Source organism: Thamnophis sirtalis, unplaced genomic scaffold (assembly GCF_051295495.1).
Source record: "Thamnophis sirtalis isolate CommonGarterSnake01/CBP01778 unplaced genomic scaffold, rThaSir2_p1.2 scaffold_2, whole genome shotgun sequence".
Taxonomy (NCBI): Eukaryota; Metazoa; Chordata; class Lepidosauria; order Squamata; family Natricidae; genus Thamnophis; species Thamnophis sirtalis.
In genome coordinates this window covers 59,431,365-59,493,687 of record NW_028261382.1, presented here as the reverse complement: position 1 = coordinate 59,493,687, position 62,323 = coordinate 59,431,365, and the positions used below count along the sequence as shown (strand labels likewise).

The 62,323-nt window shown below is 38.5% G+C and overlaps 3 long non-coding RNA genes, 1 pseudogene and 1 gene segment (V, D, J or C); all 5 read right to left on the bottom strand.

Annotated features, from left to right (window-relative positions):
* Positions 1–13,509: 13,509 nt before the first annotated feature.
* Positions 13,510–17,801, bottom strand: LOC106554815 (Ig lambda chain C region-like). The segment is given in 2 exon segments: positions 13,510–14,032; positions 17,738–17,801. Coding segments are annotated over 2 exon segments (369 nt in total).
* A 3,137-nt stretch (positions 17,802–20,938) lies between these two features.
* Positions 20,939–22,433, bottom strand: LOC148048876 (Ig lambda-1 chain C region pseudogene; annotated as a pseudogene).
* An 11,513-nt stretch (positions 22,434–33,946) lies between these two features.
* LOC148048875 (uncharacterized) lies at positions 33,947–37,413 on the bottom strand. Its single transcript, XR_015695530.1, has 2 exons — positions 37,368–37,413; positions 33,947–34,496 (listed from the first exon to the last, which is right to left on the bottom strand). It is a non-coding gene; the product is annotated as an uncharacterized LOC148048875 (long non-coding RNA).
* Positions 37,414–40,033: 2,620 nt separating this feature from the next.
* Positions 40,034–44,292, bottom strand: LOC148048874 (uncharacterized). The gene is made up of 2 exons (XR_015695532.1): positions 44,249–44,292; positions 40,034–40,582 (listed from the first exon to the last, which is right to left on the bottom strand). It is a non-coding gene; the product is annotated as an uncharacterized LOC148048874 (long non-coding RNA).
* Positions 44,293–54,000: 9,708 nt separating this feature from the next.
* On the bottom strand, positions 54,001–57,457 carry LOC148048873 (uncharacterized). Its single transcript, XR_015695531.1, has 2 exons — positions 57,412–57,457; positions 54,001–54,549 (listed from the first exon to the last, which is right to left on the bottom strand). It is a non-coding gene; the product is annotated as an uncharacterized LOC148048873 (long non-coding RNA).
* Between the last annotated feature and the right edge of the window lie 4,866 nt (positions 57,458–62,323).

Genomic DNA, 62,323 nt, shown 5'->3' with positions numbered 1-62,323 from the left:
ATGACTGGTATGGTCAAGTCAATGGCCCAAAATTGAATTAAGCTGGATAGTTGAATTGGCTCAAACCAGTTTCACACAGGTGTAATATTTTTTTAAACCCGCCATCCTGGGCCCAACGTTTGGGAAGCCAGGCTCTGCCTGTCACAAGCCAGGACAAAGGGTGAGTGATGGAGGAGGAACACCTCCTTAAAAAAACCTTGATCCAGCTGGCCCGGCTTGGAGCACCTCGTATGGGCCCCTTTCCAGGGTTACAGGAGAAGACGGTTTTGAAGGGTTTTGAAGGTGGAAGAGGGCTCTACGCCCCAACGGCTGATCAAGCGGCAGAACCATCTTCTTGGAGAAGGGAAACTCCGATGACAAACCTCCACTGCCTTGTGGCTCCATCCACTACTGGAAAAAGCTTCAGGAGTCAACCTTGAAAATCCAGAGCCGGAGTCCCGGAAGCAGTTCGTGACTGTGTACAATCACATTCTGGTAACTTCTGCAGAACCAATCGTATTGGCTCTGCCGTTCCATTGGACTATTTCAGCGAGGTGGAGAGGGGGGATCTGCTGCTTGGGTAACAGCCTATCCTCCATATTAATCTACCCAGGCCTCGTGCTCTGGAGAGGACACTCCAGCTTTGACCTCTTCCCAGAGCACAATGCCATAGTCTTTTGAGACTGAAGGATGCCAAGGATGCCTTTGCAACTTCTAAAGACCTCTTGGGTTTCTGATCCTTCTCCTTCCTCTTCCAACTATGTCCTAAGACACAGTAGATATTGATTCCTATGGTTTTTTCCTTCAGGGATATCAGGCGAGCAGGCCGCAGCCAAGGCTAAATTGAGGAAGGACCACGTAGTGAGGTTCTGGACTTTACAACTGCTCTCTCATGATGTGCTTGGATGTGTCATTTTGGTTGAAGAATAAAGTGGGAAACACATTTTGGGGGGCACATTGAGGGCCTGAAGAACATAAATCAGGTATGTTCCTACTTTAGGGTGGCTCTCCAGTCCCAAAATGGCTGCCACAATAGATGTGGCCAGTTCAAAAGTCCCATTGACTCAAAGGAAAACTATTGAGCTGGATACATCCATCCACTAATCTAATTTTCTACAAACGGGGACAAGACCCATGTTGATTTTGGTTCAATAAAGACATCATGTGTATGCTAATGTGTTTCATTGCAGCACGTCAACTTCCCATGGAATTACCCTACACATACTTAAAATAAACTGGAAAGTCATAATATAAGAAAGAAAGACAGATATCAAAAAAACCAACACAGTTCTAGGCTGTATAAACAGAAGGATAGAATCAAGATTGCGTGAAGGGTTCATACCACTTTATAAGGCCTTGGTAAGGGCACATTGGGAATACTGCATTCAGTTTTGGTCGCCACGATGTAAAAAAAGATGTGGAGACTCTAGAAAGAGTGCAGAGAAGAGCAACAAAGATGATTAGGGGACTGGAGGCTAAAACATATGAAGAACGGTTGCAGGAACTGGGTATGTCTAGTTTAATGAAAAGAAGGACTAGGGGAGACAGGATAGCAGTCTTCCAATATCTCAGGAGCTGCCCCAAAGAAGAGGGAGTCAAACTATTCTCCAAGGCACCTGAGGGTAGAACAAGAAGCAATGGGTGGAAACTGATCAAGGAGAGAAGCAACTTAGAACTAAGGAGAAATTTCCTGAGAGTTAGAACAATTAATCAGTGGAACAACTTGCCACCAGAAGTTGTGAATGCGCCAACACTGGAAGTTTTTAAGAAGAGGTTGGATAACCTTTTGTCTAAAGCTGTGTAGGGTTTCCTGCCTGAGCAGGGGGTTGGATTAGAAGACCTCCAAGGTCCCTTCCAACTCTGTTATTCTATTCTATAAAAGTGATTTACTTTGATTCTCAAGGTAGACATGACCTCAACCTTTGTCAAGTCCCCTTTTTCCAATTTCTTGACCGCAAGGCGATGAATTCGTTTTTTGTGTGTGTGCATAGCATGGAACAAAACACCGCGGTGGGATTTTTTTTAAAAAAAAGAAATGTGTTTTTCAGTTGTGCCACGTAGCAAAGAACATGTTTGCTCCCTCTTCTTCAGCCGTCCTTCCTTTCCTGAATCAGTGGTCCTTTCACACAGTTTCACTTCCTTTTCTGGAGATGTTTGTGAGCCTCGTTCGAGTTTCTGATTTGCTCTTTGCAAGAGAAAAAGCATAATTTTAGAACTGGGAGTTTCCCCCCCTTGCCCACACAGCTGCAGAGAAAGGCAGGTGGGGTTTGAGGGTGAAGGACACGGCATCCCTTTGTAGGATTCAGCGCTGACCTTTATTCAGAAAGATTTTGCTGATTTAAAAAAAAAATGGGATTAAAAAATGAATTCCATGGAGCTACAGTGAAAGAAACACTCTAGAACTAGAACAAAGAGATTATCTTGCCCACTCCCATAATAGTTAGAAGAAAAAACAATAAACACTTCATTAGACTAAAACATACAATGAACAGTTGCAGGAACTGGGCATTTCTAGTCTAGTGAAGAGAAGGACCAGGGGAGACAGGAAAGCATCTTCCAATATTTGAGGGGCTGTCACAGAGAGGAGGGGGTCAAGCTATGTTCCAAAGCACCTGAAGGCCAGGCAAGGAATAATGGATGGAAACTGACCAAGGAGAGATTCAACCTAGAAATAAGGAGGAACTTTCTGACAGTGAGAACAATCAACCCATGGAACAGACGTTGCCTCCAGAAGTTGTGGGAGCTTCATCACTGGAAGCTTTCAAGAAGAGATTGGACTGCCATTTGTCAGAAATGGTGTAGGGTCACCTGCTTGAGCGGGGTGGTGGTGGTGGTTGGACTAGATGATCTATAAGATCCCTTCCAACTCTGTTCATCTGTTAAGACACTTTTAAACACTTTTTAAAAGTCCTCTTCCAACTCTTTGGCTATCCTGATGCAATGACTTTAATTGATGTAGTAACAAATCTAGCAGTTGCTTTCCCACAATGTATTCATCTTCCTTAGTTTTTCTGTAGTTTGATAAGTTGTAAGAATTAGGCCGTGGGCTCACTTGGTTACTCAAAGATAATATTCTATGATTGTACAGTAGGGTTGGGATTACATATGGATTCAACTCGGTGTAAGCACCATACAGTTCTTTCGAAGCTCAAGAAGACCAGCAACAACTACCCAACTCCATCTTACTCTAGTCTAGTCCAATGTTTGACAACTTGAAGACTGTGGACTTCAACTTAAAGTTCACACTTTTCCAAGCCACCAAAGTTGAAAAATACTATTAATAGATGAGAACATTTGTAACTCAGGGTTGAACTCTGGAGTTCTTGCTGCTGTCTGAACTTGGTTATTTAAGAATACTGCTATACAGGTAGTTGTCAACTTGGAACAGTTCATTTAGTCACCTTTCGAAGTTATAACATCACTGAAAATGTAACTTGTGACCATTTTTTAACACTTATGACCATTGCAGCATCCTCATGGTCATGCGATGGGGATACTTGGCAACAGACTCATTTTTATGATGGTCACAGTGTCCCGTGGTCCCCTTTTGCAACCTTCTGACAAGCAAAGTTAGTGGGAAGCCAGGTTCACTTAACGACCAGGATATTAACTTAACAATGGCAATGATTGGCTTAACCACTTCGGCAAGAAAAGTGATAAAATGGGGTAAAACTCATGTAACAAATGTCTCACTTAGCAATGTAAATTTTGAGCTTAATTATGGTCGTAAGTCAAGGACTACCTGTAGTCTAACATGTCATGTGGCCTAGGCTTATAAGATAACCAGAGTGGTCCAGTGGCGATGGTGTTGGACTACGAAGAAGATGAGTCATATATAATCTCTCTAGTCTTAGTCATGAAAGTCCCTAGGTGACTTCAGAACAGTTGAGAATGTGACTGGCCTTGAATACATATAGAATAGAATAACAGAGTCGGAAGGGATCTTGGAGGTCTTCTAGTCCAACCCCCTGCTTAGGCAAGAAACCCTACACCACATCAGACAAATGGCTATCCAACATCTTCTTAAAAACTTCCAGTGTTGGAGCATTCACAACTTCTGGAGGCAACTTCTGTTCCACTGATTAATTGTCCTAACTCTCAGGAAATTTCTCCTTAGTTCTAAGTTGCTTCTCTCCTTGATTAGTTTCCACCCATTCCTTCTTGTTCTGCCCTTGGGTGCTTTGGAGAATAGCTTGACTCCCTCTTCTTTGGGGCAACCCCTGAGATATTGGAACACTGCTATCATGTCTCCCCTAGTCCTTCTTTTCATTAAACTAGACATGCCCTGTTCCTGCAACCATTCTTCATATGTTTCAGCCTCCAGTCCCCTAATCATCTTTGTTGCTCTTCTCTGCACTCTTTCCAGAGTCTCCACATCTTTTCTACATTGTGGCAACCAAAACTGAATTCAGGATTCCAAGTGTGGCCTTACCAAGGCATTTTAAAGTGGTATTAACAGAGTTTGACCATGTCTCTATTCTAGTCTGTAGAATAGGACAGTAGTTAGTTTAATGTGCAGCTTGGATCATTTCGTTATGAACCTGTTACATTACATTTTTCAACTTCTGAAAACACCATTAATTGTGAAGGCTTGCTGGGCAAGTGGAAAATGGCCGTTTTATTTGTTTTGCGAAAGAGTCACTGCTTTATTTTTTAAGAATAATTTCTTTGATTCTTAGGAAAAAAATGCCAAATCCTATTGCTTTGATTAGTCTTCAAGTAAGTCTTTTAAGTATCTTTTGTCTCTGTTTTTTCATGGTTTCTCTGTGGGGTTTTTTAGCAGAGAAGGAAGTATAAAAATACCCACAGCATTAATTTATGCCTGCCTTCCTACCCTTCAAAATATTTCAAGTGGCAACATTTCTAAAGTCTGATGGTGCCACAATAAAAAAAACCAAATAAATAAGAAATCAAGCATGCAAACAAAATTGGTTGGCTGCGTGGATTAAAATAACAATGCGGGCAACAATGTTAGTAAAAGGAAGCAGCCTTGCAAATAATATGAGTCATGTTACAGGAGTTAAGACAGTAGAAAATAATAATAAATAAATAACAAACAAACACGCAGCAATGTTTGATGTTTTTCAAGAGTAGCAAGATACTGGGTTGTTTTGGCTAAAAATGAGAAGAAAGAGGTTTTATTTAATTACCATAAGAATTGGGCAACCAAAAACGAAGTAGCATTGCTTAGAAAACCTTATTAATGGTTATTAGTTGCAAGGTCTTCGTAAAACAGAATCACCAGAGTTGGAAGGGAACTTGGAAGTCTTCTAATCCAAGTTTTCTTCAGACAAATGGTAGTCCAATCTCTTCTAGTGTTGCAGCACCCATAACTTCTCGAGGCAAGTCTTGGATTAGAAGACTGATTAATTGTTCTGATTATCAGGAAATTCCTCCTTAGTTCTAGGTTGGTTCTTTCCTTGATTAGTTTCCAATCTATTGCTTCTAATCTTGCTTTCTGGTGCTTTGGAGAATAGTTTGACTCCATCTTCTTTGTGGCAACCTCTGAGATACTGGAAGGCTAGTATCAGGTCACCCCTAGTCCTTTTTTTCACTAGACATACCCAATTCCAGCAACCGTTCTTCATATGTTTTAGCCCCCAGTCCCCTCACCATCTTTGTTGCTTTCCCTTGCATTTCTTCTAGAGTCTCAACATCCTTTTTATATTGGGGAAACTAAACCTGGATAGCGTAGCTGATGCCTTCTGGTTGAAAAGCCTAGCTGATGTCTTCCAGATGTTTTGGATTTCAACTCTTAGTGGCAAGACTTTGTAGGAATTGAAATTTAAAACATGGGGGAGAGGGGTGAATGTTGTCTGTCTCTAAGTAGTGTCCTCAGCTGGTGGAAGTTTTGGGGAGCATGCAACCATAATGGTCTGATCATATTTAGAAGAGACATCACCCTGCCAACAAAAGTGTGTATAGTCAAGGTTTATGGTTTTCTCAGTTGCAGTGGATGACTGAGAAAGTTGGACCCTAAGGAAGGCTGAGTGCCAAAGAATGGAGGCCTTTGAACTCTGGTGCTGGAGAAGACTCCTGCAAGTCCCATGGACTGCAAGGCCATCCAACCTGTCAGTCCTAGAGGAGATCAACCCCAACTGCTCTTTAGAAGGCCAGATCCTGAAGAGGAAACTCAAGTACTTTGGCCACCTGATGAGAAGGAAGGACTCCCTGGAGAAGAACCTAATGCTGGGAATGATGGAGGGCAAAAGAAGAAGGGGATGACAGAGAATGAGGTAGCTGGATGGAGTTACCGAAGCAGTCAGCATGAGCTTAAATGGACTCCAGTGGATGGTAGAGGACAGGAAGGCTTGGAGGAACATTGTCCATGAAGTCACGATGGGCTGGACACAACTTCACAACTAACAACAACAAAACTGTGACGAGAGAAAGAAAAAGATATCAAGATTCATCATCTGTGGTCCATGGAGTAGACCAAGCTACTTTGATAACAAGATATCAAGACTCTTGATATAAGTACTCCAGAGAGTAAACCAAGCTACTTTGAAGAGTCACACACTTGTTTTGATAAGGTTTGTTGAAGTGGTTTGACTCATCAGCCAGATGTAGATGAAGTTCACCAACATCTGAGCAAAAGGCTCTTGACATATCAAGATTCTCACGTTATTCAGCTCCAACCAAGACTTTCCACCCTCTTGTGATTGTGTCACACATATATACATGAAACAGAAGTAACAGCTAAATCCCATCCCAATCCTTATGATAGGCACATCATGCATAGCCCTTAAGATCAGCAGAAAAGTTTAGGGGCTTTAGGTCAAGTGACATGATACTCTTCCCTTGGCATCTGCCTTTCTTATGGTCCAACTTTCACAGCCATCCATTGCAACTGGGAAAACCACAGCCTTGACTAGACACACTTTTGTTGGCAGGGTGATGTCTATGCGTTTTAGTCTGCTGTCTAGATTTGCCATACCTTCATAGCTTAGCATGACTTATTTCCAAACGGATTTCCTTGTTTTTTTTTCCTTTGAAAATGTTTCGCTTCTCATCCAAGAAGAATGGAAAGATTTATATATGTTCTCCATCAATCTGTTGGAACTAAAGAAGCTTCCTAGAGGAGAAGCAAAACTTTTTCAAAGAAGAGAAAAAAAACCAAGAAGGCCCATCTGCCTTTTAGAAAGACATCTTTGGAACAACCGTGATCTAGATTATTCTAGTGGAGACTCCAGAAAGAGTGCAGAGAAGAGCAACAAAGATGATTAGGGGACTGGAGGCTAAAACAGATGAGGAACGATTGCGGGAATTGGGTATATCTAGTTTAACTTTAACTTTATAACTTAATGAAAAGAAGAACCAGTGGAGACATGATAGTCTTCCAATATCTCAGGGGCTGCCCCAAAGAAGAGGGAGTCAAACTATTCTCCAAAGCACCTGAAGGTAGGACAAGAAGCAATGGGTGGAAACCAATCAAGGAGAGAAGCAACTTAGAACTAAATAGAAATTTCCTGACATTGAGAACAATTGACAGTGGAACAACTTGCCTCCAGAAGTTATGAATGCTCCAACACTGGAAGTTTTTAAGAAGATGTTGGATAACCATTTGTCTGATGTGGTATAGGGTTTCCTCCCTAGGCGAGGGGTTGGACTAGAAGACCTCCAAGGTCCCTTCCAACTCTGATATTCTACTCTATTCTATTGAAAATCTCCACAGACACGTCTTACTTCCTTGCACAGTCTCTCCTACGTTGCTTTCTACGGATTCTTCTCACATCTTGGGTGGTAATGGATGAGGCTATTTTGAGAGTGAAAATGTTGCTTCAGCTGCAAGTCCCCTTCATCCATGACTTGGTGTGCACAACTATTCATGCGGCTCACAGCTGCTCACCCCAAGCCAACGGAAATCCCCAGAAACTAACCGTCAGTAGCAATTTTCTCTCTCTCTCTCTCTCCTTAACCAACTTGAACATGATGCATCAACAACTGCCTTTGGTACCTAACTAAAGAATCGGGAACGATACTTGTCTCTAAACCGAATAAGCAACGTCAGCCAGAAGCACAGATGCTTAGATTGTTATCTTGTTATGGCTGAATGGGTCAAGAGCCGTGAAAGCCAACCTTGACTTCTGATATTGCCCATGTAGCTTGTTGAGCTATGTTTTTCAACATCTTTCACCACTGGTTTGATTATATTGAGAAGATTGGGGATTAAAATGTGATAGCTCTGGAAGTCTGCTGGAGATCAATTATGGCCCTTACTAGGGATGCAGAGGCATTTTTGTGTGGACAGCTTGAGACCTTGTCAATATAGCAAAAAAATAGTTTCCCAATGGTTTAGAACAATTAATCATTGGAACGAGTTGCCTCCAGAAGCCGTGAGTTATCCAACACTGGAAGTTTTAAAGAAGATGTTGGATAACCATTTGTCTGAAGTGGTGTAGAGTTTCCTGCTTAAGCAGGGGGTTGGCCTAGAAGACCTCCATGGCCCCTTCCAACTCTGTTATTCTATTCGAAGACTAAACTGATATGTTTCTTTCTGTGGATTTGTTCACTATTATTCATAAGCTGATAATACCCCCTTTTTCATGTCCCATCTCACCTCAAATTGTTATGTTTAATTTAGTTGTTGAAAATCTGACTTACTAAGGAAGGCATGATCCAAATTCTTCAAGAATGGGATGGCTAGCTTTAAATTCATACTGTTACTAGGTGAAGATAAATATTCAAAGGGGGCACATAGCCATGTTGTTTGAAAAGATTTATTAAAACTTGAGCAGTGAACTCTATTTTCACTGTTTACTTTGGTGAGCAGAGTGATAAACGGGAGGATATTTTAAAAAATTATGTATGTCAAGATTGACCTGGTTAACTTGAAACACTTTATGTTGGTTTTAATGTGTCTGATTGGCATATGGGCCTAAACCTCCCTATTGATATAGAATAGAATAGAATAGAATGTCCCTTTCAACAATAGAATAGAATAGAATGTCCCTTTCAACTATTCTATTCTATTCTATTCTACCCCTACCCCTACCCCTACCCCTACCCCTAGTCTAGTCTAGTCTAGTCTAGTCAAGTCAAGTCAAGTCAAAATTATGACAAAGCTATTATAAGTTGATATCTTTCAATCAAGACCAAATGCCCAGAAGGTCTTCTTAATGTCTTCCCTGTATTTTGGTTCAAGTATCCAGTCCTGATTGATCTCACTAAACCCAACCATCAGAAGCAATTTTAGCTGCTTCTAATCATCATGAGGGAGGGGGTGGCTCAGGGGCTAAGATGCTGACCTTGTCGATCAGAAAGGTCAGCAGTTCAGCGGTTCAAATCCCTAACAGAGTAAGCTCCCATTACTTGTCCCAGCTTCTGCCAACCTAGCAGTTCAAAAGCAAGTAAAAATGCAAGTAGAAAAAATAGGAACCACCTTTGGTGGGAAGGGAACAGCGTTCCGTGCGCCTTCGGCATGAAGTCATGCTGGCCACATGACCACGGAGGCGTCTTCGGACAGCACTGGCTCTTCGGCTTTGAAACGGAGATGAGCACCACCCCCTAGAGTCGGGAACGACTAGCACATATGTGCATGGGGAACTTTTACCTTTACCTAATCATCTCACCAAATTTGAATCAAAAGGGGGTTTCGTTCAATTTTTGGGGTGAGAGTTCAGGTCATCCATCATTATATCAATCTGGAGCTCTTGATGTAATAGTTCAAGAAGCAGCTACCAGAAGAAGCTACGAGAAACAGCTCATTCTAGTTCTCATCTTACGAGAAGCTAAGCTGAAACTGGGAAAGAAAGAGGATGTTTCATGATTAAAAAAAGCTTTCTCTGCTTCAGAATATCTTATACCACTAGTATCTTACGAAAGTCCTAAAATGACTAAACATAATTAAATGGAAAGAAAAATAAACTAGACATACCTACATCCCTCAGTTGCTCATATGCTTTAGTCTTCAGAACCTTTAACCTCTTTGTTGCTCTTCTCCACTCTCTTTCTAGGGATTCAACATCCTTTTTCTATCATGGTGATCAGAATTGTACACAGCACTGGCAATTAAAGAGAAAGAACCAACTGAATATTATAAAACATGGGAATTATTTTATCAATAGAGTTAGAGAATAAAAAAGGAAGTTGGAAATGAAAGAAGGAGATTAAAGAAGAGCAGAAAGGTTAAGATAGAGATACAAATAATACGATAATAGTTAGTATTATGACGATAAGGATTATTATATTTAATGTTATGAGCACATTTTTGATTAGAAGATATGTTAAGAGGGACTGTCTTGGACTTCAACAGTCTGATTTTTTTCTAATTATACTTCAAAGTTCAATGTCTTCAACAAAGAAGTGATTCTATAGAAATAAATTTTGACCAAAAGTGGAATATGACCTAGAACTTGTCAAGTTAGCGTAGAAGGGATGTCAATTGCAACCAATGGTCCTCAGTTGAAATTAGTATGTCCTATTCGGGTTATTGAATAACTATACATTTTTGAAATATGAGAATCCTAAATAAAATAAAGATGACGTTAATATCAATGTTGAAGATGGAGAAAGAAAAGAGAGCAAAGTGTTAATGAAACTAAAGGTCACTATTAATTAGTGACCTACAAACAAGTGGCAATAGATGGACAGGTTGTCCTCTGAAGACGAACCACAGTGAAACACCTTGATACAAAAACCTTTCTTGGTTTCATTGAAGATTTCAATAGTAGGTCATGGAAACCTATACTGGGTCAAGAACTCTTCGATCTTGAACTTACCTAGCATTCAAGTTGACTATGGTTGACACTCCTAAGCTTTTCTAAACAATCTATAGTTCCAAAGAGAATTAAAGAATGGGGCAAAAAAAGTGTACTTACTTCATTCATGTTGACTTGAGAGTTCACCATCAATGCACACCATGAAATACTCAACTGGATAGGGTGCCTTTATCACTGGGAGAAACACGATCTGTACATTTGATCAACGCACATGGAAGAGCCATAGAACTATACAGCCAGTCTAAGAGACGCAGAATATGTTGCTTGATTGGAGTCTTGCTCATATCTTTGTAGATAGGTTGCTTTGTCTGGTTCAGATGGTTTCTTCTAAATCGAAGCTAATGCGTGGGACCATTATTTGTGTGTGTGAAGTGTTCCAATTACCTGCTGGTTAACCCTTAGAGGGTTAATTAGTTCAATGCTAATTAATTAAGCAAGGCACTTAGTGGCAGAAGATTATAGTTAGACTTCATATGAAACAAAGGTACGTATATAAAACAACAATGTATGTGCACTGTTCCTAGAATTCATGGGAACAATTATCAATTTGCATTGTTTTTATGGAACTTTGTTCCTGTCTATGTCCATCTGGACATCTTCTGCGGTCTGTGTCACTGTCAAACAGTGATTTCCATAGCCCTCCATACAATGTAGACTTTTTATAAGTAGGCTTATTGGGAGAAGGTCATTAGGCATCAATTATAATGGATCCACTGGATTTGAATGGCCACCTGTAACAGGTCAAGTAGGTTTCCACAAACTTCATGGGATGATCTTTTATGAAAGACCTCCATGGGATTGTACTCAAAGTTAAAAAGGGAATGAAATTAATGGGATGAGAGCAATGGAGGTACAGTTCAAAATGCCCCCCAAATCATGAGATTCATTATCCATAACTTTAGCTGGAGTACGGGAGATATTTTAGCTTTTCGATCAGTATTATTCTCCAGTGATGGTGATCTTTTTTGGAAGTTATTGGTGCTGGGCTGAGGAATAATTTGATGCACCTCTTGTACATGTCCATGTGCCATGTGCTCACATGGATTATTATTGTTCTCCTTGTGTTCCCAGGAAGGATCAGCTCTGACTAAAATCCAGATTTCTATTATTACTAGTATTTGTTATTTATTATTAAATTTATTGGCTGCCCAGGTACCATCAAATTAGTACAATCCTATTAATACAATAATATACACAATAGTGAAATCTGTTTATTCATACTCTCCAGAAAGCATTCACAGATGGCTCAACCATACTTAGGTTGCAGAAAGTTTTCTAGGATAAATGTTGAATGTCAGGATTAACATTCGGTCTATATGTGGTGATATATTTAATTGTGATTTTCAATGATGCTTTTTTGAAATATTTTAAGGCCCCCAAAGTCTTTCTGGAGTTGGGTAACTTTACAAAAGGCAAAAAAAACCCCACTTCTTTACAAAACCAATAAATAAAGATCTAGAATCTATACTTTTTGCTTCTTTTGTTTTTGTAGGATTAAGATTATTATAGGTTTGGGATTATTTAATCCTAATCTATAGGATTAAGGACATAATGAGAATTCTTTGCATAAGGATTTATCTCATGTACTTAAGTCCCCGGTGACTGCTTTCCACCTTCACAGAATTAAATTTATTATAGGTTTGGGATTATTTAATCCTAATCTATAGGATTAAGGACATAATGAGAATTCTTTGCATAAGGATTTATCTCATGTACTTGAGTCCCTGGTGACTGCTTTCCACCTTCACAGAATTAAGTTTATTACAGGATTGGGATTATTTAATCCTAATCTATAGGATTAAGGATATAATGAGAATTCTTTGCATAAGGATTTATTTTATATGCTGTCCTTCCAGAAAAGTCCACCCACTTGCTGAATGTGTTTCAAAGCCCTTAATGGCCTAAATCAAAAGTTAATGGGCAACATAGAAAAGAGCTGAATCATAGAATAAAGTCTTAATTATGTGGTCAGCTAATTTCTAGGTTGCCCTTGACGGGAAGAATTAAGACAGACTTAAAAGGATGGAGAAGAGACACAATCTCAAGGTAGAAATTCAAATGAACTATGGCCTCTTGCCTGATTTCTTCTGATTTGAAAATTACCTCAGACCATTGAAGAGCCCCAGAGGTGCACATAGGTAATTCAACCACATCTTCTTCACCATTTAGGAGAAATACAATGCCTTCCATTTAGAGATGGATGAAGACTCTTTGTACGTGACTGAGATAACTTTAAGAAGCTCCCTCAACATCTTCTCCTCTCCATCTTCTGGAATATTTGGAACCAGAACTGAACTGGTTTTCGCTACTAAGGACTAGGCTAACTAAGCTTGTATCTTATGGTTCTGATGAGCCATTGAAAATGAAAGTGGTCCTTCAATTATGACCCAAACTGAGCCCAACATTTCTGCTGCTAAGGGAGTCGTTTGTTAAGTGAAGTTTGTCCCGTTCTCATGTCCTTTCTTGCCATTGTTCTTAAGGGAAGGACTGCCGTTGTTAAGCTAGTGACATTGTTGTTAAGTGAATTTTGCTTCCCTATTGACGTGGCTTGCCAGAAGGTTGGAAAAGGAGATTGCATGATTTTGGGACATTGCTACCGTCGTAAATGTGAACCAATTGCCAAGCATTTGGATCACACAGCAAGGAAGATATTGAAAATGGTCGTAAGTGTGAAAAATGGTCATAAGTCACTCCGAACGGTCACAAAATGAAGTGTTGTTAAGTCAAGGACTGCCTGTGCACTGATCTAGCAGAATCCAACGTCTATTCTAAATGCCATTTGATTAAAAAAACACAACAACAGCAAGGATGAAATATACCCATCTTTATTAAACTGCTAAAGGTTGAAACTAAGAGGGCGAAGGGAGGGGGATAGATTTCAAGGGGTTTAAGGCATGGGAGATTACAGACTGTAACTAGATGATACGGAAATAGAGGTTATTGACCAAACTAGAATTAGGAAAGGGGAAAAGAGATAATACTGGAGGAAGGTCAGAGGAATTCATGATGGAATTAACAACTCCCATTTTTTCGCACAGTCTTCTTAAAGATCTGCCCTCCATGGGTCACTTCACAGGTGTACGTGTCGTGGTTTTGATAATCAGAGGCGCTCAAGGTCAGGTAACTGCTGGCCAGGTATTTGTCACCGTGCTTGGTAGCTTTGGTGGTCTCCACGCCGGACGTGATCTCGTCATTACCATCCTTCCATTTCAGGGTGAAGGTAGGTGGGTAAAAGCCACTGAGGAGGCACACCACGGTGCCCTTATTCAGGGTTTTGATCTCTTCCTCAGGTGAAGTGTAGGCATTCACTGTAGGTGGTACGGTGGGTTGACCTGGAAGAAGGGAAAACGTTTTAAGCTTTGAGGTATAAGAGCAAAGACTGGCCAAGTTCGTAGGCTCCTTATAATCTGATCCTAAGTCCCCAAGGAAGCCAGAGGCCCATAACTTCCTTCAACCCTTGAGCTTCTGGTTTCTTTTCTCAATTACCCAAGTAATCATTATTTCTGAAGGACCATGGGACGCAACAAAGCATCTCAAAATGGACATTCGGACAGGGCTTTGATAAGGTAGATTTATTGCATAAAAACCCAACTGCTTATATAAAATCAACTAAGGCACAAACCTCTTTGAGATACAAGTGAGAACATACTTTCAGAAGGAAAAAATACTTGGAGATAACAGGTGACGATTTTGAATTATTTCTATCTGGAATATTATTCCCAGATAAACTTAGGTGACAATGAGAAAATAATAACCTGAAAAGTAACATCTGGAGCTCAACTAGTAAGGGCTTATGAGAGACCTCTATTAAGTAAGTACCACAAGTAAGTCCTTGTAGCTGAAAAAGGAAGAAAAAACTATGAACTAAGAATAATTTGGGCCAAACTAATTCATAATGATAAAAATATCTTAAGGTGATGGATTGGAGAAGGTTGATCCTTCTTAAAGAGTATTCAAAGTGCTGCTTGATGGCCAAATAGCTGTTCTTAGAAAAAGTCCATTAGTCTCTACTTTTAATTACTCTAATTTTGGTTTTAATTACTCTAGAAAAAGTGCAGAGGAAAGCAACTAGGATGACTAGGGGATTGGAACTGGGCATGGCTAGTGAAGAGAAGGAGCAGGGGAGACATGATAGCAGTCGTCCAATATTTGAGGGGCTGCCACAGAGACGAGCGGGGTTAAGCTATTTTCCAAAGCACTTGAAGTCCAGACAAGGAATAATGAATGGAAACTGACCAAAGAGAGAATTAACCTGGAAATAGGGAGGAGCTTTCTGACAATGAGAACATTCAATCAATGGAACAAAAGTTGCCTTCAGAAGTTGTAGGAGCTTCATCACTTGAGACTTTCAAAAAGAGATTGTCAGAAAGGGTGTAGGGTCTCCTGCTTGAGTGGGGGTTGGACTAGATGATCTATAAGGTCCCTTCCAACTCTGTTAATCATCTTGTAAAGTACCTTCTAGACCTGGTAATGCAACTAGGTTGACCCTGTGATTGCTCCAGACTTGTCATAACTCAGGCAACTCAACCTTTCTACAGCATTCATGAAAACACACCGCCACTTCCTGCCTAAGGACCTTCTTCTCGACATGCTGATTTTGCAGATGCAAGGATGTTCATTCTCAATGATGAACAGTTTATCTTGTTAGGTCCTACCCAGAACCGTATTAACTTTTTCCTGGGACACTTCCTACACTGCACATGAGAAGGAACAGAGTTGAGGATCGTGGAACAAAACCTTCTCTGTGACTTGAGCCCAACTTTCTAAAAGTATTGAAATGATGTCAATTTTTTTTTGAGGAAGTCAACAAAAGTTAGCAGCCTGCAGAAGTTAGATGGCTTATTGGGGCTTACACACCAATAAATTCAAGAGCCCAGATCCTTCTGCAGGTATCCATTGCATGGTTGTATAGAGCAGTGTTTCTCAACCTTGGCCACTTGAAGATGTCTGGACTTCAACTCCCAGAATTCCCCAGCCAGCGAATGCTGGCTGGGGAATTCTGGGAGTTGAAGTCCAGACATCTTCAAGTGGCCAAGGTTGAGAAACACTGGTATAGAGGACAGAGAAGAATAAATGACCATTCTGAATCCCTTCATCTACCATACCTTGCCTGAAATTTCTTCCCTCCCATAGAGTTTAAGCAATTGCATAAGTAATGCCTGCTATTCATATGTCCACTTAGGGCTGTTTGAAACTTGCAAGTAGCATATTTTATTCCCCCCTCCTCCTTTGTTTCTGGATAAAAATAACTGACAATGATTCTAAATTAACCGTAGAATCATAGATCATTGGGCTGGAAGGGACCTTTGGAGGTCTTCTAGTCCAACCCCTTGTCCGAAGCAGGAGAATGCGTACCATCCCAGACAAAACAGAATCAGCACAACCATTTCTCCCACTCACTTCCATATTCACAACTTTGTTAGCCCAATTCTTGATGGAAAAAGATTCTTGTTCTTAGATTGAAATTGAAAAGGCTATTGCTATTATTCTTCTCATCCTTCCTAGTACCTATCTCTTTCCACTCATGATTACACCCGTGTTGCTTGTATCTTTAAAATAAATATATATATATATATATATATATATATATATATATATATATATATATATATATATATATATATATATATATATATATATATATATATATATATATATATATATATATATATATATATATAGCTTTATTTGTTTCCTAGTATAATTTGATTGTTTATTAGTAACCTATGGCTATCATTAAGTGCTGCATCTTAGGATTCTTGATGAATGTATTCTATTTTATTTTTCTTGATGTACACTGAGAGCATCTGCACCAAAGACAAATTCCTTGTGTGTCCAATCAAACTTGGCCAACAAAGAATTCCATTCTATTCTATTCTTTTAAAAAAAGGTAGATGAGGAAGCTAAGGTATATAAAAAGTTTAAAACCTTCTAATACCCCCCTTTCCTTCAAAAATCAAGATTGTTGGTTAAGTATAGAACAGCTGAAGCAAAAGAATGTGGGGTGACGTCTTCTAAACTGGGTTTCTTTTGACATTACATGGAATTAATTACAGTTCTCAGATGCATATTAGATACCAACATCATGAGCCAGAAGTTTCTGAGTTGGAACCTACAGCTCAGTTTTGATGAACTGTTGTTAGAAAGCTGCCTTCAAAGTAATCTTTCTGTTTTAATCCAATAAAGGACCCCCATATCAAAACAACTTACCTTATGTGCGGCCAGAACTAGAAAATAACATTTAACACAGCACAATACTTAAGCAAAATGGTTCGGTTGAGATCTGCATATCAGATGCAGATTGGGTCTAGATTGCAGTGGTGACACCAAACTATAATTTTATCCCATTTTATCTATATCTTAAATTATTTGTGTTCTATTCCAATTTCATTTTAGACCGAATTCTATTCCAATTCCATCTTAAATCGTATTTGATTCCAATTCCATTTCAAACTGTATTTTATCAAATTTCATTTTTAAATTGCTTTTATCAAATTTTAGTACTAATTTGTTTCTGGAACTTTGCACTTCGTTAGGACCCAATAAAGACTCAATGTCAACCCAACAAAAGATGGAAAAAAATATTTTTGAGCAGATAGTGGATAAAGGTAACTGAAGGATAAATTGTAGATGGATTTAATTTTAGGATTGATTCCTAATTTTTCTCAAAGTCACATAAATCCCTTCCCTTCCCACTTGGCAAAAACATTTACAATTCCATAATTTTTGCACCGCTTGGTTACAAAGAGAGACTCGAGCTGAAATGCAATTTTTGGTTACATTATCGAGACAAATCCTTCCAGACTCTGATTTCTAAATAACGTCATGTTGGTCTAGAGTGAACAAAGAGAAATTTGATTCTGCCAACTTTCTTCCACATTTCCCAGGTTAGGATTAAACATTGTGAAGTTAATCAACAATGGTTAGGCAAGAGAAAAGGTTACGGTCGGCTAGATGAAGAAAAAGATGAAAAAGTCATGGAAAAACTGTACAAAATGCTACGCAGAGGGAAAGATGAGAAGGATAAATGGACTTACCAGTGACGGTTAACTGGGTTCCACCTCCGAAGACAAACCACAGTGACATATACCCATACAAAAACCTACCCTCATTTGACAACAATTCACTGAAGATGGCTCCCACCTTGGACAATTACTGGGTTACATAAAATGTCAGAATGGATCTGTAGCCATCGTTGTATCCTGGAAGAAGAAAAATGATGTGGTGTAAATGGTTCATGCATGGACATCCCGGGAGCCATTCACGGTCAAGGAGATCATTTAAGACAATCCAATGGATGCAGTCCACTGATAGATGAAGAAAACAGGAGATATCATCAGAACCATCTTCCCTTTTACATTGAATTATACAGAAGAGTCACAAAATAGCTTCTAGTGATGTAGCCAGTTGCAGAAGACTGAGAGATGTTTTTTGTAGGCAGATTATTGTCTAAATTGAAGGGGTTTCTTATAAATTAAACCTAAGGCATTGGATCATTCTTTGGGTGTAAGGACCTCCCTGATTACCTGTAAGGCAACTCTTCCAGAAACATGTTTTAATTAATCATATAATGAGCACGTTGGCTCTCCATGGAGGGTTACACCTGGGCTTTTGTTAACTAGAATTCAGGGGACACAATTTCCACCAAAAGGAGAATTTTCTACTTGAATTCATGGAATGGGTCAACCTTGGCATTCCTTCCCTGGGCAATTCCTTTTTGAGGTTAGTTCTACCAATGCTGAAATGTCAGTTCCAAAGTTGTCCATGGAACAAGCTCTTGGGAATAAATTTATATCTGATTAAAAGCATTTTTTTTGAAAACATGTATATATAGCCATCCATGTTGTGGCTCCCAATTGATCTATCTAGTCCACCTGAGTTCCATCTGTTTCAAGACAAACTGGTTTTGGTTATCTATTCAAAATCCAATATCCATAGATTCATGGATGGTCTTCCACAATAGAGCTTATGTGAATTGGCATGGAAAGCCGAAAGACTCATGAAATTAATGGAATTCCAAAGGTGCTGAAGAAGCTTCTTGGGTGAGAAGCGAAACGTCTTCAAAGAAAAATCAGAAAGTTCAGTTGCCTCTTGAAAAAGCACCTTTGGGGCAACCATGACCTGGATGACAGAGAATCTCCATAGACAAGTTCATGGAATGATAACAAGGGGTGTCAGAGAGTCCCTTAACAATAATTATTGACCATCATAGTGGACACAGGAAATATTGGCCACCATGTTGTTGTGATGCTAACTGGAGAAGCTGGAAATTCTCCATCAGCTTTGTCTAGTAAATCCAGTAGAATGGTTGAAATTATGGAAATTCTTTGGACAAAGCCAAAGAGAAGCTTGATGACCCTTGATACATTTCATAATTGGATTGAGGAGAGGTCATCGTATGAAATGCTGCCCTTGAGATCCTTGTGGTCTATTCTTTAGGCATAAACCAGTCCTCCTACCCACCTAGACAAAAAGTCACTTGTGAAATCTTTTCCTTAAACTTTGTTATGAAGAGAGATAGTTGTATATTGGGGAGGCTGTCTCATTGTCTTCTTGGCATTAAAAGCCAACGGTAGCCTGTTTTGGAGACACCTACAGCTTGTCTTTATAGACTTTGTAGTTCCTAGTCCTCTGAAGAAAGAATTCATATCAATGTTTTTTTGTCTTCCAAGTCCAAAATAAGACCATATTCCAGGAGGTGTATCCTGATTGTTAATTTTTTTTTCTTGCGTGAGTAGAAATGCAACTTTTGAGCCATTTGGATCTCAAGTGATTCGTAGTTCTGAACCATCCGTAGATGGTTCCTTAAAAACCATCCATGTTAATTCCATTTTTTCTCCTTTTTTATTTTGTCCTGAAGGAATAATGGGACAACTCTGAACAATGACACAAAACTGGTGAAGGGCTTAAGCAAGTTCAACCTGGCCAAAGGAATAGCAATGGTGTCCAGATAGCTTTGAATGTGCTAGAAGCCTGTGTGAATAATGAAACCGGACTTTGCGTACAGGTTTCCTAACTGGATTAGGGTTTGGTGACAGCTGGTTGATATGCCGGTCTCCCATATGATGAAGTGGCTATGTATTAGCTCAAACCTAGATGTTGAATCTGCTTCGCACAACCCTTTAAAGTGGCCTTTGTACTCATTAGTGAAATCAGAGCAAAACACATTTTTAGTGTTTCCATGAATTGTCATCTTTATAGTTTAATATGTTTGCACAGTATAAGTTTGTAATGTCACTTTTTGCATGAATTGATGGTGACCTACCCTTGAATTTGTGACCTAGCCTTGGACTGCAGATAGATAAATAAGATATATAGATAAAAGAAAGATAGAAAGAAAGATAGATAGATAGATATGATTGATAGACAGACAGACAGACAGACAGACACAGATAGATATGATATGTAGATAGGTAGGTAGGCAAGTTGGTCAGAAATAGATAGATAGAATAGGTAGGTAGGTAGGTAGGTAGGTAGGTAGGTAGAGATAGATAGATAGATAGATAGATAGATAGATAGATGGATAAAGAGAGAGAGAGAGAGAGAGAGGGCGGGAGGGAGTGAGAGAGAGAGAGAGACAGATAGATATCATAGGTAGGTAGGTTGATATGGATAGACAGAAAGACAGACAAAGATTGAACTCTCCCATTCCAACCAATCCCATATTTATATCAGCTGGAGGACTAGTTGGAGTTATTGTAAGAACAGTTTTTCTCCCATATACTCCAAAATATCCTAACATTACTACTAAAGAACAAGGCATTTTCATTTGCATCTTGAGAAGAATTCATGTGTGAATTTATTGCAACACCCATGCAGGAATCCAAAACCCAATGATGTTTCTTGAAATCCCAAAGAGAATCAGAGTAAATCCCCCCCCCATTGAATCTGGCTAACTGTGTGAAATATGCTCTCGGAAGGAGACCATTCCTCCCCCCCCCCCCAAGATAAGAAAGCTTATACAGCTCTGTATCCTTGATAAATTTGATGAAACAGTCACACAAATGAAATACATCCATCTTTATTAATGTGCTGACAGTAGAATCTAACAGATCAAAATGGGGGAGGGGGGAATCCATTGGAAGGGCAAAAGCATGGAGGGAATACAAAGGGTGTAACTACTTGGAATAGAAAGAGACATTAGTGATAAAGCTCAATTTAGGAAAGAAGTAATGAGATTCCAGGAGAAGGTACTCTTTTTCTCCCGCCTGAATGGCAGGACAGGATAAAGGTTGGAGTTAACAACTTCCAGATCCCGAAAAAGTCTTTGTAAAGGTCCTCCCATCATGTGTCACTTCACAGACGTAGGTATGATCTCCATAGTCAGAAGCACTCCTGGTCAGGTAACTGCTGGCGAGATATTTGTCGCCCTGCTTGGTGGCTTTGGTTGTCTCCACTCCAGATGTGGTCTCGGTACCATCAACCTTCCATTTTACGCTTAAAACTGGTGGGCGAAAGTCACTTATGAGACACACCACGGTGCCTTTCTTCTGGCTTTTTAGCTCTTGCTCAGAAGAACCAAAGACTTGCACCATAGGAGATGTGGACTGACCTGGAAGAGAGGAAGATCTCATGAAGTTCTACACAGCACTGTAAAAGTTCAATGCAACATTGATAGAGTAACTCAATTGATAAATGTATACATCAGCAAAATTTCTCAAGATAACACATTGGTCAGATGGCAAGAATCACAAAACCCACTTCTTAAGAGAGAGAAAAACATTATTAAAAAGCCACAGGAGATGTTTGAAGGACTTCCTTTGCATTCAGAAGTGAATCCCAACACCACAAGGGATTAGGGTTAGGGTTAGGGAAGGAGATACCGGAGGCTGACCTGGAAGAGAGGAAGATCTCATGAAGTTCTACACAGCACTTTAAAACTTCAATGCAACATTGATAAAGTAACTAGATGGATAAATATACAGATAGTTTTCCTCATCAAGACTATGGAGGAGGCAGTGGGAAAAATATCAAGACAAAAATATCGAATTTTTCCTTGTATTCTGTAAAAGACAGAGACGACTGTATCAACCAAACATCTGGACCACAGCATGCCTTAGGGAGAAGTAACTGGGTTTACTACGTCAATTATTAATTATTATTAATTCTTCTTACAAAGAGCAAAGTGCCTTTTGTTAAGACATCTGCCAAAATGTCTTTGGTTGCATTCATCTCATATGTATTTTTTCAATATGGGTGACTTCGAATAAGGAGATCAGAAGGCTTTCATCAATATTGGACTGAGAGAACCAACTCAGAACAGGTTTTCAAGTCATGTCTTATCAAGTGGGATTCTGACATAAATTGGAGACCTCTAAGATATTCTCCAATGGGACGTGGTGGCTCAGTGGCTAAGACACTGAGCTTGTCAATCAGAAAGGTTGGCAGTTTGGCGGTTCGAACCCCTAGCGCCACGTAACGGAGTGAGCTCCCATGGCTTGTCCCAACTTCTGCCAACCTAGCAGTTCGAAAGCATGTAAAAATGCAAGTAGAAAAATAGGAACCACCTTTGGTGGGAAGGGAACAGCGTTCTATGTGCCTTCTGCGTTGAGTCATGCCAGCCACATGACCACGGAGACATCTTGGGACAATGCTGGCTTTTCGGTGTTGAAATGGAGATGAGCACCACCCCCTAGAGTCAGGAGGGACTAGTACATATATGCAAGGGGAACCTTTACCGAAAATATTCTCCACAAAATGCCAGATTAAATCTGGGTTAGAAGACTTGACCATACTTTCTTTTCATTGAGCATAAAATTCTTTGGATTTAAACTCAAAGAAAGTGTAGTCCAACCTCGTAACTCAGATTCCTCTCAATATTTGGTGCAAAACATCTTAGAAGTCTCCAATTTATCTTGAGTTCCCACTTGATGAAATACCCTTCTGGTCTCCTTATTCCAAGACATCAAATTGAAAGAATACGTGTGACATGCATGCCACCAGAAATATTTCTTAGAGATGAAAGAGAGCAGAGAAGAGCAACAAAGAGGATTAGGGGACTGGAGGCCAAAACGTAGCAAGAACAGCTGCAGGAACTTGGCATGTCTAGTTTAATGAAAAGAAGGACTAGGGGAGACATAATAGCAATGTTCTGATATCTCAGGGCTTGCCACAAAGAAGAGGGAGTTAAATTATTCCCCAAAGCACCTGAAGGCAGGACAAGAAGCAATGGGTGGAAAAGAATCAAGGAGAGAAGCAACCTAGAATTAAGGAGTACATTCTAATGACAGTTAGAACAATTAATCAGTGGAGCAACTTTCCTCAAGAAGTTGTAAATGCTACAACACTGGAAGTTTTTAATGAGAGATTGGATAACTATTTGTTTGAAGAGGTGCAAGGTTTCCTGCCTAAGCTGGGGGTTGGTCTAGAAGACCTCAAAAGTCCCTTCCAGCTCTGTTATTCTGTTATTCTGCCAAGATGCCCCTCACAAATGCATCTTTCATGATAAGAGGTTAGTTATTTTCCCCACTGTCGACCAAATCTTTAAGGGCCCTTCTCAAATTACGCTTTGAAAAGACATATTTAGGATCTACATTTTCTATCAGTTGTTTAACACACAAAGGAGAAAAAGAACAGAATTCTGAACATCTGACAAAGAAATAACTACTTTTGCTTGGACTACATATTATTTATTTGAGATGAATGGTTTGAATTTAAAGGCTTATCCCAATGGCTAAATGTTTACAGGAAGAAACAAGAATTATGGTTTGATAGGAAGGTGGTTGAACTTATTAGTTTGGACAAAATTGGAAAAGACAATTTGACCAAACTCATATAGGACTCGCCCGGAATGAAAGTTGGGTAGGCAACCATTCCACCACAGGGGATCAATACCACTTCTGTTTCCTCCACAACCACACAACATTCATTAACCCCTTTTAAGGTTGTTTAGGAAAGACCCCCACTAACTGAGAAATTGATGGTTCATTCACCTATCCATTTCTGCAAACTTGAGCCAAAGAGAAGTGAATGTGTCTGGTATCTCCCTGACTCCATATGCTATTTATTTAATATCACACATCATATCTATACGACATCTCTTATGCACAGAATCTGAGAGAAGCTCACATCTTAAGGCTGAAGCATTCCTCCTAACTTTGTGGCAGAATCTGAATATTTTTCTGAAAGGCTGAGGTGCATAATTTGGAAAATCATCAACATAGCTCTGAATCTAACCAGAGATCTAATGTTAGATCCTGCTGCAGATCCCCTTTCAATCAAAGGGGCATCACTGCCCCGAGTCCATTAGAGTTGGAGTTGTAGCAAACTTGAACAAAAAAACAAGAAAACCTCAAGCTATGAAGTGAAGATTTGACTCTCTATATTGATTGATTTTGTAACCAACTGTGGACTGTTGATCAAACATTCCCACATTCCTATGCAATTTTGATGAGGTTAGATTAAAAAAATATGACCCCGATACTTTTGAAACGTTTCTGCCTTATCTCTCAAGAAGATGGGATGTTTTGATTTCAGAAACAATCAAGCAATGTATGGTATTGATAATACATCATATCATTCTTTGGCTTACTTACCGTGAAAATGTAACAACACAAAGGCAATATCAAACTTTCAATCAACTTCATTCAGTTCCATTAAAAGATTAAAATAAAAATGAATCTCTCAGTTTTTCTTTAACCCAAAGAATAGTCACTCTGGAGTGCAAAAGTAGCCCTAAGTAAGATTTCTCGAGATCTCATTGACCCTCACCATGAAAATCCAAGTTATACCTGCGAACAGCGAAGATGATTTGAATTAACTTGTCCTGACCTGGTTTCAATGTTCAGTTCTTATGGAAAAACATCAGCCTCGATCGATCAAAATCAAGCGTAATATCAAATCGCGAGGAGTCAAAGTAGGTGAAGATGGGATAAAAGATGGAAAAATGAAAATACCACGTTCAGGAAGAAAGATTAGAGATCAATTAATTGACTTACCTGTGACAGTCAGTTGGGTTCCTCCTCCGAAGACATACCACAGTGATGCATAGCTATACAAAAACCTGGTGTCATTTCATAGCAAAAAAAAAAGAGCCACAGAGATTTTATAGAGAGAAAACAGTAGACCTCTATTTCATATTAGCACAGGGCAGGAGATCCATCAACACCTGGTGTCCTTGACATGGTCATTTCAATTTTCTTCAATCCCATAGAGTGCATTTTGGAAGAGAAGGCAACATTCCATTTTTGGAGCAGTTAAAAGAAGGGCCTGCTGGTGTTTTATGAAGATCTCAGGTCTTCCAAGAAGTTCCATTCTTGAAATGATTGTTTTCTGGATACAGACAGATGGCAGATGAGAACCTTTATTTCTTCAAGATTGAGTTGCATGAAAGAAGCTCAAGTGTCTGCAGCATTTCCAGTTTAGCAAATATAAACTATGTTTAAGAAGTGGGGCAAGTTACTTTGTTAGGTACTGAAGTTTTTGTCTATGCTCCAACTGTTTTTGATGAATAGAAACCCTAGGTCTCTTGAGTAGATCTACCAAACGGTTCCACCACAAAACCGCGGTAGACTAAAGCGCGTGTGACTAAAGCGCGGTGACAAATCCGCACTGTTAAAACCACGCGACAACAACATGCCGACAACAGAGCGCTGACAGAAGCGCGCTGTAACATAACCCTAACCCTAACCCTAACCCTAACCCTAACCCTAACCCTAACCCTAACCCTAACCCTAACCCTAACCCTAACCCTAACCCTAACCCTAACCCTAACCCTAACCCTAACCCTAACCCTAACCCTAACCCTAACCCTAACCCTAACCCTAACCCTAACCCTAAACCTAACCCTAACCCTAACCCTAACCCTAACCCTAAACCTTACCTTAAGTTAAATCGCGCTTCTGTCGGCGTACTGTTGTCGGCGCGCTTTTGACATCGCGGTTTTAGCACCGCGGTGTTGTCGGCGCGCTTTTGACGTTCGCTGTTATGTCGTGCCACGCTACCAAACATGGACCTGTTTTCTGATTTTAAATGTCCTTGAGCTTGAAATTATGCAGGACAGATACCTTTCAATTCCTCAAGACATTTTATTTGGGGAATACTTCCAAGAAGGCCCTAGATCATAGGTTATGCATGCTGGTATTCAGATCTACCTGTTGAACTTTCTAATAAGGACAACTGAGATTCTTCTGGATGAGTTACAATTCTCTACCTGCTCATCTGCAAGTTACCTTAACTGTAAATAGAAGAGGTCATTCCATGATGTTATTTTTATGCCTAGTATGAAGACTTGGAATGCCCCATTGTGGCTGTGTGATGCCCTTTAGAAGGTGTCCTCTCATGAAATGTCTGGGATAGGATGTAAAATTGTTTTTGAAATATAGAGAAGTGGTAAACATCTTCCAAGATTTCAACTATGATCCAGGGATTGTTTCTTGAATGAGTGGAAAGGCAATGTTTGAACCACTGCAGTTGGACTTGAATTGATTCATAGAGGTGAACAAAATCTGGGATACCAAAGGTGGTTCCTTAAATGTTGTTTCCTTCCCCCCCTTTATATTTTGCCCTTGGAAAATGAGGAATTTACTCTTAAGATTGGTAGAAAGCATCTTGTGAAGACTTAAGGAAGTTCAACCTGGCCAATGGAACAATAATCATCTCCAAATAGCTTTGAATGTGCAACAGACCCATGGAAACCATAACTTGGTCTCTGTAGGTGGGTTTCCTAGGTAGATTCTGCCCTACTGACACCTGATTGATATTTACAACAAAATACAATAGCAGAGTTGGAAGGGACCTTGGAGGTCTTCTAGTCCAACCCCCTGCCTAGGCAGGAAACCCTATACCATTTCAGACAAATGGCTATTCAACCTCTTCTTAAAGACTTCCAGTGTTTAAAGTGGCCTTTGTACTCATTAGTGAAATCAGAGCAAAACACATTTTTAGTGTTTTCCATGAATTGTCATCTTTATAGTTTTATATGTTTGTACATTATAAGTTTGTAATGTCACTTTTAGCATGAATTGATGGTTACCTAGCTTTGAATTTGTGACCTAGCCTTGGACTGCAGATAGATAAATAAGATAAATAGATAAAAGAAAGATAAGATAGATAGAAGATAGACAGACACAGATAGATATGAAGATAGGTAGGCAGGTAGGTAGGTACAGATAGATAGATAGATAGATAGATAGATAGATAGATAGATAGATGATAGATAGATAGATAGTAGTTAGTTAGATAGATGTATAAATGAGAGAGATAGAGAGAGATAAACAGAGATATCATAGGTAGGTAGGTTGATATGGATAGACAGACAGACAGGCAAAGATTGAACTGTCTCATTCCATCCAATCCCATGTTTATATCAGCTGGAGGACTGGTTAGAGTTATTGTAAGAACAGTTTTGATCCCATATACTCCCAAATATGCTAACATTACTACTAAAGAACTAGGCATTTTCATTTCCATCTTGAGAAGAATTCATGTGTGAATTTATTGCAACGCCCATGCAGGAATCCAAAACCCAATGATGTTTCTTGAAATCCCAAAGAGAATCAGAGTAATCCCCCCCCCCATTGAATCTGGCTAACTGTGTGAAATACACTCTTGGAAGGAGACCATTCCCACCCCCCACAAGATAGGAAAGCTTATACAGCTCTGTATCCTTGATAAATTTGATGAAACAGTCACACAAATGAAATACATCCATCTTTATTAATGTGCTGACAGTAGAATCTAACAAATCAAAGTGGGGGAGGGGGGAATCCATTGGAAGGACGAAAGCATGGAGGGAATACAAAGGGTGTAACTATTTGGAATAGAAAGAGACATTAATGATAAAGCTCAATTTAGGAAAGTAGGAATGAGAAAAGGGACATTTCCTTCTTTCTGTTGTCAGGAGAAGATTCATGACAGAGTTAACAACTTCCAGATCCTGAAATAGACTTTGTAATGGTCTTTCCATTATGCGTCACTTCACAGACGTATGTATGGTCTCCATAGTCGGACTCACTCCTGGTCAGGTAACTGCTGGCGAGATATTTGTTACCTTGCTTGGTAGCCTTGGTTGTCTCCACTCCAGATGTGGTCTCGGTACCATCAACCTTCCATTTTACGCTGACAGCTGGTGGGTGAAAGTCACTTAGGAGACACACCAGAGTGGCCTTCTTCTGGCTTTTGATCTCTTGCTCGGAAGGAGCAAAGACTTGCACCGAAGGAGATGCTGGCTCCTGACCTGGAAGAGAGGAAGATCTCATGAGGTTCTACACAGCATCTTAAAACTTCAACGCAACATTGATAGAGTAACTTGATTGATAAATGTATTCATAGGCAAAGTTTCTCAAGATAACACATGGGTCAGATGGCAAGAATCACAAAACCCACTTCTTAAGAGAGAGAAAAACATTATTAAAAAGCCACAGGAGATGTTTGAAGGACTTCCTTTGCATTCAGAAGTGAATCCCAACACCACAAGAGATTAGGGTTAGGGTTAGGGAAGGAGATACCGGAGGCTGACCTGGAAGAGAGGAAGATCTCATGAAGTTCTACACAGCACTTTAAAACTTCAATGCAACATTGATAAAGTAACTAGATGGATAAATATACAGATAGTTTTCCTCATCAAGACTATGGAGGAGGGAGTGGGAAAAATATCAAGACAAAAATATCGAATTTTTCCTTGTATTTTGTAAAAGACAGAGACGACTGTATCAACCAAACATCTGGACCACAGCATGCCTTAGGGAGAAGTAATAGGGTTTACTATGCCAATTATGAATTATTATTATTATTTACTTTATTCATTAAACATGAAATTCAGTCAACTGAGCATTCAAAAATTATCATCACAAATACATTTGACTGGTGCTAATGGTTGATACAGGTCGTTGCCAGCGTCCTGCCAGCATTATTATTATTATTAGTATTAGTATTTTTATTAGACTATTTTCTTCATTTTAAATCACAAATTCAGCTTTGCAACAATAATATACTGGTTATATGCACACCTTGTTACATTATACATACTATTATGTCTCCTAGAATACAGTATTATGTTTGTAACTATGATGTCCATATTTCTAATATAAATCTCTATGTAATTATCATTTTAGATATTTCATTTTACATTTCATAACATCTTACCATAATATTATTTACAATCAATATTCTTCCGTCTCTCGTTATACTTGTACTTCTTTCTAATTTCTAATTTGTTAATCTTTCAGGGTTAATTTTCTAATCTTTGCATCTGCTATCTAACTAACTATACCATGAATCCCAAATTAAGTAGATTTTATTTCTTCTTTGCCTTTATTTTCCATTTTTGACCTATCCATCTCAACTGTCTAATATTTTCTTTATTACCTTTTCCACTGTGGGTGTATTTCCATTTTTCCAGTTTTGGGGATATACAATTCTGGCCGCAATTATTACATGTAGCATTAAGTATTGAGGTTTTTAAATTATATTAACATGCCTAATAAAAATAGCCTAATAAAAATAGAATTATTATTATTTAATTAATTTTCTCTCTCTGGAGAAAGAAGTGCCATCTGTATATTCAGATTCTCACCCCCCTGTTGGTTTATCTCCGTGCATATGTGATTTTCAGAAAGAGAGAAAGAGAAGTAAATTATTTTTAGTTCCTGAATGCAGTGATGTTCCATGATGATCCTTTCCAAAAACTATAATTTTCTCCCTGGAAAAACACATTTTTACTCTAGCTAAAGAGTAATAATAGAGTTTCATGACAAGTATACCTCTCTTGGATATCAACAGAACTTTCTAAGAGCATTTAAACTCAACGTCAAAGAAAGTGTAGTTCAATCTCCTAACTCAGGTTCCTTTCAATATTTGGTGCAAAACATCTTAGAAGTCTCCAATTTATGTTGAGTTCCCACTTGATGAAATGCTCTTCTGGTCTCCTTATTCCAAGACATCAAATTGAAAGAATACGTGTGACATGCATGTCACCAGAAATATATCTTAGAGATGAAAGAGAGCAGAGAAGAGTAACAAAGAGGATTAGGGGACTGGAGCCCAAAATATAGCAAGAACAGCTGCAGGAACTTGGCATGTCTAGTTTAAGAGAAAGAAGGACTAGGGGAGACATGATAGCAATGTTCTGATATCTCAGGGCTTGCCACAAAGAAGAGGGAGTTAAATTATTCCCCAAAGCACCTGAAGGCAGGACAAGAAGCAATGGGTGGAAAAGAATCAAGGAGAGAAGCAACCTAGAATTAAGGAGTACATTCTAATGACAGTTAGAACAATTAATCAGTGGAGCAACTTTCCTCAAGAAGTTGTAAATGCTACAACACTGGAAGTTTTTAATGAGAGATTGGATAACTATTTGTTTGAAGAGGTGCAAGGTTTCCTGCCTAAGCAGGGGGTTGGTCTAGAAGACCTCAAAAGTCCCTTCCAACTCTGTTATTCTGTTATTCTGCCAAGATGCCCCTCACAAATGCATCTTTCATGATAAGAGGTTTTTTATTTTCCCCACTGTTGACCAAATCTTTAAGGGCCCTTCTCAAATTACGCTTTGAAAAGACATATTTAGGATCTAAACTTTCTATCAGTTGTTTAACACACAAAGGAGAAAAAGAACAGAATTCTAAACATCTGACAAAGAAATAACTACTTTTGCTTGGACTACATATTATTTATTTGAGATGAATGGTTTGAATTTAAAGGCTTATCCCAATGGCTAAATGTTGAGGGGAAGGAACGAGAATTATGGTTTGAGAGGAAGGTGGTTGAACTTATTAGTTTGGACAAAATTGGAAAAGATAATTCGACCAAACTCTTGTAGGACTCTCTGGAATGAAAGTTGCGTTGGCAACCATTCCACCACAGGGGATCAATACCACTTCTGTTTCCTCCACAACCATACAACATTCGTTAACCCCTTTTAAGGTTGTTTAGGAAAGACCCCCACTAACTGAGAAATTGATGGTTCATTCACCTGTCCATTTCTGCAAACTTGAGCCAAAGACAAATGAATGTGCTTGGTATCTCCCTGAATCCATATGCTATTTATTTAATATCACACATCATATCTATATGACATCTCTTATGCACAGAATCTGAGAGATACTCATATCTTAAGGCTGAAGCATTTCTCCTAACTTTGTGGCAGAATCTGAATATTTTTCTGAAAGGCTGAGGTGCATAATTTGGATAATCATCAACATAGCTCTGAATCTAACCAGAGATCTAATGTTAGATCCTGCTTGATTTCCAAACAATCAAGCAATGTATCATATTGATAATATATCATATCATTCTTTGTCTTACTTACTGTGAAAATCTAACAACACAAAGACAATATCAAACTTTCAATCAACTTCAATCAGTTCTATTAAAAAGATTAAAATACAAATTAATCTCTCAGTTTTTCTTTAACCCAAAGAATAGTCACTCCGGAGTGCAAAAGTAGCCCTAAGTAAATTTCTCGAGATCTTATTGACCCTGACCATGAAAATCCAAGTGATACCTGTGAACAGCGAAGATGATTTGAATTAACTTGTCCTGACCTGGTTTCAATGTTCAGTTCTTTTGGAAAAACATCAGCCTCGATCGATCAAAAGCAAGCGTAATATCAAATCGCGAGGTGTCAAAGTAGGTGAAGATGGGATAAAAGATGGAAAAATGAAAATACCACGTTCAGGAAGAATTAGAGATCAATTAATTGACTTACCTGTGACAATCAGTTGGGTTCCTCCTCCGAAGATATACCACAGTGATGCATAGCTATACAAAAACCCGGTGTCATTTCATAGAAAAAAAAAAAAAAGAGTCACAGAGATTTTATAGAGAGAAAGCAGTAGACCTCTATTACATATTAGCACAGGGCATGAGATCCATCAACACCTGGTGTCCTTGACATGGTCATTTCAATTTTCTTCAATCCCATAGAGTGCATTTTGGAAGAGAAGGCAACATTCCATTTTTGGAGCAGTTAAAAGAAGGGCCTGCTGGTGTTTTCTGAAGATCTCAGGTCTTCCAAGAAGTTCCATTCTTGAAATGATTGTTTTCTGGATACAGACAGATGGTAGATGAGAACCTTTATTTCTTCAAGATTGAGTTGCATGAAAGAAGCTCAAGTGTCTGCAGCATTTCCAGTTTAGCAAATATAAACTATGTTTAAGAAGTGGGACAAGTTACTTTGTTAGGTACTGAAGTTTTTGTCTATGCTCCAACTGTTTTTGATGAATGGAAACCCTAGGTCTCTTGAGTAGATCTACCAAACGGTTCCACCACAAAACCGCGGTAGACTAAAGTGCGTGTGACGAAAGTGCGGTGACAAATCCGCACTGTCAAAACCCCGTGACAACAGCGCGCCGACAACAGAGCGCCGACAGAAGCGCGCTGTAACATAACCCTAACCCTAACCCTAACCCTAACCCTAACCCTAACCCTAACCCTAACCCTAACCCTAACCCTAACCCTAACCCTAACCCTAACCCTAACCCTAAACCTTACCTTAAGTTAAATCGCGCTTCTGTCGGCGTACTGTTGTCGGCGCGCTTTTGACATCGCGGTTTTAGCACCGCGGTGTTGTCGGCGCGCTTTTGACGTTCGCTGTTATGTAGTGCCACGCTACCAAACATGGACCTGTTTTCTGATTTTAAATGTCCTTGAGCTTGAAATTATGCAGGACAGATACCTTTCAATTACTCAAGACATTTTATTTGGGGAATACTTCCAAGAAGGCCCTAGATCATAGGTTATGCATGCTGGTAATCAGATCTACCTGTTGAACTTTCTAATAAGGACAACTGAGATTCTTCTGGATGAGTTACAATTCTCTACCTGCTCATCTGCAAGTTACCTTAACTGTAAATAGAAGAGATCATTCCATGATGTTATTTTTATGCCTAGTATGAAGACTTGGAATGCCCCATTGTGGCTGTGTGATGCCCTTTAGAATGTGTCCTCTCATGAAATTTCTGGGATAGGATGTAAAATTGTTTTTGAAATATAGAGAAGTGGTAAACATCTTCCAAGATTTCAACTATGATCCAGGGATTGTTTCTTGAATGAGTGGAAAGGCAATGTTTGAACCACTGCAGTTGGACTTGAATTGATTCATAGAGGTGAACAAAATCTGGGATACCAAAGGTGGTTCCTTAAATGTTGTTTCCTTCCCCCCCCCTTTATATTTTGCCCTTGGAAAATGAGGAATTTACTCTTAAGATTGGTAGAAAGCATCTTGTGAAGACTTAAGGAAGTTCAACCTGGCCAATGGAACAATAATCATCTCCAAATAGCTTTGAATGTGCAACAGACCCATGGAAACCATAACTTGGTCTCTGTAGGTGGGTTTCCTAGGTAGATTCTGCCCTACTGACACCTGATTGATATTTACAACAAAATACAATAGCAGAGTTGGAAGGGACCTTGGAGGTCTTCTAGTCCAACCCCCTGCCTAGGCAGGAAACCCTATACCATTTCAGAAAAATGGCTATTCAACCTCTTCTTAAAAACTTCCAGTGTTTAAAGTGGCCTTTGTACTCATTAGTGAAATCAGAGCAAAACACATTTTTAGTGTTTTCCATGAATTGTCATCTTTATAGTTTTATATGTTTGTACATTATAAGTTTGTAATGTCACTTTTAGCATGAATTGATGGTTACCTAGCTTTGAATTTGTGACCTAGCCTTGGACTGCAGATAGATAAATAAGATAAATAGATAAAGGAAAGATAAGATAGATAGAAGATAGACAGACACAGATAGATATGAAGATAGGTAGGTAGGCAGGTAGGTAGGTACAGATAGATAGATAGATAGATAGATAGATAGATAGATAGATAGATGATAGATAGATAGATAGTAGTTAGTTAGATAGATGTATAAATGAGAGAGATAGAGAGAGATAAACAGAGATATCATAGGTAGGTAGGTTGATATGGATAGACAGACAGACAGGCAAAGATTGAACTGTCTCATTCCATCCAATCCCATGTTTATATCAGCTGGAGGACTGGTTAGAGTTATTGTAAGAACAGTTTTGATCCCATATACTCCCAAATATGCTAACATTACTACTAAAGAACTAGGCATTTTCATTTCCATCTTGAGAAGAATTCATGTGTGAATTTATTGCAACGCCCATGCAGGAATCCAAAACCCAATGATGTTTCTTGAAATCCCAAAGAGAATCAGAGTAATCCCCCCCCCCCATTGAATCTGGCTAACTGTGTGAAATACACTCTTGGAAGGAGACCATTCCGCCCCACAAGATAGGAAAGCTTATACAGCTCTGTATCCTTGATAAACTTGATGAAACAGTCACACAAATGAAATACATCCATCTTTATTAATGTGCTGACAGTAGAATCTAACAGATCAAAGTGGGGGAGGGGGGAATCCATTGGAAGGACGAAAGCATGGAGGGAATACAAAGGGTGTAACTACTTGGAATAGAAAGAGACATTAGTGATAAAGCTCAATTTAGGAAAGAAGGAATGTGATTCCAGGAGAAGGTACTCTTTTTCTCCCGCCTGAATGGCAGGACAGGATAAAGGTTGGAGTTAACAACTTCCAGATCCTGAAAAAGTCTCTGTAAAGGTCTTCTTTTCATGTTCCACTTCACAGACATAAGTATGACCTCCATAGTCAGAAGCACTCCTGGTCAGGTAACTGCTGGCAAGGTATTTGTCGCCCTGCTTGGTGGCTTTGGTTGTCTCCACTCCAGATTCGGTCTCGGTACCATCAACCTTCCATTTTACGCTTAAAACTGGTGGGTGAAAGTCACTTATGAGACACACCACGGTGGCTTTGTTCTCGCCTTTGATCTCTTGCTCAGAAGAACCAAAGATCTGCACCGTAGGAGATACGGTGGGCTGACCTGGAAGAGAGGAAGATCTCATGAAGTTCGACACTGCACCTTAAAACTTCAATGCAAGAAACAACAGGCCTTCAAATTCAATTTAAACTCGAGATGTTTTTGTTAGGGATACTAGAGGAACGTTTGCAAAAGAAATCAATTATATTATAATGGTACATACACTGACAGCAGCAAGAGTAACATACACTCAAAATTGGAAATTAGACAGCATACCTTCCGAAAACATGATAATTAAAAAAGTATTGGACTGTGCGGAGATGGTCAAATTAACTTTCAAACTGCAAGATGGAGAAGATGAAGAATACCATATACAAGCGGTATTATTGGTCAGAGAACAGGAGTAACGAATGGAAGTAGAATATTTATATGTGTAACATTAGGTTGTAGGAATTATAAATGTAAAAAGGAAATAGCAACTGACATTTCCTTGGTTCATGTCCACGTTTATAGTTATACCTGTTATCTTGTACGTGTTTGACAAACTAAATAAATAAAGAAGAAGACTCTAAAAGAACATCTGGAGATCAGTATGCCTTAGGGAGAAGTACAGGTTGTAAATAGATTTACTATAACAATGATGAATTAGAATTGTTTAATTATTATTATTTTTTAATACCAGGCCAGGGAAAGATTAGAAACTGAGTGCCTTTTGTACATTCAGTTTGTTCTTTCTCCTGTGTGGTTTCTCTCCCTGCGTGTGTCAATTTCAGAGGCAGGAAGAGAAACAAAATTATTTTTACAGTACTTCCTGGATGCAGTGAGGTTTGTTCTCCACGGTACAACAAACAATTGCCTGAGCTGAAACATGAATCATTTTTCTGGGAAAAATATTTTTACTGCACAAAGGAATTAAAGAGTAGAAAGAGAGTTGAGTTTCATAGAATTATGATATATTTTATATCACCCCGAAAGGTGATTTTTCAAAAGGCAAATGGACTTTCTGGTTTTTTCGTTGAAGAGGCTTTGCTTCTCATTTGCTTCTTCAGCGTCGAAACATCTTCAAAGAAAAACCAGAAAGTCCAGTTGCCTCTTGAAAAAGCACCTTTGGACAACCATGGCTGAGAATCTCCAAACACATATCACCCTAAGTTTCCAAAGAATTTTATGCTCAATGCAAAAGAAAGTATGGTCAAGTCTTCTAACCCAGATTTAATCTGGCATTTTGTGGAGAATATCTTAGGTAAAGGTTCCCCTTGCATATATGTACTAGTCCTTCCTGACTCTAGGGGGTGGTGCTCATCTTCATTTCAACGCCAAAGAGCCAGCATTGTCCCAAGATGTCTCCGTGGTCACGTGGCTGGAATGACTCAACGCCGAAGGCGCAGGGAACGCTGCTCCCTTCCCACTAATAGGTGGTTCCTATTTTTCTACTTGCATTTTTACATGCTTTCGAACTGCTAGGTTGTCAGAAGTTGGGACAAGCCATGGGAGCTCACTCTGTTACGTGGCGCTAGGGGTTTGAACTGCCAAACTGCCAACCTTTCTGATTGACAAGCTCAGCGTCTTAGCCACTGAGCCACCGCGTCCCATTAGAGAATATCTTAGAGGTTTCCAATTTATGTCGGAATCCCACTTGATAAGACATGACTTGAAAACCTGTTCTGAGTTGGTTCCCTCAGCCCAATATTGATGAAATATTCAGAATGCCTTCTGATCTCCTTATTTGAAGTCACCCATATTGAAAAAATACATATGAGATGAATGCAACCAAAGACATTTCTTGCAGATGTCTTAACAAAAGGCACTTTGCTCTTTGTAAGAAGGCAACCAATTCCCCCCCACCCAGTTGATTAATTCTTTAAGGTATTCCAGTCAAATTGTTCTAATTTTTTAAACATTTTCTATCATTTGTTTAATTCTTGCAGGGTAAAAATAACCAAATTCTGAATATCTGAAAAACAGATAACACCAACCTTTTCTTGCATTTCTTCGTGATAAATTGTTTGAATTTAAACGCTTACCTCAATGTTTAATTATTTCACGGAGGAAAGAAGAATTATGATTTGATGCAAGCTGCTTGATATTATTATTTGAGACAAATTAGGAAAACCATTTGACCAAACTCTGTGGCAAATCTCTTTTTAAGCAAAGGGAAATCACTGTCCAGACTCCACTGGAGTTGAGTGACTATAATAAACTTGAATAAATAAATGAAACAAGGAAAAAAAACCACCAAGAAAACTTCAGAATACGAAGTGAAGATTTGTCTCTCTACAAATGAGAGATAAGACAGGGGATTTAATTTTACCTCATCAAAATTACATGTTAACGTTGGCATGTCTGATCAACTTCATGATGGTCTGTTTTGGAATGAATGATGGACTGTTGACTAGGCTAACCGACATTAATATGTAGTTTTCATGAGGTAAAATTAAATCTTTATCTCTCAGTTGCTTTAAGAAGAGTTTTTGGATTATCAAATGATCAAGCAATTGATAACACACCATAGTTTGTCTTAATTAATTCTACCTGGAAAATCTGTCATAGAGTGACAATACCAAACCTTCAGCCTATCCACTGAAGAGTACAACTTATTATACATACAAATTAATCTCTTTAATCCTGAGAATAATTACTTTTCAATTTAAAATTAGCCATCAGCGAGATTTCTCAAGATCTCATTGACCATGAAAATCAAGGCTTACCTGAGAAGAGGAAAGAGCAGGTAATATAGATTCGTACTCATCTGTCCTGACCTGCGTTAAAAGGTCACTTCTCATTGAAAAAAACAACCATAATTATTGATAAATCAAAAGCAACCTCAAATCAAATTGCACGGAGTTGAAGTAGGAAAAGAAGGCTACAAAAATGAAAAAAAATTGAAAATATCACAGGAAGATAGAAAGATTTGGGATCGATTCATTGACTTACCTGTGACGATGAGTTGCGTTCCTCCTCCGAACACCCACCACAGTGACACGAAGCTATACAAAAACCTGGCCTTACTTCATAGCAGAAAAAGTCACAGAGGTTTTAAAGAGAAAAATCATAGACCCATATTTCATATCAGAACAGGACAATACCCAGAACAGCAGCTGGTCCTTTCCACTTGCATTCCTTAAATCCCATGGGATGTACTTTGGTAGGGGGAAAACCAAGGATCCATTTCTGGAGTGGTAGGCCCAATTGGTGTTTTATAAAGATCCCGGGTCCTCCAAGAAGTTCCATTCTGGAAGCATTTCCTTTCTGGATGCAGGGAGATGGTAGATGAGAGAACCTTTATTCCTTTCTAGATTGAGTTTTGTGAAAGAATCTCAAATGTCTTCTGTGTTTTCCAATTTAGCAAATGTCGAATCTGTTTAAGAAGTGTAACAAGTTAGAATGTAGGCGCTGAAGTTTGGTTGATGCTTTAACTGTTTGTGATGAATTTAATCCAATGCACCAGATCTCTTTTCAAAGTGCATTTTTGACCACTGTATTATAATTTATGTGGTCCACCGTTAGGAGTAGTTTTAAGTAGATCCATCAGAAATGGACTCCTAGGAAGTTATTCCTTTTCGATTCTGGAACAGCTTGCCTCCAGAAGTTGTGAATGCCGCAACACTGGAAGTCTTTAAGAAGATGTTGGATAGCCATTTGTCTGAAACGGTATAGGATTTGCTGCCTAGGCAGGGGGTTGGACTAGAAGACCTCCAAGGTCTCTTCCAACTCTGCTATTGTATTATTCTGATTTATCCCATCTAAATGTCCTTGAGGTTGGAAGCTCAGTGAATCAGGATAGATAACTTTCCATTTCTCAGGACACCTTATATGAGGAACACTTCCAAGAAGGCTCTGAACCATGGGTTATGCGTGCTGGTATTCAGATCTACCTGTTGAATGTCTATGGAGACTCTCAGTCATCCAGATCATGGTTGTCCCAAAGGTGTTTTTTCTAGAGGCAACTGGACTTTCTGGATTTTCTTGGAAAGATGTTTTGCTTCAGCTGAGAGCTGAAGAAGTTTCTTGGATGAGATGTGAAATGTCTTCAAAGAAAAACCAGAAAGACCAATAGCCTCTTGAAAAAGCACCTTCGGGATCTACCTGTTGAATTTCTAATAAGGACAACCAAATTTATCTGGAAGAGTAACAATTATCTAGATGCGTAACTGAGGTTTCCTTAACTGTCAATATAAGCGATCATACCATGACGTCAATGTTGTGTTAGTATGGAGATTTGGAATGCTTCATTGTGGTTGTGCGATGTCCTTTAGAATGTGTACTCTCATGAAAATTCTGGGATAGGTTTTAAAATGAGTTTTGAAATGTCTTCAGATCCATGATTTTTTTTTCCTTGCGTGAGTAGAAATGCAACTTTTTACCCATTTGGATCTAAAGTGATTCGTAGTTCTGAAACAAATATGAGAAATTTAGATGGTTCCTTAAAAACCATCCATGTTAATTCCATTTTTTCTCCTTTTTTATTTTATCCTGAAGGAATAATGAGATAACCCTGAACAATGACACAAAACTGGCGAAGGGTTTAAGCAAGTTCAGCCTGGCCAAAGGAATAGCAATGGTGTCCAGATAGCTTTGAATGTGCCAGTAGCCTGTGTGAACAATGAAACCGGACTTTGCATACAGGTTTCCTAACTGGATTAGGGTTTGGTGACAGCTGGTTGATATGCCAGTCTCCCATATGATGAAGTGGCTATGTATTAGCTCAAACCTAGATGTTGAATCTGCTTCGCACAACCCTTTAAAGTGGCCTTTGTACTCATTAGTGAAATCAGAGCAAAACACAATTTTAGTTTTTCCATGAATTGTCATCTTTATAGTTTTATATGTTTGCACAGTATAAGTTTGTAATGTCACTTGTTGCATGAATTGATGGTGACCTAGCCTTGAATTTGTGACCTAGCCTTGGACTGCAGATAGATAAACAAGATAAATAGATAATAGATAGATAGATAGATAGATAGATAGATAGATAGATAGATAGACAGACAGACAGACAGACAGACAGACAGACAGACAGACAGACAGACAGACACAGATAGATATGATATGTAGATAGGTAGGTAGGTAGAGATAGATAGATAGATAGATAGATAGATAGATAGATAGATAGATAGATAGATAGATAGATAGATGAATATAGAGAGGGAGAGAGAGAGAGACAGAGACAGAGAGAGTGAGAGAGATAGATATCATAGGTAGGTAGGTTGATATGGATAGACAGACAGACAGACAAAGATTGAACTCTCCCATTCCATCCGATCCCATGTTTATATCAGCTGGAGGACTGGTTAGAGTTATTGTAAGAACAGTTTTGATCCCATATACTCCCAAATATGCTAACATTACTACTAAAGAACAAGGCATTTTCATTTCCATCTTGAGAAGAATTCGTGTGTAAATTTATTGCAATACCCATGCAGGAATCCAAAACCCAATGATGTTTCTTGAAATCCCAAAGAGAATCACAGTAAATTCCCCCCCCCCCATTGAAAGGAGACCATTCCCCCCTATTGGAAGGAGACCATTCCCCCCCTACAAGATAGGAAAGCTTATACAGCTCTGTATCCTTGATAAATTTGATGAAACAGTCACACAAATGAAATACATCCATCTTTATTATGTGCTGACAGTAGAATCTAACAGATCAAAGTGGGTGAGGGTGGAATCCATTGGGAGGACAAAAGCATGGAGGGAATACAAAGGGTGTAACTATTTGGAATAGATAGAGACATTAGTGATAAAGCTCAATTTAGGAAAGAAGGAATGAGATTCCAGGAGAAGGTACTCTTTTTCTCCCGCCTGAATGGCTGGACCGGATAAAGGTTGGAGTTAACAACTTCCAGATCCTGAAAAAGTCTTCGTAAAGGTCTTCCCATCATGTGCCACTTCACAGACATAAGTATGACCTCCATAGGCAGAAGCACTCCTGGTCAGGTAACTGCTGGCGAGATATTTGTCACCCTGCTTGGTGGCTTTGGTTGTCTCCACTCCAGATGTGGTCTCGGTACCATCAACCTTCCATTTTACGCTTAAAACTGGTGGGCGAAAGTCACTTATGAGACACACCACGGTACCCTTCTCCTGGCTTTTCAGTTCTTGCTCAGAAGAACCAAAGATTTGCACCGTAGGAGATACGGTGGGCTGACCTGGAAGAGAGGAAGATCTCATGAAGTTCTACACAGCACCTTAACACTTGAATGCAACATTGATAGAGTAACTAGATGGATAAAAATACAGATAGTTTTCCTCATCAAGACTATGGAGGAGGGAGTGGGAAAAATATCAAGACAAAAATATCGAATTTTTCCTTGTATTTTGTAAAAGGCAGAGAAGACTGTATCAACCAAACATTTGGACCACAGCATGCCTTAGGGAGAAGTAACTGGGTTTACTATGTCAATTAATTATTATTATTATTATTAACTTTATTCATTAAACATGAAACTCAGTCAACTGAAAATTCAAAAATGCATCACAAATACAATTGACTGGTGCTAATGGTTGATACAGGTCGTTGCCAGCATCCTGCCAGCATTATTATTATTAGTAGTATTTGTATTTTTATTAGGCAATTTTCTTCATTTTATATCACAAATTCAGCTTTGCAACAATAATATACTGGTTATATCCACAGTTTGTTACATTATACATACTATTATGTCTCCAAGTATACAGTATCATGTTTGTAACTATGATTTCCATATTTCTAACATAAATCCTATGTAATTATCATTCTACATATTTCATTTTACATTTTTATAACATCTTACCATAATATTATTTACAATCAATATTCTTCCGTCTCTCGTTGTACTTCTTTCTAATTTCTAATTTGTTAATCTTTCAGGGTTAATTTTCTAATCTTTGCATCTGCTATCTAACTAACTATACCATGAATCCCAAATTAAGTAGATTTTATTTCTTCTTTGTCTTTATTTCCCATTGTTGACCTATCCATCTCAACTGTCTAATATTTTCTTTATTACCTTTTCCACTGTGGGTATATTTCCATTTTTCCAGTTTTGGGCATATATAATTCTAGCCGCTATTATTGCATGTAACATTAAGTATTGAGGGTTGTAAATTATATTTAAAAACCTCAATACTTACCTGTTAACATGCCTAATACAAATAGCCTAATAAAAATAGAATTATTATTGTTTAATTAATTTTCTCTCTCTACCATGCCTGGAGAAAGAAGTGCCTTCTGTATATTCAGATTCTCACCCCCCTGTTGGTTTATCTCCCTGCATATGTGAGTTTCAGAAAGAGAGAAAGAGAAGTAAATTATTTTTAGTTCCTGAATGCAGTGATGTTCCTTCTACCTAGTGGAACAGTCGATCACATGATGATCCTTTCCAAAAACAATAATCTTCTCCCTGGAAAAACACATTTTTACTCTAGCTAAAGAGTAATAATAGAGTTTCATGACAAGTATACCTCTCTTGGATATCAATAGAACTTTCTAAGAGCATTTAAACTCAATGTCAAAGAAAGTGTAGTTCAATCTCCTAACTCAGATTCTTTTGAATATTAGGTGCAAAACATCTTAGAAGTCTCCAATTTATGTTGAGTTCCAACTTGATGAAATGCTCTTCTGGTCTCCTTATTCCAAGTCATCAAATTGAAAGAATACATGTGAAATGCATGCCACCAGAAATATATCTTAGTGATGAAAGAGAGCAGAGAAGAGCAACAAAGAGGATTAGGGGACTGGAGGCCAAAACATAGCAAGAACAGCTGCAGGAACTGGGCATGTCTAGTTTAATGAAAAGAAGGACTGGGGAGACATGATAGCAGTGTTCTGATATCTCAGGGCTTGCCACAAAGAAGTGGGAGTTAAATTAACTCAAAGCACCTGAAGGCAGGACAAGAAGCAATGGGTGGAAACGAATCAAGGATAGAAGCAACCTAGAACTAAGGAGTAAATTGTAATGACAGTTAGAACAATTAATCTGTGGAGCAACTTGCCTCCAGAAGTTGTAAATGCTCCAACACTGGAGGTTTTTAATGAGAGATTGCATAAGCATTTGTCTGAAGAGGTGCAGGGTTTCCAACCTAAGAAGGAGGTTGGTCTAGAAGACCTCAAAAGTCCCTTTCAGCTCTGTTATTCTGTTATTCTGCCAAGATGTCCCTCACAAATGCATCTTTCATGATAAGAGGTTACTTATTTTCCCCACTGTCGACCAAATCCTTAAGGGCCCTTCTCAAATTCCGCTTTGGAAAGACATATTTAGGATCTAAATTTTCTATCAGTTGTTTAACACACAAAGGAGACAAAGAACATAATTCTGAACATCTGGCAAAGAAATAACTACTTTTGCTTGGACTACATATTATTTATTTGAGATGAATGGTTTGATTTTAAAGGCTTAACCCAATGGCTAAATGTTGATGGAAAGAAACAAGAATTATGGTTTGTTAGGAAGGTGGTTGAACTTATTAGTTTGGACAAAATTGGAAAAATAATTTGACCAAACTCTTGATGGACTCTCTGGAATGAAAGTTGCGTTGGCAACCATTCCACCACAGGGGATCAATTCCAATTCTGTTTCCTCCACAACCACACAACATTCATTAACCCCTTTTAAGGTTGTTTTGGAAAGACCCCCACTAACTGAGAAATTGATGGTTCATTCACCTATCCATTTCTGCAAACTTGAGCCAAAGAGAAATGAATGTGTCTGGTATCTCCCTGAATCCGTATGCTATTTATTTAATATCACACATCATAGCTATACGACATCTCTTATGCACAGAATCTGAGAGACATTCACATCCTAAGGCTGAAGCATTCCTCCTAACTTTGTGGCAGAATCTGAATATTTTTCTGAAAGGCTGAGGTGCATAATTTGGATAATCATCAACATAGTTTCTGAGTTGCAACCTTCACTTCAGTTTTGATGAATTGTTGTTAGAAAGCTGCCTTCAAAGTAATCTTTCTGTTTTAATCCAATAAAGGACCCCCATATCAAAACAACTTACCTTATGTGCAGCCAGAACTGGAAAATAACATTTAACACAGCACAATACTTAAGCAAAATGGTTCGGTTGAGATCTCCATATCAGATGCAGATTGGGTCTAGATTGCAGTAGTGACACCAAACTATAATTTTTTCTATTTCATCTATATCTTAAAATTATTTGTGTTCTATTCCAATTTCATTTTAGACTGTATTCTATTCCAATTCCATCTTAAATCGTATTTTGTTCCAATTCCATTTCAAACTGTATTTTATCAAATTTCATTTTTAAATTGCTTTTATCAAATTTTAGTACTAATTTGTTTCTGGAACTTTGCACTTCAATAGGACCCAATGAAGACTCAATGTCAACCCCACAAAAGATGGAAAAAAATATTTTTGAGCAGATAGTGGATAAAGGTGACTGAAGGATAAATTGTAGATGGATTTAATTTTAGGACTGACTCCTAATTTTTCTCAAAGTCACATCAATCCCTTCCCTTCCCACTCGGCAAAAACATTTACAATTCCATAATTTTTGCACCGCTTGGTTACAAAGAGAGACTCGAGCTGAAATGCAATTTTTGGTTACATTATCGAGACAAATCCTTCCAGACTCTGATTTCTAAATAACGTCATGTTGGTCTAGAGTGAAAGAAGAGAAATTTGATTCCGCCAACTTTCTTCCACATTTCCCAGGTTAGGATTAAACATTGTGAAGTTAATCAACAATGGTTAGGCAAGAGAAAAGGTTACGGTCGGCTAGATGAAGAAAAAGATGAAAAAGTCATGGAAAAACTGTACAAAATGCTACGCAGAGGGAAAGATGAGAAGGATAAATGGACTTACCAGTGACGGTTAATTGGGTTCCACCTCCGAAGACAAACCACAGTGACATATACCCATACAAAAACCTACCCTCATTTCACATCAATTCACTGAACATGGCTCCCACCTTGGACAATTACTGGGTTACATAAAATGTCAGAATGGATCTGTAGCCATCGTTGTTTCCTGGAAGAAGAAAAATGATGTGGGGCAAATGGTTCATGCATGGACATCCCGGGAGCCATTCATGGTCAAGGAGATCATTTAAGACAATCCAATGGATGCAGTCCACTGATAGATGAAGAAAACAGGAGATATCAGAGCCATCATTCCTTTTACATTGAATTATACAGAAGAGTCACAAAATAGCTTCTAGTGATGTAGCCAGTTGCAGAAGACTGAGAGATGTTTTTTGTAGGCAGAATATTGTCTAAATTGAAGGGGTTTCTTATAAATTAAACCTAAGGCATTGGATCATTCTTTGGGTGTAAGGACCTCCCTGATTACCTGTAAGGCAACTCTTCCAGAAACATTTTAATTAATCATATAATGAGCACGTTGGCTGTCCATGGAGGGTTACACCTGGGCTTTTGTTAACTAGAATTCAGGGGACACAATTTCCACCAAAAGGAGAATTTTCTACTTGAATTCATGGAATGGGCCAACCGTTGCATTCCTTCCATGGGCAATTCCTTTTTGAGGTTAGTTCTACCAATGCTGAAATGTCAGTTCCAAAGTTGTGCATGGAACAAGCTCTTGGGAATAAATTTATATCTGATTAAAAGTAATTTTTGTTTTTGAAAACATGTATATATAGCCATCCATGTTGTGGTTCCCAATTGATGTATCTAGTCCACCTGAGTTCCATCAGTTTCAAGACAAACTGGTTTTGGTTATCCATCCAAAATCCAACATCCATAGATTCATGGATGGCCTTCCACAATAGAGCTTATGTGAATTGGCACGGAAACCGCAAAGAGTCATGGAATTCACGGAGTTCCAAAGGTGCTTTTTCAAGAGGCAACTGGACTTTCTGGTTTTTCTCTGAAGACGTTTCTCTTAGAGCTGAAGAAGCTTCTTGGATGAGAAGCAAAACGTCTTCAAAGAAAAATCAGAAAGCTCAGTTGCCTCTTGGAAAAGCACCTTTGGGGCAACCATGACCTGGATGACAGAGAATCTCCATAGTTCATGGAATGCTCACAAGGGGTGTCAGAGAGTCCCTCAACAATAATTATTGACCAGCGTAGTGGACAAAGGTAGTATTGGCCACCATATTGTTGTGATGCTAACTGGAGAAGCTGGAAATTCTCCATCAGCTTTGTCTAGTAAATCCAGTAGAATGGATGAAATCCTGGAAATTCTTTGGACAAAGGCAAAGAAAAGCTTGATGACCCTTGATACATTTCATAATTGGACTGAGGAGAGGTCATCGTATGAAATGCTGCCCTTGAGATCCTTGTGGTCTATTCCTTAGGCATAAACCAGTCCTCCTACCCACCTAGACAAAAAGTCACTTGTGAAATCTTTTCCTTAAACTTTGTTATGAAGAGAGATAGTTGTATATTGGGGAGGCTGCCTCATTGTCTTCTTGGCATTAAAAGCCAACGGTAGCCTGTTCTGGAGACACCTACAGCTTGTCTTTATAGACTTTGTAGTTCCTAGTCCTCTGAAGAAAGAATTCATATCAATGTTTTTTTGTCTTCCAAGTCCAAAATAAGACCATATTCCAGGAGGTGTATGCTGATTGTTAATTTTTTTTTTCTTCCGTGAGTAGAAATGCAACTTTTGAGCCATTTGGATCTAAAGTGATTCGTAGTTCTGAAACAAATATGAGATATTTAGATGGTTCCTTAAAAACCATCCATGTTAATTCCATTTTTTCTCCTTTTCTATTTTGTCCTGAAGGAATAATGAGATAACCCTGAACAATGACACAAAACTGGTGAAGGGCTTAAGCAAATTCAGCCTGGCCAAAGGAATAGCAATGGTGTTCAGATAGCTTTGAATGTGCCAGTAGCCTGTGTGAACAAGGAAACCGGACTTTGCATATAGGTTTCCCAACTGGATTCTGGTTTGGTGACAGCTGGTTGATATGTCAGTCTCCCATATGATGAAGTGGCTATGTATTCGCTCAAACCTAGATGTTGAATCTGCTTCACACAACCTTTTAAAGTGGCCTTTGTACTCATTAGTGAAATCAGAGCAAAACACATTTTTAGTGTTTTCCATGAATTGTCATCTTTACAGTTTTATATGTTTGCACATTATAAGTTTGTAATGTCACTTTTTGCATGAATTGATGGTGACCTAGCCTTGAATTTGTGACCTAGCCTTGGACTGCAGATAGGTAAATAAAATAAATAAGATAAATAAGATAAATAGATATAAGATAGATAGATAGATAGATAGATAGATAGATAGATAGACAGACAGACACAGATAGATATGATATGTAGATAGGTAGGTAGGTAAGTAGGTCAGAAATAGATAGATAGAATAGGTAGGTAGGTAGGTAGAGATAGATAGATAGATGGATAAAGAGAGAGGGGCAGGGAGGGAGGGAGGGAGGGAGAGAGAGAGAGACAGAGAGAGAGAGAGAGAGAGAGAGAGAGAGAGAGAGACAGAGAGACAGAGAGACAGAGAGACAGAGATATCATAGGTAGGTAGGTTGATATGGATAGACAGACAGCAGAGAAAGATTGAACTCTCCCATTCCAACCAATCCCATGTTTTTATCAGCTGGAGGACTGGTTAGAGTTATTGTAAGAAAAGTTTTGCTCCCATATACTCCCAAATATGTTAACATTACTACTAAAGAACAAGGCATTTTCATTTCCATCTTGAGAAGAATTCATGTGTAAATTTATTGCAATACCCATGCAGGAATCCAAAACCCAATGATGTTTCTTGAAATCCCAAAGAGAATCACAGTAAATCCCCCCCCCCCCATTGAAAGGAGACCATTCCCCCCCATTGGAAGGAGACCATTCCCCCCCCCACAAGATAGGAAAGCTTATACAGCTCTGTATCCTTGATAAATTTGATGAAACAGTCACACAAATGAAATACATCCATCTTTATTATGTGCTGACAGTAGAATCTAACAGATCAAAGTGGGGGAGGGTGGAATCCATTGGAAGGACGAAAGCATGGAGGGAATACAAAGGGTGTAACTATTTGGAATAGAAAGAGACATTAGTGATAAAGCTCAATTTAGGAAAGAAGGAATGAGATTCCAGGAGAAGGTACTCTTTTTCTCCCGCCTGAATGGCAGGACAGGATAAAGGTTGGAGTTAACAACTTCCAGATCCCGAAAAAGTCTTCGTAAAGGTCTTCCCATCATGTGCCACTTCACAGACATAAGTATGACCTCCATAGGCAGAAGCACTCCTGGTCAGGTAACTGCTGGCGAGATATTTGTCACCCTGCTTGGTGGCTTTGGTTGTCTCCACTCCAGATGTGGTCTCGGTACCATCAACCTTCCATTTTACGCTTAAAACTGGTGGGCGAAAGTCACTTATGAGACACACCACGGTACCCTTCTCCTGGCTTTTCAGTTCTTGCTCAGAAGAACCAAAGATTTGCACCGTAGGAGATACGGTGGGCTGACCTGGAAGAGAGGAAGATCTCATGAAGTTCTACACAGCACCTTAACACTTGAATGCAACATTGATAGAGTAACTAGATGGATAAAAATACAGATAGTTTTCCTCATCAAGACTATGGAGGAGGGAGTGGGAAAAATATCAAGACAAAAATATAGAATTTTTCCTTGTATTTTGTAAAAGGCAGAGAAGACTGTATCAACCAAACATTTGGACCGCAGCATGCCTTAGGGAGAAGTAACTGGGTTTACTATGTCAATTATGAATTATTATTATTATTTACTTTTTTCATTAAACATAAAACTCAGTCAACTGAACATTCAAAAATGCATCACAAATACAATTGACTGGTGCTAATGGTTGATACAGGTCGTTGCCAGCATCCTGCCAGCATTATTATTATTAGTAGTATTAGTATTTTTATTAGGCAATTTTCTTCATTTTATATCACAAATTCAGCTTTGCAACAATAATATATTGGTTATATCTACAGTTTGTTACATTATACATACTATTATGTCTCCTAGTATACAGTATCATGTTTGTAACTATGATTTCCATATTTCTAACATAAATCTCTATGTAATTATCATTCTAGATATTTCATTTTACATTTTCATAACATCTTTCCATTATATTATTTACAATCAATATTCTTCCGTCTCTCGTTATACTTGTACTTCTTTCTAATTTCTAATTTGTTAATCTTTCAGGGTTAATTTTCTAATCTTTGCATCTGCTATCTAACCAACTGCACCATGCATCCCAAATTAAGTAGATTTTGTTTCTTCTTTGTCTTTAATTTCCATTGTTGACCTATCCATCTCAACTGTCTAATATTTTCTTTATTACCTTTTCCACTGTGGGTATATTTCCATTTTTCCAGTTTTGGGCATATACAATTCTAGCCGCTATTATTACATGTAACATTAAGTATTGAGGTTTTTAAATTATATTTTAAAACCTCAATACTTACCTGTTAACATGCCTAATAAAAACAGCCTAATAAAAATAGAATTATTATTGTTTAATTAATTTTCTCTCTCTACCATGCCTGGAGAAAGAAGTGTCTTCTGTATATTCAGATTCTCACCCCCCTGTTGGTTTATCTCCCTGCATATGTGAGTTTCAGAAAGAGAGAAAGAGAAGTAAATTATTTTTAGTTCCTGAATGCAGTGATGTTCCTTCTACCTAGTGGAACAGTCGATCACAAGATGATCCTTTCCAAAAACAATAATCTTCTCCCTGGAAAAACACATTTTTACTCCATGAGAGCTAAAGAGTAATAATAGAGTTTCATGACAAGTATACCTCTCTTGGATATCAACAGAACTTTCTAAGAGCATTTTAACTCAATGTCAAAGAAAGTGTAGTCCAATCTCCTAACTCAGATTCCTTTCAATATTTGCAAAACATCTTAGAAGTCTCCAATTTATGTTGAGTTTGAACTTGATGAAATGCTCTTCTGGTCTCCTTATTCCAAGACATCAAATTGAAAGAATACGTGTGACATGCATGCCACCAGAAATATTTCTTAGAGATGAAAGAGAGCAGAGAAGAGCAACAAAGAGGATTAGGGGACTGGAGGCCAAAACGTAGCAAGAACAGCTGCAGGAACTTGGCATGTCTAGTTTAATGAAAAGAAGGACTAGGGGAGACATAATAGCAATGTTCTGATATCTCAGGGCTTGCCACAAAGAAGAGGGAGTTAAATTATTCCCCAAAGCGCCTGAAGGCAGGACAAGAAGAAATGGGTGGAAAAGAATCAAGGAGAGAAGCAACCTAGAATTAAGGAGTACATTCTAATGACAGTTAGAACAATTAATCAGTGGAGCAACTTTCCTCAAGAAGTTGTAAATGCTACAACACTGGAAGTTTTTAATGAGAGATTGGATAACTATTTGTTTGAAGAGGTGCAAGGTTTCCTGCCTAAGCTGGGGGTTGGTCTAGAAGACCTGAAAAGTCCCTTCCAGCTCTGTTATTCTGTTATTGTGCCAAGATGCCCCTCACAAATGCATCTTTCATGATAAGAGGTTACTTATTTTCCCCACTGTCGACCAAATCTTTAAGGGCCCTTCTCAAATTACGCTTTGAAAAGACATATTTAGGATCTACATTTTCTATCAGTTGTTTAACACACAAAGGGAGAAAAAGAACAGAATTCTGAACATCTGACAAAGAAATAACTACTTTTGCTTGGACTACATATTATTTATTTGAGATGAATGGTTTGAATTTAAAGGCTTATCCCAATGGCTAAATGTTTAGAGGAAGAAACAAGAATTATGGTTTGATAGGAAGGTGGTTGAACTTATTAGTTTGGACAAAATTGGAAAAGACAATTTGACCAAACTCTTGTAGGGCTCGCTAGAATGAAAGTTGGGTAGGCAACCATTCCACCACAGGGGATCAATTCCACTTCTGTTTCCTCCACAACCACACAACATTCATTAACCCCTTTTAAGGTTGTTTAGGAAAGACCCCCACTAACTGAGAAATTGATGGTTCATTCACCTATCCATTTCTGCAAACTTGAGCCAAAGAGAAATGAATGTGTCTGGTATCTCCCTGTATCCATATGCTATTTATTTAATATCACACGTCGTATCTATACGACATCTCTTATGCACAGAATCTGAGAGACATTCACATCCTAAGGCTGAAGCATTCCTTCTAAGTTTGTGGTAGAATCTGAATATTTTTCTGAAAGGCTGAGATGCATAATTTGGAAAATCATCAACATAGCTCTGAATCTAACCAGAGATCTAATGTTAGATCCTGCTGCAGATCCCCTTTCAATCAAAGGGGGATCACTGCCCCGAGTCCATTAGAGCTGGAGCTGTAGCAAACTTGAACAAATAAAACAAGAAAACCTCAAGCTATGAAGTGAAGATTTGACTCTCTACATTGATTGATTTTGTAACCAACTGTGGACTGTTGATCAAACATTCCCACATTCCTATGCAATTTTGATGAGGTTAGATTAAAAAAATATGACCCCGATACTTTTGAATCATTTCTGCCTTATCTCTCAAGAAGATGGGATGTTTTGATTTCCAAACAATCAAGCAATGTATGGTATTGATAATATATCATATCATTCTTTGGCTTACTTACCGTGAAAATCTAACAACACAAAGACAATATCAAACTTTCAATCAACCTCATTCAGTTCCATTAAAAAGATTAAAATAAAAATGAATCTCTCAGTTTTTCTTTAACCCAAAGAATAGTCACTCCAGTGTGCAAAAGTAGCCCTAAGTAAGATTTCTCGAGATCTCATTGACCCTGACCATGAAAATCCCTAGTGATACCTGTGAACAGCAAAGATGATTTGAATTAACTTGTCCTGACCTGGTTTCAATGTTCAGTTCTTATGGAAAAACATCAGCCTCGATCGATCAAAAGCAAGCATAATATCAAATCGTGAGGAGCCAAAGTAGGTGAAGATGGGATAAAAGATGGAAAAATGAAAATACCACATTCAGGAAGAAAGATTAGAGATCAATTAATTGACTTACCTGTGACAGTCAGTTGGGTTCCTCCTCCGAAGACATACCACAGTGATGCATAGCTATACAAAAACCTGGTGTCATTTCATAGCAAAAAAAAAGTCACAGAGATTTTATAGAGAGAAAACAGTAGACCTCTATTTCATATTAGGACAGGGCAGGAGATCAATCAACACCTGGTGTCCTTGACATGGTCATTTCAATTTTCTTCAATCCCATAGAGTGCGTTTTGGAAGAGAAGGCAACATTCCATTTTTGGAGCAGTTAAAAGAAGGGCCTGCTGGTGTTTTATGAAGATCTCAGGTCTTCCAAGAAGTTCCATTCTTGAAATGATTGCTTTCTGGATACAGACAGATGGTAGATGAGAACCTTTATTTCTTCAAGATTGAGTTGCATGAAAGAAGCTCAATTGTGTGCAGCATTTCCAGTTTAGCAAATATAAACTATGTTTAAGAAGTGGGGCAAGTTACTTTGTTAGGTACTGAAGTTTTTGTCTATGCTCTAACTGTTTTTGATGAATAGAAACCCTAGGTCTCTTGAGTAGATCTACCAAACGGTTCCACCACAAAACCGCGGTAGATTAAAGCGCGTGTGACTAAAGCGCGGTGACAAATCCGCACTGTTAAAACCACGCGACAACAGCATGCAGACAACAGAGCGCCGACAGAAGCGCGCTGTAACATAACCCTAACCCTAACCCTAACCCTAACCCTAACCCTAACCCTAACCCTAACCCTAACCCTAACCCTAACCCTAACCCTAACCCTAACCCTAACCCTAACCCTAACCCTAACCCTAACCCTAAACCTAAACCTAAACCTAAACCTAAACCTAAACCTAAACCTAAACCTTACCTTAAGTTAAATCGCGCTTCTGTCGGCGTACTGTTGTCGGCGCGCTTTTGACATCGCGGTTTTAGCACCGCGGTGTTGTCGGCGCGCTTTTGACGTTCGCTGTTATGTCGTGCCACGCTACCAACATGGACCTGTTTTCTGATTCTGAATGTCCTTGAGCTTGAAATTATGCAGGACAGATACCTTTCAATTACTCAAGACATTTTATTTGGGGAATACTTCCAAGAAGGCCCTAGATCATAGGTTATGCGTGCTGGTATTCAGATCTAGCTGTTGAACTTTCTAATAAGGACAACTGAGATTCTTCTTGATGAGTTACAATTCTCTACCTGCTCATCTGCAAGTTACCTTAAGTGTAAATAGAAGAGGTCATTCCATGATGTTATTTTTATGCCTAGTATGAAGACTTGGAATGCCCCATTGTGGCTGTGTGATGCCCTTTTGAAGATGTCCTCTCATGAAATTTCTGGGATAGGATGTAAAATTGTTTTTGAAATATAGAGAAGTGGTAAACATCTTCCAAGATTTCAACTTTGATCCAGGGATTGTTTCTTGAATGAGTGGAAAGGCAATGTTTGAACCACTGCAGTTGGACTTGAATTGATTCATAGAGGTGAACAAAATCTGGGATACCAAAGGTGGTTCCATAAATGTTGTTTCCTTCCCCCCCCTTTATATTTTGCCCCTGGAAAATGAGGAATTTACTCTTAAGAAAGCATCTTGCGAAGACTTAAGGAAGTTCAACCTGGCCAATGGAACAATAATCATCTCCAAATAGCTTTGAATGTGCAACGGACCCATGGAAACCATAACTTGGTCTCTGTAGGTGGGTTTCCTAGGTAGATTCTGCCCTACTGACACCTGATTGATATTTACAACAAAATACAATAGCAGAGTTGGAAGGGACCTTGGAGGTCTTCTAGTCCAACCCCCTGCCTAGGCAGGAAACCCTATAGCATTTCAGACAAATGGCTATTCAACCTCTTCTTAAAGACTTCCAATGTTTAAAGTGGCCTTTGTACTCATTAGTGAAATCAGAGCAAAACACATTTTTAGTGTTTTCCATGAATTGTCATCTTTATAGTTTTATATGTTTGTACATTATTATTTTGTAATGTCACTTTTAGCATGAATTGATGGTTACCTAGCTTTGAATTTGTGACCTTGCCTTGGACTGCAGATAGATAAATAAGATAAATAGATAAAAGAAAGATAAGATAGATAAAAGATAGACAGACACAGATAGATATGAAGATAGGTAGGTAGGTAGGTAGGTAGGTACAGATAGATAGATAGATAGATAGATAGATAGATAGATAGATAGATAGATAGATAGTAGTTAGTTAGATAGATGTATAAATGAGATAGATAGAGAGAGATAGACAGAAATATCATAGGTAGGTAGGTTGATATGGATAGACAGACAGACAGGCAAAGATTGAACTGTCCCATTCCATCCAATCCCATGTTTATATCAGCTGGAGGACTGGTTAGAGTTATTGTAAGAACAGTTTTGATCCCATATACTCCCAAATATGCTAACATTACTACTAAAGAACAAGGCATTTTCATTTCCATCTTGAGAAGAATTCATGTGTGAATTTATTGCAACACCCATGCAGGAATCCAAAACCCAATGATGTTTCTTGAAATCCCAAAGAGAATCAGAGTAAATCCCCCCCCCATTGAATCTGGCTAACTGTGTGAAATATGCTCTTGGAAGGAGACCATTCCGCCCCACAAGATAGGAAAGCTTATACATCTCTGTATCCTTGATAAACTTGATGAAACAGTCACACAAATGAAATACATCCATCTTTATTATGTGCTGACAGTAGAATCTAACAGATCAAAGTGGGGGAGGGTGGAATCCATTGGGAGGACGAAAGCATGGAGGGAATACAAAGGGTGTAACTATTTGGAATAGAAAGAGACATTAGTGATAAAGCTCAATTTAGGAAAGAAGGAATGAGATTCCAGGAGAAGGTTCTCTTTTTCTCCCGCCTGAATGGCAGATCAGGATAAAGGTTGGAGTTAACAACTTCCAGATCCTGAAAAAGTCTTCGGAAAGGTCTTCCCACCATGTTCCACTTCACAGACATAAGTATGACCTCCATAGTCAGAAGCACTCCTGGTCAGGTAACTGCTGGCAAGGTATTTGTCTCCCTGCTTGGTGGCTTTGGTTGTCTCCACTCCAGATGTGGTCTCGGTACCATCAACCTTCCATTTTACGCTTAAAACTGGTGGGTGAAAGTCACTTATGAGACACACCACGGTGGCTTTGTTCTGGCTTTTGATCTCTTGCTCGGAAGAACCAAAGACTTGCACCGTAGGAGATACGGTGGGCTGACCTGGAAGAGAGGAAGATCTCATGAAGTTCGACACTGCACCTTAAAACTTCAATGCAAGAAACAACAGGCCTTCAAATTCAATTTAAACTCGAGATGTTTTTGTTAGGGATACTAGAGGAACGTTTGCAAAATAAATCAATTATATTATAATAGTACATACACTGACAGCAGCAAGAGTAACATACACTCAAAATTGGAAATTAGACAGCATACCTTCCGAAAACATGATAATTAAAAAAGTATTGGACTGTGCGGAGATGGTCAAATTAACTTTCAAACTGCAAGATGGAGAAGATGAAGAATACCATATACAAACGGTATTATTGGTCAGAGAACAGGAGTAACGAATGGAAGTAGAATATTTATATGTGTAACATTAGGTTGTAGGAATTATAAATGTAAAAAGGAAATAGCAACTGACATTTCCTTGGTTCATGTCCATGTTTATACTTATACCTGTTGTCTTGTACATGTTTGACAAACTAAATAAAGAAGAAGACTCTAAAAGAACATCTGGAGATCAGTATGCCTTAGGGAGAAGTACAGCTTGTAAATAGATTTACTATAACAATGATGAATTAGAATTGTTTAATTATTATTATTTTTTAATACCAGGCCAGGCAAAAATTAGAAACGGAGTGCCTTTTGTACATTCAGTTTGTTCTTTCTCCTGCTGGTTTCTCTCCCTGCGTGTGTCAATTTCAGAGGCAGGAAGAGAAACAAAATTATTTTTAGTTCCTGGATGCAGTGAGGTTTGTTCTCCACGGTACAACAAACAATTGCCTGAGCTGAAACATGAATCATTTTCCTGGGAAAAATATTTTTACTGCACAAAGGAATTAAAGAGTAGAAAGAGAGTTGAGTTTTATAGAATTATGATATCTTTGATATCACCCCGAAAGGTGATTTTTCAAACGGCAAATGGACTTTCTGGTTTTTTTGTTGAAGAGGCTTTGCTTCTCATTTGCTTCTTCAGCGTCGAAACATCTTCAAAGAAAAACCAGAAAGTCCAGTTGCCTCTTGAAAAAGCACCTTTCGACAACCATGGCTGAGAATCTCCAAAGACATATCACCCTAAGTTTCCAAAGAATTTTATGCTCAATGCAAAAGAAAGTATGGTCAAGTCTTCTAACCCAGATTTAATCTGGCATTTTGTGGAGAATATCTTAGGTAAAGGTTCCCCTTGCATATATGTACTAGTCCTTCCTGACTCTAGGGGGTGGTGCTCATCTTCATTTCAACGCCAAAGAGCCAGCATTGTCCCAAGATGTCTCCGTGGTCACGTGGCTGGAATGACTCAACGCCGAAGGCGCAGGGAACGCTGCTCCCTTCCCACTAATAGGTGGTTCCTATTTTTCTACTTGCATTTTTACATGCTTTCGAACTGCTAGGTTGTCAGAAGTTGGGACAAGCCATGGGAGCTCACTCTGTTACGTGGCGCTAGGGGTTTGAACCGCCAAACTGCCAACCTTTCTGATTGACAAGCTCAGCGTCTTAGCCACTGAGCCACCGCGTCCCATTAGAGAATATCTTAGAGGTTTCCAATTTATGTTGGAATCCCACTTGATAAGACATGACTTGAAAACCTGTTCTGAGTTGGTTCCCTCAGCCCAATATTGATGAAGTGTTCAAAATGCCTTGTCATCTCCTTATTCGAAGTCACCCATATTGAAAAAATACGTATGAGGTGAATGCAACCAAAGACATTTCTTGCAGATGTCTTAACAAAAGGCACTTTGCTCTTTGTAAGAAGGCAACCAATTCCCCCCCACCCAGTTGATTAATTCTTTAAGGTATTCCAGTCAAATTGTTCTAATTTTTTAAACATTTTCTATCATTTGTTTAATTCTTGCAGGGTAAAAATAACCAAATTCTGAATATCTGAAAAACAGATAACACCAACCTTTTCTTGCATTTCTTTGTGATAAATTGTTTGAATTTAAACGCTTACCTCAATGTTTAATTATTTCATGGAGGAAAGAAGAATTATGATTTGAGGCATGCTGCTTGATATTATTATTTGAGACAAATTAGGAAAACCATTTGACCAAACTCTGTGGCAAATCTCTTTTTAAGCAAAGGGAAATCACTGTCCAGACTCCACTGGAGTTGAGTGACTATAATAAACTTGAATAAATAAATGAAACAAGGAAAAAAAAACCACCAAGAAAACTTCAGAATACGAAGTGAAGATTTGTCTCGCTACAAATGAGAGATAAGACAAGGGATTTAATTTTACCTCATCAAAATTACATGTTAACGTTGGCATGTCTGATCAACTTCATGATGGTCTGTTTTGGAATGAATGATGGACTGTTGACTAGGCTAACCGACATTAATATGTAGTTTTCATGAGGTAAAATTAAATCTTTATCTCTCAGTTGCTTTAAGAAGAGTTTTTGGATTATCAAATGATCAAGCAATTGATAACACACCATACTTTGTCTTAATTAATTCTACCTGGAAAATCTGTCCATAGAGTGACAATACCAAACCTCCAGCCTATCCACTGAAGAGTACAAATTATTATACATACAAATTAATCTCTTTAATCCTGTGAATAATTACTTTCAATTTAAAATTAGCCATCAGCGAGATTTCTCAAGATCTCATTGACCATGAAAATCAAGGGTTACCTGAGAAGAGGAAAGAGCAGGTAATATAGATTCGAACTCATCTGTCCTGACCTGCGTTAAAAGGTCACTTCTCATTGAAAAAAACAACCATAATTATTGATAAATCAAAAGCAACCTCAAATCAAATTGCACGGAGTTGAAGTAGGAAAAGAAGGCTACAAAAATGAAAAAAAATTGAAAATATCACAGGAAGATAGAAAGATTTGGGATCGATTCATCGACTTACCTGTGACGATGAGTTGCGTTCCTCCTCCGAACACCCACCACAGTGACACGAAGCTATACAAAAACCTGGCCTTACTTCATAGCAGAAAAAGTCACAGAGGTTTTAAAGAGAAAAATCATAGACCCATATTTCATATCAGAACAGGACAATAGCCAGAACAGCAGCTGGTCCTTTCCACTTGCATTCCTTAAATCCCATGGGATGTACTTTGGTAGGGGGAAAACCAAGGATCCATTTCTGGAGTGGTAGGCCCAATTGGTGTTTTATAAAGATCCCGGGTCCTTCAAGAAGTTCCATTCTGGAAGCATTTCCTTTCTGGATGCAGGGAGATGGTAGATGAGAGAACCTTTATTCCTTTCAAGATTGAGTTGTATGAAAGAATCTCAAATGTCTTCTGTGTTTTCCAATTTAGCAAACGTCGACTCTGTTTAAGAAGTGTAACAAGTTAGAATGTAGGTGCTGAAGTTTGGTTGATGCTTTAACTGTTTGTGATGAATTTAATCCAATGCACCAGATCTCTTTTCGAAGTGCATTTTTGACCACTGTATTATAATTTATGTGGTCCACCGTTAGGAGTAGTTCTAAGTAGATGCATCAGAAATGGACTCCTAGGAAGTTATTCCTTTTTGATTCTGGAACAGCTTACCTCCAGAAGTTGTGAATGCCGCATCACTGGAAGTCTTTAAGAAGATGTTGGATAGCCATTTGTCTGAAACGGTATAGGATTTGCTGCCTAGGCAGGGGGTTGGACTAGAAGACCTCCAAGGTCTCTTCCAACTCTGCTATTGTATTATTCTGATTTATCCCATCTAAATGTCCTTGAGGTTGGAAGCTCAGTGAATCAGGATAGATAACTTTCCATTTCTCAGGACACCTTATATGAGGAACACTTCCAAGAAGGCTCTGAACCATGGGTTATGCCTGCTGGTATTCAGATCTACCTGTTGAATGTCTATGGAGATTCTCAGTCAACCAGATCATGGTTGTCCCAAAGGTGTTTTTTCAAGAGGCAACTGGACTTTCTGGATTTTCTTGGAAGATGTTTTGCTTCAGCTGAGAGCTGAAGAAGTTTCTTGGATGAGAAGCGAAATGTCTTCAAAGAAAAACCAGAAAGACCAATAGCCTCTTGAAAAAGCACCTTCGGGATCTACCTGTTGAATTTCTAATAAGGACAACCAAATTTATCTGGAAGAGTAACAATTGTCTAGATGCATAACTGAGGTTTCCTTAACTGTCAATATAAGCGATCATACCATGACGTCAATGTTGTGTTAGTATGGAGATTTGGAATGCTTCATTGTGGTTGTGCGATGTCCTTTAGAATGTGTACTCTCATGAAAATTCTGGGATAGGTTTTAAAATCAGTTTTGAAATGTCTTCTAAGACCTGATCCATGATTTTTTTCCCTTGCGTGAGTAGAAATGCAACTTTTTAGCCATTTGGATATAAAGTGATTCGTAGTTCTGAAACAAATATGAGATATTTAGATGGTTCCTTAAAAACCATCCATGTTAATTCCATTTTTCTCCTTTTTTATTTTGTCCTGAAGGAATAATGAGATAACTCTGAACAATGACACAAAACTGGTAAAGGGCTTAAGCAAGTTCAGCCTGGCCAAAGGAATAGCAATGGTGTCCAGATAGCTTTGAATGTGCCAGTAGCCTGTGTGAACAATGAAACCGGACTTTGCATATAGGTTTCCTAACTGGATTCTGGTTTGGTGACAGCTTGTTGATATGCCAGTCTCCCATATGATGAAGTGGCTATGTATTAGCTCAAACCTAGATGTTGAATCTGCTTCACACAACCTTTTAAAGTGGCCTTTGTACTCATTAGTGAAATCAGAGCAAAACACTTTTTTAGTGTTTTCCATGAATTGTCATCTTTACAGTTTTATATGTTTGCACATTATAGGTTTGTAATGTCACTTTTTGCATGAATTGATGGTGGCCTAGCCTTGAATTTGTGACCTGGCCTTGGACTGCAGATAGGTAAATAAGATATATAGATAAAAGAAAGAAAGAAAGAAAGAAAGAAAGAAAGAAAGATATAGATAGATAAATAGATAGATAGATAGATAGATAGATAGATACAATAGATAGACAGACACAGATAGATATGATATGTAAATAGGTAGGTAGGTAGGTAGAGATAGATAGATAGATGGATAAAGAGAGAGGGGGAGGGAGGGAGGGAGGGAGAGAGAGAGAGAGAGACAAATAGATATCATAGGTAGGTAGGTTAATATGGATAGACAGACAGACAAAGATTGAACTCTCCCATTCCAACCAATCCCATGTTTATATCAGCTGGAGGACTGGTTAGAGTTATTGTAAGAACAGTTTTGCTCCCATATACTCCCAAATATGCTAACATTACTACTAAAGAACAAGGCATTTTCATTTCCATCTTGAGAAGAATTCATGTGTAAATTTATTGCAATACCCATGCAGGAATCCAAAACCCAATGATGTTTCTTGAAATCCCAAAGAGAATCACAGTAAATCCCCCCCCCTTGAAAGGAGACCATTCCCCCCCATTGGAAGGAGACCATCCCCCCCCCCACACGATAGGAAAGCTTATACAGCTCTGTATCCTTGATAAATTTGATGAAACAGTCACACAAATGAAATACATCCATCTTTATTATGTGCTGACAGTAGAATCTAACAGATCAAAGTGGGGGAGGGTGGAATCCATTGGAAGGATGAAAGCATGGAGGGAATACAAAGGGTGTAACTACTTGGAATAGAAAGAGACATTAGTGATAAAGCTCAATTTAGGAAAGAAGGAATGAGATTCCAGGAGAAGGTACTCTTTTTCTCCCGCCTGAATGGCAGGACCGGATAAAGGTTGGAGTTAACAACTTCCAGATCCTGAAAAAGTCTTCGTAAAGGTCTTCCCATTATGTGCCACTTCACAGACATAAGTATGACCTCCATAGGCAGAAGCACTCCTGGTCAGGTAACTGCTGGCGAGATATTTGTCACCCTGCTTGGTGGCTTTGGTTGTCTCCACTCCAGATGTGGTCTCGGTACCATCAACCTTCCATTTTACGCTTAAAACTGGTGGGCGAAAGTCACTTATGAGACACACCACGGTACCCTTCTCCTGGCTTTTCAGTTCTTGCTCAGAAGAACCAAAGATTTGCACCGTAGGAGATACGGTGGGCTGACCTGGAAGAGAGGAAGATCTCATGAAGTTCTACACAGCACCTTAACACTTGAATGCAACATTGATAGAGTAACTAGATGGATAAAAATACAGATAGTTTTCCTCATCAAGACTATGGAGGAGGGAGTGGGAAAAATATCAAGACAAAAATATCGAATTTTTCCTTGTATTTTGTAAAAGGCAGAGAAGACTGTATCAACCAAACATTTGGACCACAGCATGCCTTAGGGAGAAGTAACTGGGTTTACTATGTCAATTAATTATTATTATTATTATTAACTTTATTCATTAAACATGAAACTCAGTCAACTGAAAATTCAAAAATGCATCACAAATACAATTGACTGGTGCTAATGGTTGATACAGGTCGTTGCCAGCATCCTGCCAGCATTATTATTATTAGTAGTATTTGTATTTTTATTAGGCAATTTTCTTCATTTTATATCACAAATTCAGCTTTGCAACAATAATATACTGGTTATATCCACAGTTTGTTACATTATACATACTATTATGTCTCCAAGTATACAGTATCATGTTTGTAACTATGATTTCCATATTTCTAACATAAATCCTATGTAATTATCATTCTACATATTTCATTTTACATTTTTATAACATCTTACCATAATATTATTTACAATCAATATTCTTCCGTCTCTCGTTGTACTTCTTTCTAATTTCTAATTTGTTAATCTTTCAGGGTTAATTTTCTAATCTTTGCATCTGCTATCTAACTAACTATACCATGAATCCCAAATTAAGTAGATTTTATTTCTTCTTTGTCTTTATTTCCCATTGTTGACCTATCCATCTCAACTGTCTAATATTTTCTTTATTACCTTTTCCACTGTGGGTATATTTCCATTTTTCCAGTTTTGGGCATATATAATTCTAGCCGCTATTATTGCATGTAACATTAAGTATTGAGGGTTGTAAATTATATTTAAAAACCTCAATACTTACCTGTTAACATGCCTAATACAAATAGCCTAATAAAAATAGAATTATTATTGTTTAATTAATTTTCTCTCTCTACCATGCCTGGAGAAAGAAGTGCCTTCTGTATATTCAGATTCTCACCCCCCTGTTGGTTTATCTCCCTGCATATGTGAGTTTCAGAAAGAGAGAAAGAGAAGTAAATTATTTTTAGTTCCTGAATGCAGTGATGTTCCTTCTACCTAGTGGAACAGTCGATCACAAGATGATCCTTTCCAAAAACAATAATCTTCTCCCTGGAAAAACACATTTTTACTCTAGCTAAAGAGTAATAATAGAGTTTCATGACAAGTATACCTCTCTTGGATATCAATAGAACTTTCTAAGAGCATTTAAACTCAATGTCAAAGAAAGTGTAGTTCAATCTCCTAACTCAGATTCTTTTGAATATTAGGTGCAAAACATCTTAGAAGTCTCCAATTTATGTTGAGTTCCAACTTGATGAAATGCTCTTCTGGTCTCCTTATTCCAAGTCATCAAATTGAAAGAATACATGTGAAATGCATGCCACCAGAAATATATCTTAGTGATGAAAGAGAGCAGAGAAGAGCAACAAAGAGGATTAGGGGACTGGAGGCCAAAACATAGCAAGAACAGCTGCAGGAACTGGGCATGTCTAGTTTAATGAAAAGAAGGACTGGGGAGACATGATAGCAGTGTTCTGATATCTCAGGGCTTGCCACAAAGAAGTGGGAGTTAAATTAACTCAAAGCACCTGAAGGCAGGAGAAGAAGCAATG